This window comes from Notolepis coatsorum, assembly GCF_963971535.1.
Source record: "Notolepis coatsorum genome assembly, chromosome: 20".
Classification (NCBI taxonomy): domain Eukaryota; kingdom Metazoa; phylum Chordata; class Actinopteri; order Aulopiformes; family Paralepididae; genus Notolepis; species Notolepis coatsorum.
Window position 1 is genome coordinate 10,504,263 of NC_140184.1, and position 72,089 is coordinate 10,576,351.

The 72,089-nt window shown below is 44.0% G+C and overlaps 2 protein-coding genes across 3 annotated transcripts; one reads left to right on the plus strand and one right to left on the minus strand.

Annotated features, from left to right (window-relative positions):
- Window positions 1-7,970: 7,970 nt before the first annotated feature.
- On the minus strand, window positions 7,971-32,013 carry psmd13 (proteasome 26S subunit, non-ATPase 13). The gene is made up of 13 exons (XM_084337525.1): window positions 31,832-32,013; window positions 31,241-31,319; window positions 31,065-31,099; window positions 30,898-30,953; window positions 29,560-29,603; window positions 29,050-29,136; window positions 27,650-27,821; window positions 23,458-23,537; window positions 21,294-21,419; window positions 16,477-16,539; window positions 14,211-14,291; window positions 13,147-13,263; window positions 7,971-8,332 (listed from the first exon to the last, which is right to left on the minus strand). Exons 1-13 carry the CDS (start codon window positions 31,930-31,932, stop codon window positions 8,237-8,239), a joined length of 1,137 nt encoding a protein of 378 aa, XP_084193651.1. The 5' UTR covers window positions 31,933-32,013; the 3' UTR covers window positions 7,971-8,236.
- A 3,317-nt stretch (window positions 32,014-35,330) lies between these two features.
- Window positions 35,331-48,501, plus strand: sirt3 (sirtuin 3). 2 transcript variants are annotated; one of them, XM_084337623.1, is made up of 8 exons: window positions 35,331-35,552; window positions 35,955-36,042; window positions 39,605-39,769; window positions 40,696-40,928; window positions 41,615-41,715; window positions 42,971-43,132; window positions 44,927-45,139; window positions 47,687-48,501. In XM_084337623.1, the coding sequence occupies exons 1-8, from the start codon at window positions 35,441-35,443 to the stop codon at window positions 47,708-47,710; spliced, it is 1,098 nt and encodes a 365-aa protein (XP_084193749.1). In that variant the 5' UTR covers window positions 35,331-35,440; the 3' UTR covers window positions 47,711-48,501. The 2 variants fall into 2 exon arrangements, with proteins under 2 accessions (XP_084193749.1, XP_084193750.1); XM_084337624.1 differs by having other exon boundaries at window positions 47,626-47,694.
- Window positions 48,502-72,089: the final 23,588 nt, after the last annotated feature.

Here is a 72,089-nt window from a genome sequence, read left to right on the forward strand (position 1 = left end):
GACCACTACTGTCCCCCTCCGACACTGAAAAGCTGGTTCATGCCCTCATTTTCTCCCATCTAGATTACTGTAAAAGCATTACTCATTGGCTCAACATCTAAATCCCTCCATAAACGTCAACTAATTCAGAACACCTCAGCCCGCATCATCACCCGCTGCCCCAAATTCTCCCACATCACACCTGTCCTCTCCTCACTTCACTGGCTCCCTGTCAAGTATAGGATTGACTTTAAGATCCGTCTCCTCACTTACAAAGCCCTCCACTCCCTAGCACCTGATTACATCTACAACCTTCTTCAACACTACACTCCCTCCCGCTCACTCCGCTCATCCAACTTAGCCCTTCTGAGCACACCACACTACCGCCTTAAATCCACAGAAAACAAATCATTCTCCTCCGCTGCTCCCAGACTCTGGAATCAACTCCCATTACACATCAAAGAAGCCCCATCCGTAGAAACATTTAAGTCCCATCTCAAAACCCACCTCTTCAATCTTGCATACCCTCACTCCTGACCCCCCAACCCCTGCATCACTTACATTTTCACATCTGTACACGCCTATATTTTAGTATTATTATTTATTTAAAAAAGTTCTGTCTTGTAAGTAAGTAAGTAAGTAAGTAAGTAAGTATTTATAAAGCACCTTTCATACATGTCATGTAGCTCAAAGTGCTGTACACAATTATAGGCATATATAACGATAAAAGCAATAAAGTCATAGTGATCAGTTAAGATCAATGTTAGAAAAAAAAAAATAATAATAATAATAATAGTAACGTAAAAATGAAAATAACGTAAAAACAGTCATTTGCTTACCAGTTTGGGAGAACAGGTCCGCACAAACATTTCCGCTCAGTGGCAACCGGAAGTGCACTAAACCAATGCACTTGTATGGTAGGTAGCAATGTTTAGGTCTTATAATGCTAGTGTAGTTACGTTTTTATCAGTGGTCATAGTTGGGTCCATAGTGCTTTACCAAGTCCCACGGATCCATCAGTGGCCGTGTATTGTGTGCGTATGTACCCGTTCGCTCATGTGGTCAGTGGCCAGAGTTGGGTCCACAGGACTTATCCAAGTCCCATGGACCCATCAGTGGCCGCGTCTTGTGGTAGAAAAAAAGAAAAAGAAAAACGTATAAAGAAAACAGTCTAAAGTTTGAAAGTTTGGGAGGTCCGCAAAAACACGCCTTGTCTCTAAGTTGTCTCCCTCTCTCTGTATTGTCCCCACTATGTCGTCATTGTGAAAGTCCATGTACTGTGTTTGTCCCTGTACTGTGTTTGTCTGTATGCTATAATGCCATGTATGTAAAGCGCTTTGAGATTCCTAATGTAAGGCGCTATATAAAATAAATGTATTATTATTATTGAATAATATACACGCTCCGAAAGTCTGTAAACTTGTGCATATATGAAGTTTGTTGTTAGTTGGCATGCTTTGTAGCCTCCCTCTGCACCTGCCTCTGCTTCAAAAGGACACTGTCACACAAAGCGATTTCACTGGATGTCCCGGACACAATGGAAGTATGGATATATTCATAACAAATCATTTAAAAAAGATACAGTCAACTGGAATATGTTAGTTGTTTACACATTATGTTGGATTATGTAATTGGTTTGTCATTACCCATTGTCAAAACAATAATAAATCGCAGGATTTATATGAAGTTTGTTGTTAGATGGCATGCTTTGTAGCCTCCCTCTGCTTCTAGACACGGAGGCAACTTTTCCTTTTTTTTGGACCTACTTTTTCTGTGGATGGTTTTGTGAATAAATCTCCATTATGCTTCAATTACTGTGTTTATTGTATAGCAATAAGGTTGGGTGAATTCGGTCATTGTATAAACGCATTACATCACTTGAAGTCATGTGTTATATGAATTAGATCACGCCTAGGGGGGTCTAACGACCCTCGGCTGCGCCTCGGGCCTAACAACCACCCCTAGGTGTGATCTAATTCGTATAACACACTCCATTGCGTGATGTAATGCCTAATTAACTCCTGGACCCTGAAGATAAAGCACATTATCGAGTACGATGAATGTATCAAGCTAAAGGGAGCCGCAACTCCCCCCGCTCCTGTAACCTCAGCCAAACAAACTTCACGTTTGCCACTAACCCCCACATAATTAACCACATATTCAAAACAGCACACCCCTGTCCTGCTAAGCCAGGCCATCCAATATTTTACGGCATTACAGATTCTCACTTTAAACATTACAGATTCTCACTTTAAACATACTGCCCCCTTCATGCTTGGCGGGTGTATTGCTGAAAACCCAGGGAAGTGCAGTGTCGAATTTGGTGCCATTTGGCCAGACGGTGGCAATATAATGCGTGGCTGTCCTCCGCATATCTCGAGGACCATTTGGCCTCAATTTCGGTGGGTGTATCGTCGGCGATCCATGCGAGTGGAGTTCCGAATTCGGTGACATTTGGCCAGATGGTGGCGCTTTAACAACAAACTTTACCTTTTGGCCTGTGCTTGTCTTGAGAACCATTCATCCGATCGACTTCAGGCTTGGCGGGTGTATAGCCGTGCCATTTAGCCAGATAATGGCTCTATAGTGTGAGGTTTGGTTCGTTCCCCACCACACGCTCTCCTGAGGTACGGTGCTGATTGGTGCATTCCCCGCCACACGCTTTTTGAGCGATTGCCACTTTCATCACGCAGCTGTCATAGTTTGTGATTAGCGCCCCAGAGGGCTTTATATACCTGGACCTTCCTTCTATCGTTGTCGGGTCGTTCTGGAATACAACTGAATTTGCCTGCTTTTTCCCCGTTGCTGTTCCTGGGCTACTTTCTCTCCAGGACCTTTTCTGTGGAGAACCGCTGTTGAGAACCTTGTTCCCCGTTTGGAGCTGCGCCTCGCTTACCCGCTTTACGCGTTGCGCTTGGGTGAGTGGAACCAAACCCCTCTGGATTATTCTGATTGTGTGTTTTAGAAGAGACACTGAAGATTTCGTTTTGTTTGCACTGACTCAGCTAAATTGTGTGTTGTGGGGAACACTGAAGACTGTCACTGTCAATTGGTTCTGGACACAGCTAGGGAGGAGGGAACCACACTGCCTCTGTGTTTCGTTGGACTGTTTCTGATACCTCTCTCTCTCTCCGTTTTCCACCTTGAGTTAAAGCTGGGAGTATCTGCAGAGCCGCTACAACGTCACATGCCAATTCCCCACCGCTATCACCAGGAGGATTCTGCAGAGCCGCAGATGACTCTGCCGAAGGCAGTCTCCCTGTTTGTGTGATAATTGTACTTTACCCTTTTTTGACTCTGTAAATAAATACGCCCTAGTATTTGGCTAACTCTGAACTACCTGTCTGTGCCGTTGCGTTTGGGGTCGGTTACAAACCATAACATATAGTGTGTGTCTGTGTGTGAAGTCGACATACTACACACTGAACCGATGGGCATGCCCCACACCCAACTATGCTGCAAGCTTCAATGCCAGGAGCCAAGCAATTGTCCCATTCCAAACGGGCACGCGCTCCGAACGGCCATGCCCAAAACGGTGACTGCACTAGTACATTATAAATAGGCCTGCCTGAATGAAGTAGATTTGGCTAGCTTGACTTCCTCCAGCAGGGTGCTGCTCCAGTGCATGGCCAGACGGCAAAGGCCCGGTCACCCTTCATCATTAGACTGGACCGTCCTTGGAAAAGCCAAAAGAGCCCTGTGCCTGGGGGCCAGACCCCGTAATCAGGGATATCTTAGAATCAATTCCACAACTAAGGAAAGTATCCTCGCAGATAGAAGTTTTCTTCAAGATACATTTTATAAATGGTTTCAGTGGAATTACATCGCTAGGGTCCAGCTTGGGTCCAATTTTATTTGTCCTGTTGCAATGTTCGCTAACATCAATATCGGACAAAGAAATCAAATGTAGTCCGTTTAGAATTTTGATGTTGTCAAGTTGAAACTGCCTATAAGCGGTCTCTGCATTTCTTTTGGGGGCCACGGTATCTTCCTCTTCATTGACACAGTTGGAAGGCTGAGAAGGAGACAGAGGAGTGTAGCTACTGGTTTTGGGATGTGATCCCAGGTCAATAGGGGTCCCTGTGGCTCCAGAGGAGGGGGTCACAACCACTACACCATCGCCAAGCACAGGCGACAGTGTCTTGTAGTGTATTCTCTCCATGTGTACGATTATAACGCACATTCTCAACTTGATGCCCGATACCAACAAGATGTTCAAGCATGTGAAGTAGAATTTGAAGGTCATATGGATCAACCAAGCACTGAAAGCAGGAAGTAGGACGGATGGGGCTCTGATCTCAGGCTGAAAGGTCAGTAGAAGTCGTTAATTAAAGGTCTTGACTGTCAACAACTGTCTCAGTACTGAGGTATCAAACATGTCAACTATAAGTAAAATAAGACGTATGGGGTTTGTGGAGGGGGGAAAACAACAAACTATCATATCTGCTTTCACATCTAACTGAATTAACATTAGAAGATGATGGTTTTGCTTGTAAAATGGGAATAAAAGAGCTCTCTAGAAAATCTTAACTATCTTCGATCTTAACTAGCTTAGATCTTAGCTATCTCAGATCTTAACTGATTGATTGAAAACTTTAGACTTGCAGAATGGGTACAATACAGTACGGCTCAATACAAACAATTGTTAAAGGGATGCAGACCAGAAAAAGACTTTCGTCTTGTTTACATCAGGGTCCCCCATTTTCAATTCATCAAGACATTTATGACATACATGACATACAGTACTGTTTCATCAAGACATTTGTGACATACAAGACTTCTAAACAATATACAGTACTGTTTAAGAGAAAGAGATCTTCAAAGAAAAATATATACATTCGAAGGGGAAGAAACTGTACATTGGAGGGGGTTACAGGGGGGATTTGGACATTTACCAGGGCCAGTTTCTAATTGCAGCCACCCGCAGGTGCTCTTTGAGAGCGGTTTTAAAGGAGGGTATAGATTCACATTATTTTACGGCTGTGGGTAGGGCGTTCCACATTGTGGCATAATTGTGAAACGTGTTTAATCCCTTGTTTGAGCCGGATCTGGGTTGAACATGATTTGTGGAACTCATTTCAACATGTACATGGGTATCTTTGTGGTGTGTATCTAGTTGTAGACCAGGCCCATTGCAAGTTGCTGTACTCTGTCGTCTACTCTAAGCCATCCTAGGTTGTAAAAGTGGGCAGGGGTGAGGTGGGTTCTAGGAGTAAGGTCAAGCAGTAGTCTGACCAGTTTGTTTTGTGATGTTTGTGGTCTTGTTTTTAGGGCCTTTGAGGTGCTTTGGTACCATGCGGTGCGTGCATAGTTGTAGTAGTACCCTTGAATGAGTGCTCATAGCTTAGATTAATTACATTAGATCTTCTATCCTAGATCTTAGATCATCATCTTAGCAATCAATACTTTAATATTAGTACATAGAATAGATCTTTATTGTCACAACGAAATTTAGCCTACTCAATATATTAGTACATAGTACCATAGGTGGCTTTAAGGTTCAGAGTGCCCTTATCTTATATTAACAATTAACTATTAGAAAAGAAAATACTAACCTTGTACTGTCCTTCACTAGTACTCTCTCCTACTAAGGAATCTACCTTGCTATATTACTACCTTCTATGCTAATATACACTCAAGTCTGTAGCACTCAAGTTCAACACTGTTTGATTAACAATGTCACTTACCCTTAGCTGCCAGAGTTGTACCATTCTCTCAAACACACACACAGGCTAAACCAGTGATTCTCAAACTGTGGGGTGCCGTGCAAGTACACGGGGAAAGCCTGCCAACCCTAAACTCGTAGCATAATGCTACAGTACGTGACATGTCATATGACTCATATTATTATGCCAAATGAAACGGCAAATGCTGAGGTTTCTGAAGATACGATGAATTATATTCTACCTCAGCCGGAATCACAATAGGAAGCCAATGAAAATATGTTTTAGGCAGATTTGCACATAAGGCAGGAAGATACTGTAGCCACTGTGCCAAACAACTCACCACACGTAGCTCAGCTAGACCCCGGGCCCGGAGATTTACATGACTTGGTTTATGTCAGGAGCAAACTTTCTTCTACAAGGAGAAAGACTTTGGCAGTAAACATCTTTGTGTTGGTGATGTGCCTTTTCAAGCATTTTCCACCGTGCATTAGTCATCCACAGTCACAGTGCGCGCATTTGCTTAATTGCTTTATCAATCCAGGGCCCTGCTAGTGAGTGGGGACCATTTCATTTGAAATGGGTGAAACACCACCTATGATTCGTACATAGCCTACTCGATGTTCAATTCTTACTAGTCATTACAAAACATTTAAAAAGCCAATTAAGACACGTTCGCACCGAACATCAAACTACTACTGAATATCTGAACGAGATAATTAAAGAAACCATGTAAAAATATAAAACGAAATTGAACTCAAAAGAAAAAATTATCTATGTAGATCACAAAACTATTTTAAGAATGATAAAAGACTAACTATGATTATGGGTTAGAGAGGACACATTCGGGAAGGATATCTAGGAGCCATCGGTTAGTGAGGACTGGTGCAGATGCCACTGGACAAACATCAACGGAATAGATGGAACAAGACATCAATCTGGAGACAAATAATTTTAATGACTGGGTGGGTTTGTCTGCATCATGGGTAACCCAGAGGAGAGCCTCTATATCTACAATAGAAAGTATGTATATGCCATATATTTCAGTGAGGCTCAACATGTCAAGTTTTGGATAAGGAAGTGACCTGCCATTTTGAGATGATGAGCAGGCATGTTTATAGCCCATTTACGGTTGTCCGCTTAATCGAAAGGGAGCATGTCTATGTTCCCCGCTTTGATTGATTGAAAATTTTAGACCACCAGCCCTGATTCCAAACTCTGTTTGAGAGGGCCTAAGCTTAACCAGTTCGAAACAAGGCAGACATTAATAATTAATAAAATACATTTATAAAATGTTCAATCTATTAATCAATCAAGCGGGGAACATAGGGATGATCCCAATCGAAAGGTTACTGGTTTGATTCCCACTCTTCCCGGCAGCTCGTAGAAGTGTCCTTGAGCAAGACACTTAACGCCCAACTGCTCCTGATGAGCAGGTTGGCGTCTTGCATGGTTGCCTCCACTGTTGGATAAAAGCTGCTATATGAATGCAGTCCAATTTACCATCCAATAGCAGCAAGCTAGGAAAGTTGTTCTTAAATAAAAAACAATTCAAAAAGGGTAGGTCGAGACATTTTGAATCCGGTGACTGTTTGTGTAAAGACAATACCTTCACAATCCATTATTGGGGGGGATACAAAGAAACGCGTTTAATCCCTTGTTTGAGCCGAATCTGGGTTGAACATGATTTGTGGAACTCCCTCTGGTGTTGTGGTCGTGGAATTCACTGAGCTTTGGGAAGTATTTCAACATGTAATAAAGTTATTATTTATTATTATGTACATGGGTATCTTTGTGGTGTGCATCTTGTAGACCAGGGCCATTGCAAGTTGCTGTACTCCGTCGTCTACTCTAAGCCATCCTAGGTTGTCAAAATGGGCAGGGGTAAGGTGTTTTTTAAAGAGTAAGGTCAAGCAGTAGTCTGACCAGTTTGTTTTGTGATGTTTGTAGTCTTGTTTTTAGGGCCTTTGGTACCATGAGGTGCAAGCATAGTTGTAGTACCCTTGAATGAGTGCTCCTAGCTTAGATCTTAATTATATTAGATCTTCTATCCTAGATCTTAACTAACTTAATCTTAGCAATCAATACTTTAATATTAGTACCATAGGTGGCTAAGGTTCAGAGTGCCCTTATCTTATATTAACAATTAACTATTAGAAAAGAAAATACTAACCTTGTAATGTCCTTCACTAGTACGCACTCTCCTACCAAGGAATCTACCTTGCTTATATTACTACCTTCTATGCTAATATACACTCAAGTCTGTAGCACTCAAGTTCAACACTTCCTTCCTCCGACAATACCTTCACAATCCATTATTAGGGGGGATACCGTTTATCAACCAGCGTTTTATTTGCAAAATACAATAATGTAATTCACTACATTATAATGGTTAATGGATACAAATGGTTACAGTAACACATGGAAGAACAAACTGAACGGCATCCAGTGGAAACAAAAAATTATAAAAAGTGAAGCAGCTGGAGACTCTGTCGCTCGCAGCAGGAGAATGAAGTGAGAGTTCCCTCTCCGACTGGAAGGCAGCAGGGAGGGAGGGAGGCAGGCTGCAGGAACAGCCTCCAGGAACTGCCTCCTCATGTGAGGATGTCATGGGCCTGTTGCTCCACCAGCATCGCCATGTTCTTCACGTCTCCACACCAGAAGTCCAGCCTCTCCTTCATGCCCTTGACCTGAAACAGCAGTAATTCAATTAAAAAAAGTGAAAATCATATTATATAGATTCATTACATACAAGAGTGAAATATTTCAAGCCTTTATTTCTTTCAATTTTAATGATTGCTTACAGCTAATGAAAACCCCAAATTCTGTATAATTTGAGACCAATACAAATAAATACCGTATATATATATATTACAGAAATGTCAGCCTACTGAAAAGTATATGCACTCTTGGTCGGGCTCCTTTTGCATGAATCAATGCGGCGTGGCGTGGAGGCAACTAATATATTTCCTCAATATTCTAATTTATTGAGTTTTCTATGAAGTGGGCTAAACATTAAGGTGTTGAGACTTTGAGGCTACTTGCTCTTGACAAGTTTTCTAGTGATGTAGACTGTTCTTTACGGGGACAAAACAGGGTTGTCTTAAATATTCAATAAAACTCTTGAATCTTTGTCCCTAACATTTTTTTAATTGTCCTGAAGTATACAGACTGTCCCAAAATATGAAAATGTATTTTTAGATTATCTAGACTCCTATATAGACATCATCTATGATCATATCCAGATACCCAATAAAGATAAGATTGAAATTAATTTGAAATTTGAGAAAAAGCTGACTTTAAGACCAATGCATTAGTCCATGTTGGTGACAGGTATAGACCACGAGTTGTTATGGTTACGTCATTCACAAAGGGGTCACGTGGTGTCGTAGTAGTAGTAAAAGTCAGCTGTTCACCGGCGAGTTTCAGGTACGGTAATGATGAGGGGGTGAACGGGGAAGTCACACTTTGCTGCCCGCACGCTACACTATGATAAATCAAGCCGTGGTTATTTTTGATACTAGTATATGAACTGTTTTTAACTTCAATAAACTAACCAAACGCAGTATCCTGGAGCAATGATTTTATGACAAGCGGCGCGTCTGGCAGGTATCATTATTTCCCCGATTTAGTCTCTCTGTGACTAGTTTGTTTGGACAGTCGCCATACGGTCCAAATGAAGAAGAAAGGAGAGAGAATTACTGATGCCTTCTGAAATAGCTAAATAGTTAGCTATTTAAACTTGTTAACCAAATTTCCAGTACAGTGTTGGAGGCTGCTATGTTCACTGACGAGACTTGGTTACAAGCTTAATAGCCAATCCAAGTGATCAAACTAGAAAATAATAATGTTGCTTGTGCAAGGCCATCTCCATCACTGGACATGCTCTCTTACATGTCTCTCTCTCTCTCTCTCTCTCTTTCTCTTGCTTTTAGAGCGTAGAGAAATACAGATTGCAGCCCGCACTGATTTACGCTAGAAAATAAACTATAAGGACTTCACGATTAAAAGGTTTACAACAGGGGCGGCCGGGTGGCGCAGCGGTCTAAGCGTCTGCCCAGCACCACAGAGACAGTGGGAACGAATCCAGCTGTGGTGCTTCCGGGTTGGCCGACCGTCCATACTAACACAATTGGCAGTGTTAGAGGGTGGGAAACCCGGCGAGGGTGGGTCCTGGTCGTTGTAAAACAGCGACTCCTACAGATCGGTCGGGGCGCCTGCACAGCGAGGTCGGATCCTGGGGGAGGTAGTGTCCTCCACACGTTACACTCCCCCAGTGAGAGTCCACGCTGCCAGGTGAAAAGAAGTGGGGATTGGCTACACATGTGTCAGAGGAAGCATGTGATAAGTCTCCGCCCTCCCAGACCGACGGTAGGGGGCAGAGCACGCAATGACCAGGTAGGGGATTGGGAATTGGCATAACGACTAACATTGGGATGGGAGAAAAACGTAAAAAGAAATGGGGGAAAAAAGTAAAAAAAAAAAAAAAAAAAAATACAACAGGACTTGGGTTTCAAGTGCGTGAAAGGACAACGTCCGTAAAACCTTATGCTTACCGACTGATTCAGAACCGTGATTCCACCATTATCTCTATAATGTTATCTCTCACACACACACACACACACACAAACGTGTGCAGCAACACTATGTTACTAACATTGTTAGAGTATAAATCATTAACGGTTGTTCCCCGTTGGTAACATTAGTGCCGAGAGACTCATCCTACCAGCTGCCTCAGCTCTGCCAGCAGGTGCAGGTGCCCACAGGTGTGCGGGGCCAGTAACATCCATCTACTGCTGGCAAGCACTGAACTGGCATCATGTATATTAGGGGTGTATAACGGTACACGTACTCGTACCGAACCGCTTCAGTACGGGACCTTCAGTTCAGTACACGCCGTGTACCGAACGAATATGTAACTTTTTTTGGCATGCATAACTTAAAACTCAAAAGCCAATATATTTTCACAATATAATATTCATTTTACAATCTAATGTATGTTTTTATTTTTTTTACAAGTCGATTATTAATTTGAATATAGAATATTCGTTGACAGCCTAACAGTAACTGAACACTACGTCACCCCCGAGTGGAACAACACTACGTCACCCCCGAGTGGAACATGGACACTACGTCACCCCCGAGTGGAACATGGACACTACGTCACCCCCGAGTGGAACAACACTACGTCACCCCCGAGTGGAACAACACTACGTCACCCCCGAGTGGAACATGGCACTACGTCACCCCCGAGTGGAACATGGCACTACGTCACCCCCGAGTGGAACAACACTACGTCACCCCCGAGTGGAACAACACTACGTCACCCCCGAGTGGAACATGGACACTACGTCACCCCCGAGTGGAACAACACTACGTCACCCCCGAGTGGAACATGGCACTACGTCACCCCCGAGTGGAACAACACTACGTCACCCCCGAGTGGAACAACACTACGTCACCCCCGAGTGGAACATGGACACTACGTCACCCCCGAGTGGAACAACACTACGTCACCCCCGAGTGGAACAACACTACGTCCCCCCCGAGTGGAACAACACTACGTCACCCCCGAGTGGAACAACACTACGTCACCCCCGAGTGGAACAACACTACGTCCCCCCCGAGTGGAACAACACTACGTCACCCCCGAGTGGAACAACACTACGTCACCCCCGAGTGGAACAACACTACGTCACCCCCGAGTGGAACAACACTACGTCACCCCCGAGTGGAACAACACTACGTCACCCCCGAGTGGAACATGGAAACACTACGTCACCCCCGAGTGGAACAACACTACGTCACCCCCGAGTGGAACAACACTACGTCACCCCCGAGTGGAACAACACTACGTCCCCCCCGAGTGGAACAACACTACGTCACCCCCGAGTGGAACAACACTACGTCACCCCCGAGTGGAACAACACTACGTCACCCCCGAGTGGAACAACACTACGTCACCCCCGAGTGGAACAACACTACGTCACCCCCGAGTGGAACATGGAAACACTACGTCACCCCCGAGTGGAACAACACTACGTCCCCCCCGAGTGGAACAACACTACGTCACCCCCGAGTGGAACATGGAAACACTACGTCACCCCCGAGTGGAACATGGAAACACTACGTCCCCCCCGAGTGGAACAACACTACGTCCCCCCCGAGTGGAACAACACTACGTCCCCCCCGAGTGGAACAACACTACGTCACCCCCGAGTGGAACAACACTACGTCACCCCCGAGTGGAACAACACTACGTCACCCCCGAGTGGAACAACACTACGTCACCCCCGAGTGGAACAACACTACGTCACCCCCGAGTGGAACAACACTACGTCACCCCCGAGTGGAACAACACTACGTCACCCCCGAGTGGAACAACACTACGTCACCCCCGAGTGGAACAACACTACGTCACCCCCGAGTGGAACAACACTACGTCACCCCCGAGTGGAACAACACTACGTCACCCCCGAGTGGAACAACACTACGTCACCCCCGAGTGGAACATGGAAACACTACGTCACCCCCGAGTGGAACATGGAAACACTACGTCACCCCCGAGTGGAACATGGAAAGCCATCTTCTGCAAACTTTCCCCCACTGTACCGAAATTAACCGTGACTTCAAAACCGAGGTACGTACCGAACCGTGGTTTTTGTGTACCGTTACACCCCATTAATGTATACAGTATATGAGCATCAGTGATGAGGAAAAGTCTGTGAATCGAATATCAGGTTTTTAATGCTGTATGACCAGCTGTAGGTTTGCTGAACAACAGCGGACCACAGGCTCACGGACGATACAAGGCTTTACCTTTTTTTTTTTTTTACCTTTTTTTTTTTAGCGTTTATCGCTTTTCTGGTCAAGCATGACCGACAGAAACAGGTTAAAATGGGATGTAGAGCAGGGGAAGACACTCTGAGAAAATACAGCGGGTCCGGGAATCGAACTCGTGTACCCCAGATCCGTGACGAGCACGGTTTTCCCCGACGCAGAAATAGCGCCGAGATATGCGGTGAGCTACGGGAGCTCCCCGCAAGGCTTTACTTTCATCGTTCCCCGAAGAAGGTGACAAATCTGAGCCTCCATGGTTCTGCTGCTCACTCCATCTCTTAAATCTGAATAATTGCACCGTTGGTTTTCCTTTTTACAAACCAGGTGTTCTTCGCTGCAGAGAACTTGTGAGCGGAGTGGAGGAGGGTGAGGGGGGCGGGAGGGGCACGGAGAGAGCGTGAGAGGGGAGAGATGCAAACACTGGTGCGGGTTTTATGGAAGAAACAGGTTATCTATTTTAACTCGACATCAAACCATATAGATATAAAAACGGCATCATCTCGCACTATATCTCATTTGAAAATATAATGATATACAGCCCAGCCCTATGCTTGTGGTAATAGATATAATAGCAATTATTATCATTATCATACTTTTGAGAGTAATGAGTTCTCGAGGTGACAATTTTGGAAAATTTGAACCATGGGATTTTTTTTTTTTTTACCTGTTTCAGGTCCAGCACCCTGGGCTGCACCCAGGTCATCTGTACCTTCTTGTCCACCTCGTCTATGTTGCCTTTGATCAGGCCCACGGAGAGAGCCTTCATAACCAACAGCTCCACCTGCAGGCCAGAAAGACACATCAAAGCACTCGGTTAAAGGGGAACGCCACCCAAATCAACAATTTGCATTATGTTATTTCCACGGCCCAGGAAAGTTCAATCAATATTTTGGAACTATGAGCTTACCAGAGAAGCCAGAAACCAGAGAAGTGAGACTCAAACCTGTGATGTCATCAGTTTTAAAGTCATGCTGAGGTGAAATGAGTTTCAAAAGATGCCATGATAACCAAGGACCCCCTGGTAGAAACCACTGGAATACGTAGAAGTTCTGCTACAAAATGTTCTTTCTTGACAGAACAGAATTAACCATTCTGTGTTGTCACTAATTTACCAGTGGCTTCAAATATGAAAAGAGAAACAACGATATGTACAGTATGACAGATTAAGATACGGAGGACTCTCCATTCAGACGGATCTGAAGTCTGGTCTTGTTAAGGAAGAAGGAACCATCTGTTCTTAACCTGGTCAGGTCACCACTTCATAAATTATTACGGCTGGGTGGTGCCAGGCTAAGACAAGGGAATGACTAGCTACACTTCTATCCAGGTCTGAGTCAGGTCAGGTCTGGGTTAGGTCAGGGTCAGATCAGGTCTGGGTCAGGGTAGGTTAGGTCAGGGTCAGATCAGGTCTGGGTTAGGGTAGGTTAGGTCAGGGTCAGATCATGTCTGGGTAGGTTAGGTCAGGGTCAGATCAGGTCTGGGTCAGGTTAGGGTAGGGTAGGTCAGGGTCAGATCAGGTCTGGGTCAGGTTAGGGTAGGTTAGGTCAGGGTCAGATCAGGTCTGGGTCAGATCAGGTCAGGGTCAGATCAGGGTCAGGTCAGGTTAGGTCTGTGTCAGATAATTTCTTGTGTCATTTCCATTTCCCCCTTCTCTTAAAAATAGACGGGTCTGTCTCAGGGCTCGTTAAGAATATAATATTGATTGAATGTACTTTGTGTCCCACTGACCTCATTGACAGGAATCTTGGCGCTCTGACCGATCTCGTGGAAGGTCAGCTGGCGGTGGTTGGCAGGGCGCGTGAACGTCATCTGGAGAGGCAGAGGGCAGGAAGACAAACTTTCAGGACACAGAGCAGTACTTTGGTCAGTATAATTCATTATTGCAATTGCCTAGAGTCGGCCTGAACCGGAACTACTTCTGAGGCAATCGCAGTTAATAAAAAATTGAATTCCTAAAAATAAAATAAAAAGGGTGCCCGTGTTCATCGCAACAATGCATTATACAAATTTTTTAAATAAAGTACACCCGAGTTGTTGAGAGTTCTACGACTTCTGAATATAAGCTATAATCTGGTGTTGGTCGATTTTAGAGGAGCATATTGTGACATGTTGTGCTGGTGGGTAGGGGGGGTTGGGGCGGAGTCAGATGGCCCCTGTGCACATGGGCGTGTCCCCAGATGAGTCGGGACGGGGCGCCTGTGCCACTGCAACCAGCGCCCCGACAGAGTGCAACTCATCACTCTCACACCCCTCCCCCGCTACATCAGTGTGTGCGACCTCACCTCGATCATTAAGTGACACCGATTGCCTCGAGGGTTAACTGAAACATTGCAGCCCTGAATAAAAGATGTGTCATGTTCCTTACTAGCTCTCCAAAGTTATAAACCCCTTCTCCTAAGAGTGTGTGCGACCTCACCTCGATCATTAAGTGACACCGATTTCCTAGAGTCTGCCTGGACCGGAACTACTTCTGAGGCAATCGCTGTCACTTAAATGCAAGATACGAGAGACAGTTCTGGTTGGGATCTGATCCCAGGTCAGCAGGTATCCCTGGTATGGTTCACCACTGCACCACCTCTGGGGACAAGGGATGCTATTTTGACGGCGGAGCAATTATTTGACCCATTTCTCTTTCGGTGATCCACCAATCACAACCGTTGCTTCCCTTGGACAAACAAAGTGGATAGGTCAACTCGGATGGTGCGACCATCGAGGGTTGCAACATGGTCAATGGATCGTACTATTGGGATATATTGAGAGCAGCACAAGCGGCTCCGACTGCATCTTTGTGGAGCTGCAATGTTTATACCTAGGACGTTTATTTTTTAGTAATTAAGGTTGCAGAGCACTGGGACTTTGAATGGCTATCAACCTCTCTTCCATTTCGACAAGAAAGATAAGCCGGCCATGTTGGTCATGCAAGGTGTAACATTTATTTACCAAACTGTCACATCGATAGGGAAACAAGGTAGCGCAGAAATCATATTTGCCGCTTATCGACAATGAGCGCCAAAAGTTTAGGAGTGGTAAACCTTTCATGTGCATCAAATTGGTCGACTGCTGTAATATTGGCAGAGTTTCTGCTTCATATATTACATACTTTGTAATTTTATATTTGATGCGTTTTAATTATTTCCCTTACCTCTGTGATGTATGCATCATCTCTTTTCTATTTTATTACATACACATTTTTTGTCCCCTTTCCCCGTTACCCTTTGAGAGGTCCTTTTGTCCTCTCACCAGGTCGTCATTGTAAATAAAGGATTTGTTCTTGACCTGCCTGGTTAAATAAAGGTTAAATGACTGTTGTCCTATGCTGTATATAAAATGAATGGACTTCCGGTAGCGTCTTGCTGGAGTTGCTGCCTGTGCTGAGACACACCACCGCAGAGGTCCATTTTGTTTGACTGGAGCACCTTTCTCAACTGAACAGCTGCAGGTCAAGTTTCAAGTTCTGTTGAGCCTCCTGAGGCTGTGCTTCATACAGTAAAAAATAAAAGAATAAAGAGACAAAACACTACGAAAATATACAATACACAAAAAAATACAAAAACAAAAATTGCTAAAATTAGGTAGTGCTAATCTTTTAGGAATAAATAAATCATAAAATATGGTGTAATGTTTAAAAAGTGTTTAGATAAAACATGGTGTAGTGTAAAAAGTGTAAAGATAAAATATGTGTAATGTTTAAAAATTGTTTTTACATAAAATATGGTGTAATGTTTGGTATGGTTTTATTCTTAATCCCAGAGGGGAAACATGGTTCGCCACCAGAGCGAATACAACTACACAAACAAGAAACAATAACATACAGTACAAGTTACATAACACAGTAAAAAGAAAAGAAGAAGAGAGCCTCTCAACACTTTAAAAAATAAAATATGGTGTTTAAAAATTATTGAGCAGCATGGACACGGTTTAAATTCTAATTATTGACTAAATTGATTGTGGCTGGACCTCGCTCTCCAGTCCACCTTGGTGCTGCAGGACTCACCTCCATCACACAGAGCAGCTGGATCTTCTGCATCAGCGTGGCCTCATGGGCCGCCAGGTCAGGCTGTGGGGACAGAGACACGTTATTATTATCACCACAGCCCAGGTAGCAGCCAGGTCTCCAAATGTACATACAACTCGTTATTCAACAAGAGTAACTTCAACAAATCAACTCAATCTTTTAATACCTCCCTTTTTGAATATGTTATACCATAATGTACTGTATTGGCTCGAATAGAAGATGTTTCGTGCAGAGAATTACACGTGAAAATGGGCAGTCGTCTTATATTCACAGTTTTAGAGATTGTGTCACAGAAGATTAAGTTTAAATATGGAGCGATATTTAGCCCCATTGCCAGTTAAGCTGGTATGATATGTTTGGCATATATGGATTCCTCAATCTCTAGCTTCATAAGATACCAGCTTAGCAGCATAAAAAAAAGAAAAGACTACAGCCTCAGAAAGACGGCATCATTAATGTTGGATGATCATCAGATTTCAGACGGTTAAAAGTAGGCCAAGTTCACCGAGCACTAAGGAGATATATTCATGTATATATAATCAGATAAAAAGGAACACGCCAACATTATAAGAAATGCGCTTATGGTCTTCTCCAGACAAGAAGGTAGATACCAATTTCCTCTCGGTGTTCAACAGAAAGCTATCTGCCTAGCCTAGCACAAATGAATGGAAGTCAATATGGACCAGCTAGCCTAGCTGTTGGCCAACACCACCTTTCCTGGAGTATTAAGCTAGGCTAGTGGTTCGTATCCGCTTACATTCATTTGTGCTAAGCTAGGCTAGCTTGTAGCCGGATAGCTTTCTGCTGAACATAGAGGAAATTGCTATCTATCTTCTTGTCTAACTCTGGAAGAGACAGTAAGCACATTTCCCATAATGTTGGCGTGTTCCTTTAAGATCATGGAGGAGGAGGCATGTGTAATTGAAATCTAACCCAGGCAATTCAGGCTTCTATGGCAAGGGTAAGTCATCGGTGTATGACAAGGTGGCAAAGAGCCCTATGGCACGGCGGCTGCTCTCGCGGTGTGGAGATAGCCTCGACCTTGAGGAGGAGGTGCTAGAGGAGCTGTTCGAGTTCACACGACATGTTATTTATGGCGACAAGAAGAGTAGCACCATGACTGAGGCCCGTGCCACAAAGTGGAAGAGAATGAAGAACAAATCATTCATCCATCTCCCTCCAGATGCAGATAGCCTACGCCAACACTGCCTCCGTGCCAACTACTTGGCATATCTAGTGCACCACCCATCCCTGAAGCGACACCCTTCGCCACTCTGACATGGCTGGGAGCTGGTGGGTGGTCGCTGTCGCCCTGTCCGCCACACACGACCTGCTCTCCCAACACATCTACCTGCACCAGGGCCAGCTGAAGAAAGTGAGGAAGAGGAGAGTGAGGAGGATGATGATAAGGGAGATGACGATGTATGGAGGAGGAGGGGTGATTCATTGGAATGTGATTCAGAATCTAGTGAGGCAGAATGCTCTGATTCGGACTGATCATGACATGTTTAAAGTGGTTTCATTGTTGGGGCGCTCCAGTAGTACACCACATAGCGCGCTGAGTCGCGAAGCGGTCGTCCCGGGTTTCGTTTCCCAGTCCCGGCGACCATTTTCCGCATGTCTTCCCTACCTCTCCTCCCGTTCTCCCTCTTTCCCTATATCGCTCCTGTGTGGCCAGAAAAAGCTGAAGCTGAAAATAAAATAAAATAAAATAAAAAAGAAAGTAAAAAAAGAAAAGTGGTTTCATTGTTAATCTGTTCAAGTTACAGCTATTTAAGAGAGCGTATTTTGAAGTATAATTAGTTATCTTATCATACTGTATATTCATCAATTCTTTTGCTGAGATCCTTATGAAGGTAGTTTGTTTAAAGTACAGCAGTACCATGGTAAAATTGGTTTAAACATTAAAAGTTATATTTTCGCTCTACTAGATGGTGGCCATCTTGGATTTCTGGGTCAAATTGATGTCATAGAGTCAAACTGATGTCACAGAATTGGAATCGTCATGGTTGACTTAGACAAAAAAGTTTATTCATACATGATTCTAGGTGCACTGGATCAAAAGTTAATTTTTCAAGATGGCGTCAGCAGGTATTTTGGATTTGGCCATTTGACAAAATGCCGGGATTTTTGGGAGGGACACAGGGGCTAAATATTTTATAAAAAGGTCCATAGAAGTCAAATCAATCATCAAAACATCTTAGCCAGAGAATGGTCACAGAACGTTGGTTCTATGTGGTTGTAGTTCCCTGTCATAGTCTTGTAGTTCCCTGCAGTTTTCCCTCCCAGGTGTACCCATCTGTAATCAACCCAGGTGTTTCTTGTCTCGTCATTCCCTTGTGTATAACTGTCTGTTCCTTCCTGCATGTGTGGCTGATCCTGTTTGTACCGTTCTGTGTTTTGTTTGTCATTATTTTATGTTACTTCTGATTACAAAACCATGGTAAATATTAATTAAATATCTTTTGTTGGTTACTTTGGCTATTATGTTACATTGACAAGACAACAAGCATTCCTTCAGTCAATGGTAACATAATATGGTTAAATTATTTATTTGGTTAAATTATGTTAGAAATTCCAGTTGGCTTTAATTTGATTAAAAAAATAAAATAAAAAGTGTTAGAATTTATAATCAGTCGTCTTATATTCAGACCAATAATACAGTAATTAACACTTTGAATGCCCAAAACGACATTAACAGGTGTTATCAGCCCGCCCCCTGAATGCCCACCACGACAATTAGCGTGATCTTTTTTTTATTAGCGATCTGAATTCATATTTCATCAACCGAGTCTACCGTTGGGAAACGAGCCCTATCAGGAGCTCAGATGTGAAAAAAGCGCCCCCTATCGTCTCCCAGATGATAATGCACCCTTTTGGAATGGACTCAATGAAAATGGATGAGAAAAGAAAAATCCGGAATCCACATTTTACTTCTCACATGTAACCGGAGATGATCCCAGTGATTGTGGACCATCAGAACAGTGTGTAATATGTGTTTACAGTATGTAGCGTTGGATCAATAAAAGCGATAGATTTTTGGAATGGCGATCAGGAATTGGAATAATCTTTTTGGATAACATCTGATCTCAGGTAAGGAATCTATTTTACCAGTCTTAGGATAATCAGACCTGTTTTCACAGAGATATAAGCTTTTCCCCTATGTGTGATGTGGCTGTTTGGCTGTGCGAGCGATCAGGAAATATATCAGATCAGATCGCCTATATAGCATGCATACGTACACATACTATCGATACTCTAGCATTTATTTGAAAACGATTCATAAATAGGCCGAAAAATGAGCGTTTGTGTATTCTAGAATATTCCGTTTATTATGGAATCTTTTTATTTTCCTTGAAAACGAGGGCTTTTCAAGATGCTATAAAACGGAAATGAACCGATAAAAAAACAATCCGCTACGACAATGTTGACTGGAAAATGAGTCATTGATAAGCGACGGGCAGATTAGACACATAGCCATAATTTAAAACATAGATTAGGCGATATTAACGCTAACATTGAAGTGGATGGTGGGCATTCAAGCACTAAATCGTGTGCCCCCTGGCACTGAGAGTTAATATACTGTATAATTGATTATACAACGGCATGCAAATTTCTCGATTCTGATTGGCTGAAAGTCATTTTACACGTCTTTATTGGCAACAATTCCACGCTGCTGGCCCAGGACCAGCCCACAACCGAACCACATCACATCACTCCGCCGGATCACAAGAAGGTGGACAATAATCTTTACAAATGGATATGTTGATAGCGACTAAACGACTAAATATCAAGCGATTCTGTCACAGCGAATGTCTTAGTCGTTTAAACAATGTTGGATGATGTAATTGATGAGTCTTGAATCATTCTGTAACAAAAGAAAAATCGCGGATTGATTGATTGATTAATTTTCAATTTTTTTTTCAATTTCTTTTTCCTTTCGACTGTCAGCGCTCGCTCTAGTCTCCACCCACCGCCACACCCCCCCCCCCCCCCACACACACACACGCACACACACTCTGCCTGCAACGCGGGGGATAGTCAGAGAGCTGGGTGCTGCGCTGTTCTAAGTGAGCATGGCCTATTGTCTATTGAGTTGATTTGCTAATTTTATTACTGTACGCTTGGTTTCCAACTGGTTAAGTTTAGGCCCTCTACAGTAGGTTTAAAAAAATAAATAAAAGAATAGGGCGAAGAAAACGTTTTTTTCCTATAGGGCAAAGAAAACTTTTTAATTTGTTTTACCTACTTTATATAGAAGCATCTAAGAATGAAGTTCTATGGAAAGTAGGTCTGCATTCCCTTAACAATTGTGTGTATTGAGCCGTACTGTATTGTACCCATTCTGCATCTGGTAATACAATTTTCAATCAATCATTCCAATAATACACAGTTGGATGTGTTAGTTGGTTGGATGCACTTCAAGCTGCTTCCACATGAGGCAACTTCTCTCAATCATTCCAATAATACACAGTTGGATGTGTTAGTTTGGTTGGATGCACTTCAAGCTGCTTCCACATGGAGGCAACTTGTCTTTTTTGTAGTTGTGGGAACTACTTTTTCTGGCGGATGGTTCTCAATAAATCTTCGATTAATGTGTGTTTATTGTATAGAAATAAGGTTGGATGAATCTGGCAGTTGTATAAAAGCTTTACACCACTTGCAGTCGTGATTTGTGAACAATAAACCATGCCTAGGGGGGTCTAACAACCACCCCTAGGCATGGTTTATTGTTCACAAACCACTCCTGCGCGTGATGTAATGCTTAAATAAGGTATGCAACATTCAGCACTGACCTGCTGGCCCCAGGCCGACTTGAAGCTCTGGAACTTCTCCACGTTGCCCTGGTTGAAGGCGTAGAGGGTGTCGATGAGCCACTGCTTGTCCGTGTTCCTCAGCGTCTCCAGCACTGGATGCATCAGCTGCAAAGACGGAGCTTGTGTGTTAACCATTTCACTGCCACACTACATGAGGTTAACCCTTTCACTGCGACAACACACCGTCGGTAGTGTGATAGTAAAGGGTTAACCTTCTGTAGTGTGGCAGTGAAAGGGTTAAGTGCACGTATGCTGAAAGCTTTCAAGGCTGCAAAACAACAATGAATAAAAAAGTGTGCAGCAGAGCCAGACTCTTCCATCACAGATAGAGAAACCAATGACGAAGCAGGGATGTGATACAAAAGTAGGAAATAACAGAAAAAAAGTTTGACCTGGGTAGGGGTGACCCCGATTAGTCGATCGAAAGGAGCCGTAGTAAAAAAAATTATATATTATAATTTTTTTGCTTCATTCTTTCTAAAAGCAAAGAGGCCTAGAAGCGTGGCTAACACTAATGGCGCACATACCAGACTGGCTAACTGCCTAAGAAAATGGGCACAGAGGCACTGAAAGAGGATTTCACCCATCTAATGAACACACTAGACAAATATCAAGATGTATCCATCAGTGGACCAATTGCATGCTTTTGCAGAGGACAAGAAGCCAGACAAATATCAAGATGTATCCATCAGTGGACCAATTGCATGCTTTTGCAGAGGACAAGAAGCCTTCAGTCGACTCCTGAAGACATTAACTGGTTCCCGGCCAACCACGGACATGTCCATGTTTCGGATCCAACAACAGAGGGCCAACCACGGACATGTCCGTGGCAAGGTTGTTTTAGCTTTTATTCCATTTTAATTAGGGATGTCCCAATCACATTTTTTTGCTCCCGATCCGATCCCGAGATTTTGAGTAGCTACCGATACCGATCTTTCCCGATCCGATCAACAACAAAATTAATTAAAAAAAGAAATTAAAAAAATTCAATGTTCTTTTTTTCCTCCCATCTCAATTTCTCACATTACATTCAACCTGAATGTTGACGTTATCCAGGTGAAAAGTTAACTTCATTCAAGCGAGGCATTGCAACCGGAGTAATCTAAAAACTAACGCAGTTATTGGTAATCAATAATCAGAAACGACGTGCCCCGACCCCCCCTTTCATGCATTCATGGTGGACCATGAATACCGACAATATGCATTTTAAGTTTTAGCTCTAGCTTCTGTAGTGCCGAAACGCTGTTCGATTTAATGTTATTAGCTTAGCGCCCTGTATCTCGCCTTCCAGGAAATATACTAGACCGAATCCCATATAACGCTTATATTCAAGACGCTATAAAATGAGAACGTATTGATGAAAAAATTATTTCTTTAAGCCATTTTGAAGGGACGGTTTATAGTCTCAATTGACAATGAGAATGGACAGATAGCAATACTATAAAGTATAGATTTAGCTCTACAAACAGCCTCACGCACAATGCAAGTCTGTTTTGAAATGCTGGCCTTATAGAGTGAGATTAGACGGCCCCCAATGGCCGGGAATGTGTACCGCCACAGCCCAAATGGAATGATAAAAAAAAAAATTATTATTAAAAGAAAATGTACTTTTTTTTTTTTTTTTTATATATATAGTCAACTACCAGTCGACTATCGGCAAGTTTTGGCCAATCAAAGTAGACTATACAAATCCTTAGTCGGGGACAGCCCTAGACCTGGGACATGGAAACTATAAAAGGAGGAAGTGTCATTGGTCACTGTGTAGCACTTGAATGCACATTGGTGGCAAGTGTTAAAAAAAAGAAAAAAGTTGTTGGGAGTTCTATGACTTCTGAATATGAGCTATATCTGGTGTTGGTCGATTTTAGAGGAGCATATTGTGACATGTTGTGCTGGTGGGTAGGGGGGGTTGGGGCGGAGTCAGATGGCCCCTGTGCACATGGGCGTGTCCCCAGATGAGTCGGGACGGGGCGCCTGTGCCACTGCAACCAGCGCCCCGACAGAGTGCAACTCATCACTCTCACACCCCTCCCCCTCTACATCAGTGTGTGCGACCTCACCTCGATCATTAAGTGACACCGATTGCCTCGAGGGTTAACTGAAACATTGCAGCCCTGAATAAAAGATGTGTCATGTTCCTTACCAGCTCTCCAAAGTTATAAACCCCTTCTCCTAAGAGTCCAGCCAGGCCAAGTGTGAACGCCCTCTCCTGCTTCTCTGTCTCTGTAGGGCGGAGAACAATATTATTATATATATTCATTGATTGCTATGATGGATTAATTAAAATAATTGAAATATATTTATCAATGAGATAAATTCACATTGTATATAATCTTCCCGTACACTTTACATGATGTTACTGTACATTCTACTGTATATTTTAGAATGTATATACATATTTAGAATGTATATCTTTAACCGTGTATTCTTATTTTTGACAACCTAAATGTTTATTGTGAGCAATCTGTGGTGCTGAATTTCTTGGGATTAATAAAGTACTTATATTCTATTATATTTAGGGGGGACAGTCCTTTCTCCCTTCCTCTTCACCGTCTGACTCTACACCAATCGGTCAAGAGTCCTGCCACCTTCAGAAGTTTTCTGATGACTCTGCGATAGTGGGATGTATAATGGACGGTGATGAGGAGGAATACCGGGAACTGGTAGCGGACTTCGTCACATGGTGCGAAAAGAACCACCTCCAGCTAAATGTGACGAAGACTAGGGAACTGGCTGTGGATCTGGGGAGGAGGAGTACACCTGTGACCCCCGTTTCCATCAGCGGGGGTCAATGTGGACATGGTTGAGGACTACAAATACCTCAGAGTCCACATAGACAACAAACTGAACGGGTCAAAACATGCAGAGGCACTCTACAAGAAGGGCCAGAGCCGACTCTACTTCTCAGAAGGCTGAGATCCTTCAACATCAGTACAAGGATGTTGAGGATGTTCTACGAGTCGGTGGTGGCGGGCGCCTTCTTGTACGCTGTGACCTGCTGGGGCAGCGGACTGAGAGCGGGGGACGCAAACAGGCTGGATAAGCTGGCCAGTAACGTGGTAGGGGCTGTTGTGGCTGCTGTCGGGAGCTGCTGTTGAGCTCTTGAGACCTCCGCTGGCCACATAACATCACAACTCAGCCTTTAGTTTTACAAACTAGGGTCATTAGCCAAGTAAGTTAAAGGAAAACGCCAACATTTTGGGAAATTAGCTTATTTGCCATCTTCCCTGGAGTTAGACAAGAAGATACATACCCTTTTCTTCTCTTTGCGTGCAGTAGGCTTAGGGAACGCCTGCACCGTTAGCGTAGCTTAGCTTCATCACTGGAAGTGGGGCAGTCCTTTACCCTGCAGTTCCCTACAGTCCCGAAATACATTCCAAAACGTTCCTGTAAACATGTTGTGACCTGTGTATTTACCACGTGGAGAAATAAAAAATAATTGAATTCGACAATTACGTTTTCTAAGCAAATATACTCAGAAATATTTTTTGCCGAACCACTCCTCTCTGGGCTCAGTCAGTGATTTAACGCAACACAGTGATACTTTCTAACATGACGCCGTGTTTGTTTACATTCTCATTTCATTCAAAGGATCCGAACCGATTGAAGTTTATGGATACCATGTCTTCAAATCCTCTTACCTTGATGAGTAAAAGCCTCCACAATTTAGAAAACAGTATTCCCATGGCTGGTGTTGATATGCTGCTAGCTAACGAAAACCAACAACCGGACACTAAAGCAGATAACGAGGCATCATTTTTACTTCCGGTCGGGGGGGGGGGGGGGGGGTTTCAAAATAAAAGAGCGACGTCTAAAGCACCGGAAATATGTTTATTTTGTACATTATCTAACGTTCGTGTTAATGTTAGATAATGTACAAAATAAACGTATTTCCCGTGCTTTAGACGTCGCTTTTATTTTGAAACCCCCCCGACCGGAAGTAAAAATGATGCCTCGTTATCTGCTTTAGTGTCCGGTTGTTGGTTTTCGTTAGCTAGCAGCATATCAACACCAGCCATGGGAATACTGTTTTCTAAATTGTGGAGGCTTTTACTCGTCAAGGTAAGAGGATTTGAAGGCATGGTATCCATAAACTTCAATCGGTTCGGATCCTTTGAATGAAATGAAAATGTAAACAAACACGGCGTCACGTTAGAAAGTATCACTGCGTTGCGTTAAATCACTGACTGAACCGAGAGGAGTGGTTCGGCAAACGTTTTTTCGAGTATATTTGCTTAGAAAACTTAATTGTCCAATTCAATTATTTTTTATTTCTCCACGTGGTAAATACACAGGTCACAACATGTTTACAGGAACGTTTTAGAGTTGTATTTGGAGTGTATTTCGTGACTGTAGGGGACTTCAGGGTAAAGGACTGCCCCACTTCCAGTGATGAAGCTAAGCTACGCTAACGGTGCAGGCGTTCCCTAAGCCTACTGCACGCACAGAGAAGAAAAGGGTATGCATCTTCTTGTCTAACTCCAGGGAAGATGGCAAATAAGCGAATTTCCCAAAATGTTGGTGTTTTCCTTTAACAAGTCACATTTCAACCAAGAGGATCCATGACACGATGCACTACGGTTGGGCGATATGGCCTAAAATTGACATCATGGTATATTTAGACTTTTATTTATTTAGACGGGACAGAGCATATTACTGGACACTACAAATAAATGCAGTGTAAATACACCGGATTTAGCAAGGATGCTAATTTTCATCCGCAGTCCCCACACAAAGCATAAAAACGAAACATGCAGGCAGTGAAGCATAACATGCTATGAGACAAGGCATAAGAACATACATACAGAAAAAATACAATACTATTCGACTATACATGGTCACAGGTTTGGTTGTCGAGTAACCATTTTTTTTTTTTTTTTTAGATTGAATTTAAAAGATTGTTGATTAAACAGCCCTGGACTGTAACTGTACAATCTTCTTTTTTTTTAACAATAATAAAAATAAATACGTTAGGAGCAGTACAAGCTTTAACGTTTCATTCATGATATATATTCAATGTTAAAGATCAAAGTTAAGAGCTCTAGAGTCCAGCCAACACTAAATTGTAGCCCATACCCAGTAGTCGGAACTCCACTGTTGTAACAAGTCAGAGCCGTGCCGTTTGCTTTGGTCAGTATAATTCATTATTGCAATTGCCTAGAGTCTGCCTGAACCGGAACTACTTCTGAGGCAATCGCCGTTAATTAAAAATGTTATTCCCAGAGAGAAGAAATAAATGGTACCCGACTGCCCGTGCATCGCAACAATGAATTATACTGAGAAAAAAAAAGTATGACCGAGTTGTTGGGAGTTCTATGACTTCTGAATATGAGCTATAATCTGGTGTTGGTTGATTTTAGAGGAGCACATATTGTGACATGTTGTGCTGGTGGGTATGGGGGGGATTGGGGCGGAGTCAGATGGCCCCTGTGCACATGGGCGTGTCCCCAGATGAGTCGGGACGGGGCGCCTGTGCCACTGCAACCAGCGCCCCGACAGAGTGCAACTCATCACTCTCACACCCCTCCCCCGCTACAGCAGTGTGTGCGGCCTCACCTCGATCATTAAGTGACACCGATTGCCTCGAGTCTGCCTGGATCGGAACTACTTCTGAGGCAATCGCTGTCACTTAAAAGCAAATACTCTGAACGTGTTCATCGCAACAATGAATTATACTGACAACAGAGTTCTGAATATGAGCTATAATTTGGTTTGGCTGGATAGACTAGTAGAAGAAATGCATTGGTTTTGGCCTTTTCATAGGCTACGTTTGACACATTTATTACACCAGAATATCCTTTAATGTCAAATATGCAACTAAAGATGTGGATTTGCCCCGTTTTTCACAGTAAACTATTCTGTGGCCATTCTGAATGAACAATCTCCATCTGCCAGAGAGCCACAGTAAGTAAGCACAATAGCCTAGTTAGTCTCTTTAAAAAAAAAACAGTCAAAAGTCTTCAATAAGGAAATTGGTTTTTACACTTCTCACAATCTTCCTGGACACTTTAAATGTTTACACTTACCGGTATTACTGTACATTTTACTGTATATTTTTGGCTGGATAGTTGTATATTTAAGATTTTAGAATGTATATACATACCAGAATGTATATCACAGACCGTATTTTATTCTTTATTCTATTCTTATATTTTTTACATTATTATATTCTTATTTTAGTCCTATTGACTAACTAAATGTTTATTGTCGTTCAATGTGAGCGATCTGTAGTGCCGAATTTCCCTCTGGATTTCTATTCAGCACCGATACTCCAACTGGGTTGGTAAATCTCATCAATAAGACTTCCAGCCAGCGATCATCACACGGCATGTTACCTGGCAGGTCTTTGATGTCCACGCAGCCCAAGTAGCGAAGGGCGTCCTTGTAGTAAGACGCGTGGTTCCCGATGATACGGTAGTATTTACTAGAGAGGTCATAAAAGCGCCCGTGAACCGACGTCACGCCGGGCAGGTTATTCAACATCACCTCCACCTCTTCGATAAGTTTCTGCGAGGGGGACAAAGAAAAAAGATCATTTACATTTTGTCATTTAGCTGAACACTTTTTTATCCAAAGAGACTTACTAGTTCTGTACCACAAGTCAGCAGGAAGGGTAGAACTCTTTCAGCTGAGTAACAATGTTGGTCAAACAGTGTTGAAACTTGAGTGCTGCAGCACTTGAGTGCATAGTAATAGACATATTAGTATAGTAGGAAGAGTGCATGATAGTAGAAGACAGTAAGAAGGTTAGTGATTTTCTTTTCTTTTTCATTTCAGATATTGATTGAAGAAGTGTGTCTTTAGTCGACGGCAAAAGATTGGTCTGGTTTCGGCTGTCTTACATTTACATTGTCAAATCCTCTGACGTTAGCAGACGTTCGGGACACACCACACCGCCTCGGAACGACGACACTCGCGGCCCTAACGGACGTTCCAGACGGCTTGGTGTGTGCTTGGCGTGTACCCGCCCCCCTCCTACCCCCAAGTTGTTTTATTTGTCACATATAAGGTACATGCTTGGTTCTGTATGAGCCCCCTGAGATTGTGCTTCATACAGTAAAAAAACAAGACCAAACGGTTTTGGCTTTTGTTACTTTGTTAGCAAGACGGTTAATCTTACTTCATTGGAAATCCTCCATACCCCCTTATCATGCCCTTTGGATTAAACCTATTCTTAATTGTATTAAACTAGAAAAAAATCAGACACACACTCAGAGGGTCTACAGACAGGTTTTTCTCTATGTGGGCTCCCTTCTTTTCCTACATTGAGAGGATCCACTTCCCCATAGTCCCAGACTGATATTTACCCACATAATATCCCTGGTACATTCTTCACCCCTTCCTCCCCTTTAAACCTTCTCCCTTGATGCACCTGCCAATGCAATAGGTTTGGTATGAGCACGACATCTCAAATCAATACCAGAGTTGGTAGACCTATGAATCACTGTACTCACTCTTTTAAATTAATTTCCTTATTTGTATGTCTTTTTTTTATTTTTCATTTATTTATATATAAAAAAAGAACTGTAAACTGTTTGTCTGTCTGTCACTTTGTTTTGATGTCTGTCATCCTTTGTATTCCGTTCTGTGTTCCTAATGGAAAACTTTCAAGCACATATAATTTGTAAATGTTGATTGCACTGAAAATTCAATACAAAATATACAATATACAAAACGTACAAAATGCAACACTGACTTGTAAGGAGAGTGTAAAGAATTGAGAGAAAAGGTATACCTTTGTCGCTGGTAGGTCGCTGATTTCCAATTTAAGACTGCCGATAGATGTCTTGCAGAGAATGACTGCCTCTTCACTACTTTTCACCTGGTAGATTAGATTAGAATAGATTATAATAGATTCAGAGTTATTGTCATTATACAGCAAGTAACAAGTGCAATACAAGGAAAAGACGTTTGGCATCCAACCAGAGTGCAAATGTAACAGTAAAGTACAATAGTAATATACAATGTACAGGTGATTAAAATGGGTACTAAATATAAAAATTGGTACTACTGAGTGTAGTGCTAATCAGATGTACAGAGGTGTAGAATAATATGTACAGTGATACAGGTGTAAAGACAGTATGGTAGTAGTCATACTGTCCAGCAGCATAACTAGTAAAGAGTAGGATATATATAGATATAGTATCTACATATCCTACACTTACTAGTTACGCTGCTGGTATAGATATATACAATGTTAATGAATCGAGTTTGTAAATTGTCATATACAGACAAGACGGCTTACTTTTTCCTTAGTCTTCTCCAGGAATGTAATGGCATCTTTGGGTTCTGTGAACAAGAACGTTTTGCACTGTGGTAAAACACTTTTTTTTTTGCATGTACCGGTAACACACGTACACTCACCTTAACACCCACTTTAGACACTTTATATTTATTAGTAAAGAGATTTGCACGACAATTCATACCTCATTGCACCTTACCCTAAGTTTGTACCTCATCCCATTTCTGCATTGTACCTCACTGTTACTCTTTTTTTGTATTGTATATATGTATATTGACTGAACACTTTACTTTACGTATTTTTGACTTTTTATCTATTTTTATCTAGCACACTCCCAGGAGCTCATAGAGAAAAAAACATTTCATGATAAAGTATTCTGTATTTTACTATGACAATTAATTTGTTTAAAAACTATATAGCTCTATAGAGCACGAGGAGTCAAACCAACCACCAGTACTGTATTGATCACTCTGGGGACCCGTAGATACAACTCACACTGTGTTTCTAATGTATGTAAGACTGGTTAATTGTCATTCAAATATCTTTATCAACTTTTCTTTTGTGGGGAATCCAAGTGTTATAGGATGAAAAATGGATAAGATATGATTAGATATTCCTTTATTGATCCCCTTGGGTAAATGCAGGCATCATAGCTGCATGGGGAAGGGGGGGTACAGGTATGAGCAGGGTAATAGTAGAAGAGATAAATATAGGCATACAATAGTACAGTATAAAAGTTAAAATAGGCAGTGTAAACAATATAATTAACTCTGAATATACACATCTGAGCAAGTAGGCAGTGTGATCAAAGGTTATGTGATATATTCATGTTATCGAATCACATCTTGAGATAAGCATATGATTCCACATCCAGCTAAAACATTAAAATATTCAACCAAAATTAGGGATGTCACGATCAAGTTTCTCTGCCCCCGATCCCGTTCCAAGTCATAATATTGAGTATCTGCTAGATAATACACACACACACTTCCAAGTATATTATTAAAGTTAGTAAAACCATTTCAATGTAGGTAAGATAAGCTTGGTAAATGTATGTTCTGCTTTAAAAATATAGCCTAAATAACAGCTTTCCCTTAATAGTTTCCATTTATTAAAAAGAAATGTAACAAAAAAGGATCTGAAATTTGATTGAGCTTAATATACCAGACCGATCAATTAAAATATAGAGACGGTGATAGGCTCCGATTCCAATCTGTTCCATATGATCGAGACATCTCTAACCAAAATGAAACATCACTTATATTACAGGAAACGAGGGAATGAAACAGTGGCACATGATCCAAAGAAGAACTGCTTCTTACTGAATGAGGTCGTTCTTACCTGTATACCGTCTGGCAACATAGAGTATAATTTCCATCAGGGACAGTGGGTTGATTCTGTTAAAGTTTTAGAAAGAGTAAATTAGCAATGTAGCAACAGACAACTAATGATAATGACCCATGTCAAAGTGTTAATCCTAACATTGGCAGATGGTAACTTCAACACACCTGTGCTCAAAGTCGCAGAGGAAATTTTCATAGAGCTGCAGATGTGAAAAGGGACATGTCAGTTCAGGGTTAGGGTCTACCAGTGTGATCAAACGCCATGACAAATGATCAATATTATCAAGCACAACGTGTGTAAATAATAATTGGAGCTCTTTGTATCAGGATACTGTAGTTACCTGTATGAGGCCATCTCCTGTTTTGAAGCAAGGATCTTTGACGAACTCGGTCACTTTCAAGGTTAACTGATGCCACAATCTATAAACAGAAAGATAATAATAATAATAACTTTATTTGTATAGCATCATACAGGGGATTGCAGTTCAATGTGCTTAAAATATACAGATAAACACAATGCTGTTGACATAATATCACAATCTATAAACAGAAAGAAGTCTATATAAACATAATAGTGTTGACATAATGACAATCTGATGACTATATAGACAGACATGTTGTTGTTAGCTAGGTCCCATATAATGCTAGTTAACATTAAACATTCCAGGTTGTTAAGTTATTTATTGGCTCCACCAGGCCCGGTACTGATGGAATGAAAACTTTGAAATATAGGATATACTGTCTGGTAGATGGACGACATGTCTTCAGCCATAATAACCATTTTGTTAGTATTTTGGTGTTACTTTAATGTCATTCTAACGTTAGCTAACTTAGGGCTAATAGTTCAGAACGGTTAGCTAACAGTTAGCTCCACGCATGACGCAGCGTAAGGCGAGTTAGCTAGTTAGCTGATTATTTCATAGTATATTTACTTTTTATTGTAAAATTCCTCCAGCATGTGCCATTCTGCTGCCATCTCGGGAGTTGGGCTGTTGCTCTGCTGCTGTTTGAGGTACCCGCTGACATCTTTCATGGTCGCAAAAGTGTTTTTACCACCGAATCAGACGAATTGTTGTCCAGTTTTAAGCTAGTGGTGGCGCTGCTTGTGGTTTGTGTCGTTCGGAGCAAAGCAAAGGATGCTGGGAGGTGAAGGGGGCGTCCAATAGAGTCCAGCTGCAGCGCCGGAGAATCCTCTCACTGGGCAAGCCTGTGGCAGCCACGAACCTACTTTCTATAGAAGCAGCTCGGAGGTGCGCTGTTTTAAGTGAGCCGGTGGCTCGAGGCAGAGCGAATAGCATTTATTAGGCACAGAAATACAACATGCTACTGATACATTGCTTGCAGTCGACTGCCTCCTCTGAGATACGCAAATGTTCTAGAACATTGGTCATGATCATGACATCATACGGAGACATCCCCAATGTTCTAGAACGTTTGGCTATGACATCATCACAAATGTTCCAGTATGTTCGGGCGGAACTAATGTTCCTAACAATAGTTCCGTGGGTGAATTATGTACCATTACAATCACTACACAAGCCCCCCCAGAATTCACCCATGGTCACACACTACACACTAATAAGCATTGGAGGCTGTTGACAGAGTCTGGCTATGGGGCGACAATAATGTGGTCAAGAGGCATGGTTTCTACCTTCAGATATTAATCAGCGTGGTTTATTATTTTCATGGTAAAGCAGCAGCACATGAGTTCTCTCCGTGAGAGGCAGGTGGGAAAGAGGTAGAGGGGGAGGAGACATCTCTTTAAATACTCTCCACCTGGTGGTAGCATTAGTGGCGCCGCCTATAGCGCCCTCTAGTGGAAACAGTTATGTACAGTCAGTGGAAACAGTTAAATACAGTTAGACAGTTACTTGCAATCCTACATAGAACCTCTAACTTTAACACTCCCACTTAGGGTTGTATAGCAGCACACTGTATAACTTCTTCAAAAACAATTTACAAAGAAAATAATACAATTCAGAACATCAAAAAGAATATGGCAGTCAATATTTACACACCAAACATGACCTCTGCAAATCTCTTCAATTTCAGTTTGGAAACAGGTTTCCTCATACTGTCTGCTACCATGTCGTCCATTGGACAATAAATCAGTGTCATTCTTTCTTCTCTGATGACAGATCTGATGAAATTATATTTTATATCGACATGTTTACATCTATGTCGGCACACAGGGTTTCTAGCAATCGCAATGGTTCCCTGGTTGTCCTCATAAACAACAGTCTTCATATATATATAGGTGTCCATCATTTCGAGCAGTTGATAGTGCCCCTGTGGGCTGCTTCTTTCTGAAACACAGCTGTTTATCTGCTGTACCTTTGAGATAACGAAAAACATGTTTTGCTGTAATCCAATGCTCCTCTGTGGGGTCAGCTAAATGCTGTGACAATTTACTCACTACAAAACATAGGTCAGGTATTTAAACCTGGATTCTACTCCTTCTGTATTTAAACCTGGAGTATCCTCCTCCTGCATTTAAGCAGTGTAGCCACCCTCCTTCCGTATTTAAACATGGAGTACCCTCCTTCAGCACTTATGCAATTAGCTACGAACCTTACTTTGTACTTGTCGTGGTCTTCAATACCCTCCTTGATTGAATGCACCCATTTCCCTCCCACTGTCTGTCTGCCCTCTGGTAACTTGGTTAGAGTGAAGGTGTGGTTGTCCTCTAGGGACCTCATCTCCTCATCCATTGCTCTCTCCTATTTACTTGATTCAGGGGACACTATGGCCTCTTTAAAGGTCGGAGGTACCCCACTGACTACTCTGTAGCAGTAATCAATGGTGGTAAGTGTACTGTCATCCTCGTCACTTTCTCTCCGGGCATAGTCTGTCAGATACTTTGGGGGTTTGTGTTCCCTTGAGGGATACCCCCCACTGCTTGGGGCACGTGACGTCACCCTCGGGTGCTCCTCGTCATCGCCCTCTGGCGGTTGCTGGCTGTCTGTCTGCACGACCGTGCTAAGTACACTGGGCTGAGGTGTCTCTGTTTCTTCACACCTTACTCTGGAGTCCAGCTCTGGCTCCTCTGTCTGTGTCTCGCTCTCACATGTTGTCTTTGTGACAAACTTGACTAGCCTGTGTTTCTGCACTCTCCCTTTACCGGGATGATAAACTAGGAAAGCGGGGCTCCCTTTGTCGTGCCCTACAAAGAGTCCTTTTTCACATCTGGACTCGAGCTTTCCTCTGTCCTGCAGGTAAGCATGACACACTGATCCAAATTGGTGCATTCTAGCTAGATTACACGACTTTCCTGTTAGTGCTGTATACGGAGTGGTGCCCGTGTGCTTAATAAAGCACCTGTTTCTGGTGTAAGCGGCTTCTTGCACCGCATAATGCCATAGACTCTTAGGTAAGTTACTGTCTACTAGCTTACACCTAGCCATTTCGAAAAGAGTGCGCCATTCCCTTTCTGCCACTCCGTTCTGGTGTGGGGGATATGGACATGATGTCTCGTGTCTTATCTTGTTCCTTCTCAACAGTGATTGGAGGTTCCGGTTCCGGGTCGAGAATGGGGTAGACGTCTCTGAGCCACGCTGCCACTCCCGAACTTTTATTTTACTTTAAAAAGCCTATTTTTTTTAATTTCAAGATAATTGAACCACTAACATACAACATCCATATCTCTGCCTGTATTATTCAACCCAAAAGAAAAAAAGAATAACGAGCATGATGGCTGCGCGAGTCTTGAGAATCGGGGCCGGCCCTGTGGATGGAGCTACCATGGCTGAACTAATGGAGGAACTCAAACAGGCTTTCACCACGGAGTTCAGAACGTTTACTGCCTCGCTCGAGTCTAGACTCGACGGCTTCCAACTGGCGTTCGCAGACCATACCCAACGCCTGGCCTCCGTAGAAGACGGCCTGAATATGTGGTCGGGTAGGATGGTAGAGCTGGAGGCCAGGTGCACAGCTCAGGACAAAGTCATCGACAAGCTAAAAAACAAGCTAATTGATGTCGAATCAATCAATCAATCAATCAATCAATCAATCAATCAATCAATCAATCAATCAATCAATCAATCAATCATTCATTCATTCATTCATTCCAAACAACACACGCTCACTAAAACAGCGCACCTCCGAGCTGCCACAGGCTTGCCCAGTGAGAGGATTCTCCGGCGCCGCAGCTGGACCCTACTCGGGGCGTTACCGTATTACCGTAATGTCGGAAAAGACTATTCGATAAATGTTTATTTTTATTCAATTAGCTACACTATCTCAGCGATACATTAAATTCAAGATATAACGTATTAACATAATAATGAATGGCTTATAACCGAAAATAAAAATCTACAATATAATTAGTTATAATTATGAACTGTTGTATTTATGTCAGACATTATGGTATGTAGTATGGCTAAGGTCAAACTAGTAGGCGAGTCAGTGTGCTGAGGCTGTTTACATTCTGTAAATGTGAACTATTTGTATTTAGACCTCTTCTCCAGTCTCCACCTGTGTGCCAAATGTTGCACTAGAATATTTATTATAATGTAACCGTGTTGTTTCGTATTGCAGCAACTATGAATTCTGTCATGACCTCGTCACCAGTGTTGCCTCTCAGTTGCCGATTGAAGCTTTGTTTATTATATCGTAATCTAAATTCAAGAACATTCAGGCGTATCATTTTAAAAGGTCAGTAACGACTATGGAATTAACTTTTAATATAAGTAAATCGTTAATTTAGCTAACTTGCTTGAGAGAGGCAACTTGCTGCAAGAGGCACCGCTGTTGGGGAAACAAAATTATATTTTGACTATGTGATACTGTGAATAATGTATATTTCAGTTAGTTAGATAGTAAATTATAACACTACCTTATGCATACTGCACCTTATGTGACACTGTGAATACTGTGAATATTTCAGTTAGTTAGATAGTAAATTATATTTACCTATTTGTTTACACTGCTTGTGTTGTTTTTACTACCTGTACCCCCCCCCCCCTTCCCCCATGCTGCTATGATGTCTGCATTTCCCCAAGGGGATCAATAAAGGAATATCTTATCTTATATTATGTCCCCCCTTTCTTTTCCTAGACCAACAGCAAAGATCCGTATGCTATGGTCAGGGGAGACTGTGTCCAGCTCAAGATATAGCAGCTGGGTCCAAACAAGTTCCTTTCAGGTAGTCTACCTGCTGACACTGTCACACCTACACACCCACCCAGTTATCAGACAGGAAGATATTCAGGAACCTTCGTCAACTGTACCTCCTATAATTGTGGTCTGTTTAGGGTTGTCAAATTAAATCATTTAAAAAAAACATGCATTTGTTGAGAATTGGATATAACAAATCTCCTAAAAGTTCTACTGCTTGATCAGGTGGATTGTGTGAGGTGATCAGGCTCGGAACAAAAAACGACCTGTGTCTGTGGGACACTTTCTGGCCATCTTGACAACATAAATAGTCAAGTCAAGTCAAGAGTTTTATTTGTCACTCCATACAAGCACACAGGATGAGAATAAGACATTTGTGCAATAATACAAGTAATAAGAATAAGACATAACATAAAGTTTACAAAAAGCATGGTAAGACATGCTAAGGTCCTGCGATAGTGCAATACACTGTTAGCTATGGATGAGGCTCTGGGTCTTATGTACACTACTATACAATGCTATACTATACAATGTGTCCTTATGCTAGCTTGCTATATCCATCTGTTTACTATACAAGAACCACTCCCGTTCTTGTTTTTAAAGTGACCTTTCATTGTGTAAAGTGACCGTTGAGTGTGAGCGTGTGTGCTGCATGTGTGTGTGTGTGTTCATCATGCTAAAGTGACTGCTAGTGTGTGAGCGTATACGGTGTGTGTGTTGTGTGTGTGCTCATGTGTGCTTGTGTGTGGAGAGTTCAGTGTTCAAGACTATGATGGCCTGGGGGAAGAAGCTGAGCCAAATGTACAGTTGATACTTTCATATCTAAAGACTGCTGTACCATGGTGGTTAGAGACACTGTTTCATGACATGAATGTCACAGGTTTAAACACTGAGCCATTTCCATCCATGTACTGTACCTGGTCAAAGTGTCCTCTGATTCTCCTTGTGAAACACACACATACATGTATATGTCTCAGGATGATCTAAGAAGAAAATAACTATTATTAATTGTACTATGTAATGCTTTTGAATGGGTTCACTTAATTATTATTATTATTTTTTAAACCCAGGCCCTAATTAACTATGTCTGGCATGATGTCTACTAGTCTAGTATAGATTGATTGATTGATTGAACATTTTATTTAACAGATTGCAGAATGGGTACAATACAGTACAGCTCAATACACACAATTGTTAAGGGGATGCAGACCAGAGAAAGACTTTCGTCTTGTTTACATCAGGGTCCCCCATTTTCAATTCATCATAACATATATGACATGACATACAGATAGGTATGTACTAGTCTAATATACAGTAGGTATGTAATAGTCTAGTATAAGTATGTACTAGTCTTGTCTAATATACAGTAGGTATGTACTAGTCTAGTATAGGTATGTACTACTGTACTAGTCTAGTATACAGTAGGTATGTACTAGTCTAGTATAGGCCATAATTACACTGGCCGCTTTATGAATGAATGAATGAATGAATGAATGAATGATCATTGCATTTATATAGCGCTTTTCTAGACACTCAAAGCGCTCCCCACAATGTAGGGTGGAAATTGCCTCCTTCACCACCACTGGTAGCACCCAACCTTGGGCTACGCAGGCTCAATGGCTGCCATACACTGGCACCAGGCACACATCACACTACACAAGGGAGTGAGACAGGGATTGATGTCAGCCAATTAAGGGGGGAGGGATGATTAGGTGGCCTTGATGTCAGAGACCTGATTGGGAATTTGGCCAGGAATGTCGGGGAACCCCTTACTCTTTGCAATAGATGCCCTGGGTTATTTAACAACCAAATTCAGATAGGACCTTGGTTTACCGTGTAATTTTGAATATATTAAATCTGTAAACACAACAGCAACAATCCAATGGGGCAAGTGTTTTAACCTTCAAAAACCATGATGCATGACCAGGTCATGTTCTACTTAGGAAATTATTGCAAACCGTACATCGTATCAAAAGTTATAATGATAATAATAATAATATTGAATAATTTACAATGTATAGCACAAGAACTATGAAACTCATTATAATGTACGGTTTGCACACATGATTATACTGTGAGCTGCCTATTTTGAAAAATGACACGTATCCTGGTTTTTGAACGTTTTAAAGGTCCCCTATTGTAAAAAATGGCATTTTCCAGTGTTTTGCATTGTTTTCAAGCAATGTGGGGTTGTACCAACACTGACAAAATGTGAAATCTGTGCCAAGTCCCGTTTCTGCAGTTCAGCTGAGACAATAACGCCCCCCCCCCACTGAAACAAGCCATTCTGAATTGACTCGCTCTGTGACGTGAATAGGCGCTGATCTGCCACCGCCCGCCCGCCCACAATCAACTGTGATCGGAGGAGTTAGCATAACGTTGAAAGTATGAGCGAAACGGGCAAACAGCGAGTGGAAATAATGCCGAAGCGGTTTTTCGACAGCTGAGTTGCCACCTTCAGCTGTTCCACTGTCAGCATTTCCTCAAAAGTGTTCGACAGTGTTCCTAATCGTTTCCTAATATCGTGCTCCACAAGCAATGAGCCAGGGCAGTGGCCGTTTTTGGGGCTACACGCTGTTGTTCAGGAGACTCAGCCGCGGCTGAGATGAGACTCTTGCTTTACCGGCAGTGCTTCTCTCCTCTCTCTCTCACACAGACACAGACACACACACTCGCCGAACGGCAGCGCTTCTCTCCTCTCTCTCTCTCTCACACACACACACACTCGCCGAACGGCAGCGCTTCTCTCCTCTCTCTCTCTCTCACACACACACACACTCGCCGAACGGCAGCGCTTCTCTCCTCTCGTCTCACCAACACACATACTCGCCCAAACTTACGTCACGTACACGCACGCACACACACCCAGAGACCCAAAGGTTCCTCCATCCTAGCATATGTGCCAGTGCAGGTGGGTGACTGTCAATCAAAGTGAATTGCGAGTATGGGGGCGGAGCCCAGCCAAAAACAGCTTGTACTTTGGAAGGGGAGAAAGTGGTGGTGCACCAAAGTACTTGATAAAAAATACAAAACAATTATTTTTGAATTTTATTGAAAAAAAAATAAAACGTACAGATGTGTTCCATAGACTCACAGGAATTGTGTAAAATTGCCCAAATAGTGAACAAAATTGTGGACCTTTAAATCACTTGCCCCATGGGACTGTATTGGAGCCTTGTGAAGAGGATGCAGCACTGTGTTACGTTTCTACTAAAGCAATCAGTGAAAGTACGGCCTATATTAGTCAACATCATGCCAGACAATGTTAAAGGCCTGGGTTTAAAAAAAACAAAGTGAAGTGAACATTACACCGTATTTTATCTACTAGAACTACCTCTTCTACCTCATTTCGGTTTTGTATATTGTATATTTTGTATAGTGTTTGGTCTTTATTCTTTTACCTTTTTACTATATGAAGCACAATCTCAGGGGACTCATACAGAACCAAGCATTTCACTATAATGTACATGTACCTTATATGTGACAAATAAAACAAAACTTGAAACTTTCAAGTGAACCCGTTCTTCAGGATGGTGTTCTTCTGACTGGTGCTCCAAAATCAATCTGATCTTTGCTTTGTCTCTCTGTAGACCGAGCGCCCCCTGGTGGAATGGGATACGAGGGCTTTTCTCTGCAGGCGCCAAGCAGCAGACCCTGGAGGACATTGCTAAGAACATCAGAGAGAAACACTACAAGAGGGTGGTGGTGATGGCCGGCGCTGGGATCAGCACCCCTAGTGGCATCCCGGACTTCAGGTGAACAGGATTACATACTTTATCGTACTATCGTAGAAGTGTACAGTACATTCGTACCAGGCCTTCCAAGTGTTTATAAAAAAAACAACACATACAGATGTAAAAATGGACACAACCTACCTTAACGGTTCTATAGATAACATTCAGCCACTAGATGTCACACTAGAGCACCAGCATGTCATTCATCCAATCAGGTGCATTCCACTTGGGCATTGGACGTAGGGAGGGGATACATGCCTGCAACATGTAAACAACAACATCCATTTTGGACCCGCAAGATCAATCAATATTTTTTTCTAAAAGCTCTGTGGATGTCTTTTTTTTAGTAAGATTCAAGAGGTTTATTTGTCACATACATACCAGGGCATACAGTGAAATGCGGGTGGCCATGCCCGCTTTGATTGTGCAATAATACAATAGTAAATCAAATAAGTAGAAGATAATAAAATAGACATAAAATAGACATGATAAAATAGACATGTTAAAGTCCTGAGATAAATGCAATACAATGTTAGCTACGAATTAAGGCACTGGGTCCTATGTACACTACTATACAATATACAGTTTTTACTCTATATCCTTATGCTATACTTGCTATTTCTAAACTATACTATACAAGAACCACAACAGTTCTTTCCGTAAGGTGACCTCTTTTTCCTCTTTCCTTTAAAGTGTCCTTTCCATTGTGTTTAAAGTGACCGTTTGTGTGTGAGCGAATGCAGAATGTGTGTTGTGTGTGTGTATGTGTGTGCTCATGTGTACTTGTGTGTGGAGAGATCAGTGTTCAATGTTCTGATGGCCTGGGGGAAGAAGCTGAGCCTTAGTCTCTCTGTTCTTGCTGCGTGTGTGTGTGCATAGGCGCTTGCCTGACCGCAGCAGCTTGAACAGGACACACATGTTATGAACACATCTTCCCTCAACCACAGGTCCCCGGGCAGTGGTCTCTATGACAACCTACAGCAGTATGACCTGCCTTACGCAGAAGCCATATTCGAGATCAACTTTTTCCACCACAACCCTCTGCCCTTCTTCGCCCTGGCCAAAGAGCTCTACCCTGGGAACTACCAGCCAAATTTGACGCACTATTTTGTGCGACTGCTTCACTCCAAGGGGCAACTTCTCAGGATGTACACACAGAATATTGACGGTCTGGAGAGATGTAAGTTGAGTGATGATGATGATGATGCTTGCTTATATGTATACATTTCTTTTAACACGACGATCAAATGAAGACGTTATGACAAGCTTTCTTTATGTGACTCTCAGTGTTGTAGTCGAGCCACTAAATCTCAAGTCTGAGTCGAATCTCGAGTCCCCAGTGTTCGAGTCCAAGTCTGAGTCACCAAAGAAGAGCCTGAGTCGAGTCCGAGTCAAGTCCCCATTACCGGCCTAGTCCGAGTCCGAGTCCCCTTCCTGCTGTCTTGTCGTACAGAACTTGTAAGTCGCTTTGGATAAAAGCGTCAGCTAAATGACTAAATGTAAATGTAAATGTAAAATCATCAAGGTTGAGTCCACTCCACTCTGGCAGTCAAAGAGCTGACGTACAAATAAAAAAAGGTCTACATTAAACATAAATGACACAGCGGTCACCATTTCAAAGGGAGTTTATTTACTTTGTGACACAATAGCCAAACAAATGCACTAGCCATCAATATCTTATGTCAAATGATTAGGGCTTATTAAAAAAAGATCAGAGTCCGAATGCAGTCAATGCTCGAGTCCGAGTCTGAGTCATCAGTGCTCAAGTCCAAGTCGAGTCACGATTCCTGAAAGTCCAGGACTCGGACTTGAGTACTACAACACCAGTGACTCTACTTAAGTGTGTGTGTGTGTGTGTCTCTCAAGTGGCAGGGATTCCTCCCGAGATGTTGGTGGAGGCTCATGGTACATTTGCCACTGCTACCTGCACCGTTTGCCGAAGGGACTATAAGGGAGAGGACCTGCGTGTGAGTTGGTTACACCTTGGGCAAACAACCTTTTTTCTTAGCATTTTGTACATTTCAGTTTTGTATATTTTGTATAGTGTTTGGTCTTTATTATTTAACTTTTTTTTACTGTATGAAGCACAATCTCAGGAGGGTCATACAAAACCAAGCATTTCACTATAATGTACCTTACTGTATATGTGACAAATAAAACAAAAGTTGAACTTGAAATTAAGAAACCCTTAAAGGAACACACCAACCTTTTGGGAAATTTGCTTATTGCCATCTACCCTGGAGTTAGACAACAGTCACGAAATACACTCCAAATACAACTCCAAAACTTCTGACCTGTGTATTTACCACATGGAGAAAATGTTTTATAATAATTAGACATTTTCGTTTTCTAAGCAGATATATACGTGGAACAATTCTTTGCCGAACCACTGCTGCCTGGGCGCAGTGATTTCATCACCTCAAACGTATTTTTATTTTTAATATTTTTCCACTTTTTCTCCCATTTTCTATTTTTCTCCCATCCCAATTTTCGTATCATCCAATTCAACCCTCCCCTGTCTTGAACGCTGTTTCTTGCCTCCCACAAGCCGGCTGCAATGTGGACTAAGTCATACATAGCACGAGTCCCCTCCGATACTCGAGGTAACAGCAGTCGCATCTTTTCACCTGCACAGCGCGATCTTTCAGCGTCAGGGGTCTGCGCTTTGGAGGGGCGCCGCCCCCATCGCTTCCTGATTCTACTGCGCAGGCGCACCAACCGACCTGTAGGAGTCGCTGTCCACAACGTCCGATCCCCACCCACCAGTTTCCCACCCCCTAATACTGCCAATGTGTATTAGTACGGACGACCAGCTAAACTGAAAGCAATGTGGAGCGCTGGGCTCGAACACGCGAACCCAGCGTCTCCAGTATTCGTGGTGAGCGCCTTGCCCACTGCACCACGTAGCCGCTCTTATTATTATTATTTCTTTTAAACACGTGGTAAATACACAGGTGACAGGTCACAACATGTTTACAGGAACGTTTTGGAGTTGTATTTGGAGTGTATTTCGTGACTGTTGGGAACTAGGCTACACTGGCACACCTGCTAACGGTGCGGCTGTTCCCTAAGCCTAATGCACGCGCAGAGAAGAAAAGGGTATGTATCTGCTTGTCTCACTCCAGGGTCGATGGCAAATGCGCTAATTTCCCAAAAAGTTGGCGTGTTCCTTTAAATAATTGTGTAATCGTGGCATTGTTTGTCATCTATCTCTCTTGCTAGCCTGACGTGATGAAGGGGACGGTCCCTAAGTGCTCTACCTGTACAGGCGTAGTGAAACCTGATATTGTCTTCTTCGGAGAGGAGCTGCCTCCGCACTTCTTCAAGTACATCACAGACTTTCCCCTGGCAGACCTTCTGATCATCATGGGAACCTCTCTAGAGGTCAGAGGACCCATCCACTTGGAGAGTCTCCAATTCACCATAGTCACGTGGTGGCCATTTTCCTCTTTATGTCATCAGCTCAGTGACATAAGAGCAAAATGGCTGCCCTGTGAATATAGTCAATAGCTGAGACAACCGGGTCTCTCACTCAATACACTAGGCTTCTCTCTCTGTGGATGTATGTTAAAGGGTCATCAGCGAGGGTTTCACAGAGTACAGTCGATGTGGCCTGGCTCTATCTACAAATACAAAATATCAAATGGTGGTCCGTGGCTTAACCCTTTCACTACCACACTACAGAAGGTTAACCTTTCACTACCACACTACAGGCGGCTGTAGTGTGGTAGTGAAAGGTTAACCTTTGATTGATTGATTGATTGAAAACTTTATTAACAGATTGCAGAATGGGTACAATACAGTACAGCTCAATACACACAATTGTTAAGGGGATGCAGACCAGAGAAAGACTTTCGTCTTGTTTACATCAGGGTCCCCCATTTTCAATTAATCAGGACATATATGACATACACGACATACAGATAGACAGTACTGCTACATCTATACATTTATGACATACCAGATTTGCAAATACAGTACTGTTTGTGATACAAAAAGAGTCCAGAAAAGAGAGTATATCCATTTGACGTAAAAACTGTACATTTGGGTAGGTGGGGTGGGGGGCTGTACATTGGAGGTGGTTGGGTGGGTGGGGTGTGGGGGGGGGGGGATATGAGGGGTGGGTGGGGAGCACTGTACAACTGTACAAGCAAAACTGTACATTGGAATATTGACGAAACCATACTTGGTAATTTACTGTACATTGGAGGGGGTTGGGTTAGGACATTTACAGGGGCCAGTTTCGAATAGCAGTCTCCCGTAGGTGTTCTTTGAGAGTGGTTTTGAAAGTGGGTAGTGCTTCACATTCCTTTACAGCTTTGGGTAGGGCGTTCCACATTGATGTGGCATAATTGCGAAACGTGTTTAGTCCCTTGTTTGAGCCGAATCTGGGTTTAACATGATTTGTGGAGCTCCCTCTGGTGTTGTGATCGTGGTATTCACTGACCTTTGGGAAGTATTTTGACATGTACATGGGTACCTTGGTCGTGTAGTGTATCTTGTAGACCAGGCCCATTGCAAGTTGCTGCACTCTGTCGTCTACTCTAAACCATCCTAGGTTGTCAAAGTGGGCAGGGGTGAGGTGGGTTCTAGGAGTAAGGTCAAGCAGTAGTCTGACAAGTTTGTTTTGAGATGTTTGTAATTTAGTTTTTAGCGCCTTTGAGGTGCTTTGGTACCATGAGGTGCAAGCATAGTCGTAGTACCCTTGAATGAGTGCTCCTGCCAGAGTCTTCAGGGTATTCTTGTTTACCAGAGAGGAGATCCGGTACAAGAATCGAGTTCGTTGGTTGACTTTTTTTTATTACATTGGATGCCATTTTGTCACAGGAAAGATTAGCCTCTAGGATGGAACCCAGGTAGGTAATTTCATCTTTCCTTGTGACAATATTGTCACCCACTGTAACTGAGAAGCCGTCGGTCTTGCTGAGTTTGTTATTTGAACCAAAGAGAACCACACTACCTTCTGTAGTGTGGTTGTGAAAGGGTTAACTCTTTGTTGTGTGGCAGTGAAAGGGGTAACCTTCTGTATTGTCGCAGTGAAAGGGTTAACCCTTTGGTAGTGTGGTAGTGAAAGGGTTAATGTGTGTCTGTCTATATATTTGGGGCCTTGACAAGAAAGTTTTTTTTGTAACACCTGGTCTGACCTTAAATGACTGTGGTTCACCCTTTGTACTGCAGGTGGAGCCCTTTGCCAGTTTAGCAGGAGCTGTGCGCGGATCTGCCCCTCGGCTCCTCATCAACAGGGACTTGGTCGGGCCGTTTGCCTGGGGGGCTCCTAGGCCTAATGACGTGGCACAGCTAGGTGACGTGGTCAGTGGGGTGCGCGCACTGGTTGATGCCCTTGGCTGGACGCAAGAGCTGGAAGCTCTAATGGGTGCCAGTGCTGAAAAGGTATATCACATATTTACGATATGTAAGGTATATCACATATTTAAGGTATGTACGGTAAATCACATATTTAAGGTATGTACGGTATACCACATTTAAGATATGTATGGTATATCACATATTTAAGATATGTAAGGTATATCACATATTTAAAGGGGACATGCATTGCTATTCCTTGCACTATTTGGGCAACTTTACACAATTCCTGTGAGTCTATGGAAGACATCTGTAAGGTTTTTTTTCAAAAGAATTCATTGTTTTATATGTCTAATCAAGTACTCAAAAGCATAATTTTTCAGCCTCAGGATTTTAGGCTGTTATTGGATGGGCTCCGCCCATAAGCGCTTTGAGTGACCGTCACCCACACAGCGTGATACATACGAGAGAGAGCGAGAGAGAGAACGAGCAAGCGAGAGAGAGAGAGAGAGTGAGAGAGAGAGAGGAGAGATGCGTCCCCGACACACGCAGTCAAGTTTGTGTGTAAATGCTCCGATGAGGGAGAGAGAGAGAGAGGAGAGATGCGTCCCAGACACACACGCAGTCAAGTTTGTGTGTAAATGCTCCGACGAGGGAGAGAGATGGCGCACACACATTTTTACACACACTTCTGCACGTGGTCCCTCTCTCTCTCTCTCTCTCTCTCCCTCTCGCTTGCTCGTTCTCTGCCTCTCTGTCAAAACCCGTTTGAGGAAGTGTCGGGTTACACTATGCGCTACAACCATAGAGGGGGCGTTACTGCAAATCAGTACCTTATTCACGTCAGCAATACCGTCAAATCAGAACAGCTTAGTTGAGTGAGGGAAGATCTCGTGAACTTGAGACTAGACTGATAAGTCAATATGATAATTAACGACACAGACCACATTGATATAATCCCCAATTGCTAGGAAACAATGCTAAACACTGGAAAAGGCCATTTATAATGCATGCGACCTTTACGGTATGTATGGTATATCACACATTTAAGATATGTACGGTATATCACATATTTAAGGTACTGTATGTACTGTATATCACATATTTAAGGCATGTACGGTATATCACATTTACGATATGTACGGTATATCACATATTTAAGGCATGTGCGGTATATCACATATTTAAGATATGTACGGTATATCACATTTAAGATATGTATGGTATATCACATTTAAGATATGTACGGTATATCACATATTTAAGGTATGTACGGTATATCACATATTTAAGGTATGTACGGTATATCACATGTTGAAGGTATGTACGGTATATCACATGTTGAAGGTATGTACGGTATATCGCATATTTAAGGTATGTACGGTATATCACATTTAAGATATGTATGGTATATCACATATTTAAGATATGTATGGTATATCACATATTTAAGATATGTAAGGTATATCACATATTTAACACATTCTGCGCCATGCAGTATGCCCATCTTATACCACTCCCTGCCAGTGCTGTAACCCTATGGAGTGGCTCACCTTCTTTGCAGGGCTATAACTTTTTAAATATTATAGCTATATCGACATTACTATGGCCCATTCAACATCGGGTATCTATCGTTCCGGATGTGGGAACGTTATATTGTACATTGTCGTGTTAGTCCTGTCGTGGATATAAGTATGTTTTTGGAGTGTATAGCAGTCATTCCTAGAACGCGCGTTATAGGGCCTGACGCGTATTATACATAATCAATTGGCGTTTCGTTCCTATACACGCTATATTAAAAAATTCAAATTCACATGATCGCTATACATTATGCTCCATCATGCGTGAAGGAAAGGGGGGGGGGGGTCGTTTATGATTCCTTGATTGTCACTAACGGCTTTCTTTAGTATGACACCATACGTTGATCGGATAGATTACAATGAAATAAATGGACAATCGAGCTGGAATTAACGATAGATTCCAATTATTTGTTGTCGATCTGCTAGATCCATTTTCCGTTTGTATGACGCAATAAACGCTGAAAGCATATTGATTCTTGCGTCTCGAAAGCGATCCCATGCACTCGAGGTGTGTATCTTGATCCACGTTACAAGATAGCTCTGCCGGAGCTTTTTCCCCGATGCACAGAGCGCCACATCTGGTTTAGAGTGGAGTGCAACTCGCCTGAAATCCACCAAGCGGCGGTATTGAGGCGTTGCAATATCAGACAGGGTCCAGCTGGCTCCCGGAGCCTTCCTGGATGAATTATGAATGCCAATAGCGAATAAAGGAAATAACGATCATAAAAACGAGTTAACTCGTTGTTGGCGCTCAACGTTTGGCGGGCAATAACGAATAAACTCGTCTTTGGCGCACAATGTGTAAAGGTATGTACGGTATGTCACATATTTAAGGTATGTGCGGTATATCACATATTTAATTTATTATCTTTTATTGTTAATTATCTCTCTATTTTGATGCCATGAAATGTATTTGAATTGTTAGCATCTTAACTACTGTATACTATGTGCCACATGACCTACGTAGTCATGTAGGTCTTGTTTTATCTACAGGCTACTGGGAAGAGAGAAGAGTGAGACCTACTGACTACATCTGGTCTTGTTTTATCTACAGGCTACTGGGAAGAGAGAAGAGTGAGACCTACTGACTACATCTGGCCTGGAGGTGTTTCATGTATTCACTGAATACTGTGCTTAGCAAAGTACTGCAGGACAAAATCCAGTTAAGTTTGTTGCACACACTGTACTCTTAACGATGGTCGCTGGAACTACGTACTAATTGAAGTACTGACGCCATGTGTCACGTTGTCATTGCAAAGTCACAGGCCCTCATTTGTGAAGCCATTGTAAATAAAAGAAAAACTACAAAGAAAAACATTGCAAATTCAACCGTTGAGATGATTGTAAGAAACATGTCGCATTTGATTAATGAACAAAGGTTACAGAGAGCAACAGAACATTCTGGAGAGCAACAAAACATTCTGGAGAGCAACAAACAACAGAACATTCTGGAGAGCAACAAAACATTCTGGAGAGCAACAAAACATTCTGGAGAGCAACAAAACATTCTGGAGAGCAACAGAACATTCTGGAGAGCAACAAAACATCATGGAGAGTAACAGAACATTCTGGAGAGCAACAAAACATTCTGGAGAGCAACAAAACAGACAGTGTCCTCCGATTAAGTAGGGAATAAACTACTATTTTCATATCAGAGGGACACACAGACCAACAGGTAACACTTATAAAGTAAAAATGGTAAAAATTAGGGATGTCCGATATTATCAGCTGATATTGGCATTAAAATGTAATATCGAAAATGATCGGTATCAGTTTAAATTTTTTTTTAATAATATTTATTTATTTTATTTTAATTTTTTTTACATTTATTTAACATTTATTTACCCAGGCAAGCAAGTAAGAACAAATTCTTATTTTATTTATCGTGAAAAGTATGCATAATGTTGTGTTTTTTGGGGGGGGGGGGGGACCCAGCATATATCGATATCGGTATCGGAAATTAAGAGTTGGACAATATCGGTATATCGGTAAAAAAGCCAATATCGAACATCCCTAAAAATGTTACGTTAAGTAATGGAGAATGTATACATAGTAGGCTGCAAGATTAAACATAATTCTATGATGAGCTTTACAAACATTCATCAGAAAAAGGTACAATGGTAGTAATGACCACTTCAATAATAAAGGACTTACGTATTTCTGTAGTATCCATGTATCGTTCATCATTTCATATCTGATTTAGAATCCAAAATCATGAAACCAATAACGGGCTGTTTTTCATTGTTTTTGTTCTGAAGTTAAAAATAAAACATGAGAAAATGGGATATTTTGTTGTCTTCGATTTTGTCATTTAAAGGAACACGCCAACATTTTGGGAAATTAGCTTACCGTCTTCACCAGAGAGAGACAAGAAGATAGATACCAGTTTCCTCAGTTCAGTAGAAAGCTATCTGGCTGCACATTAGCCTAGCTTAGCACAATGAATGGAAGCGGACAGTGCCGGTTAGATAGATAGATAGATAGAAACTTTATTGCCATTTCAACACGGTTGATTGGGATTTGTCTTGGTGCCACATACAGTACAGACAATGTTAAAAACATACAATATAAAAACACAAGAATACAATCCCCACAATAAAAAGTTTTACACAAACAATTAAAAAGAAAAAATGCTACAGTACCTAAAATAAATTGCTCAGTGTTCCAGTTTTAAAGTGCATATTGCCTTAAAGTGCATGTTGGCTGGTGCTAGCCCTTGTTGTGCAAAGTGCCTGTACATTTGTACTTGAGTTCAGGTGACGGACAGCCTCGGGATATGTACTGTTTTTAAAACGGGATGTCCTGCACCTGAGACTTTGGAGTCTTCTGCCAGAGGGAAGGGGGTTAAAGAGGTCGTAAGCAGGGTGAGAAGGGTCCCTGATCACCTTTTCCCCTTTCCGCCGGATTTGTGTGGCATAAATGGAGGCCACAGAGGGGAGCTCACAGCCGATGATTTTTGACGCTGTGCGTACAGTTCGTTCTAAATGTCCCCTATCATGGACGGTGGTGTTTCCGTACCACACAGTCATTGAGAAGGTAAGGACACTCTCCACAGTGGCTCTATAAAAACTGAGCATCGCCTCCCTGGACACACCAAACTTTTTAAGCTGGCGCAGGGAGTGGAGCCTCTGGTGGGCTTTGCTAATTATGAGGCTGGTGTTAACTTCCCATTTTAAATGATCACATATGGTGATGCAGAGGAATTTGAAACTGTCTACCCTCTCCACCTGCTGGCCGTTTATGTACAGAGGAGGGTGGACTGCCTAGGCATTATCCAACTAACACGTCTCCCGAAGGCTAACCGGCATTGTCCGCTTCCATTCATTGTGCTAAGATAGGCTAACATGCAGCCAGATAGCTTTCTACTGAACTGAGGCAAGAGATTCACAGAAACTTAGAAGCCATTTTTCAGACTGACATCCCCTTTAAATTCGACACCTTATACCTAGGAAACATCTCTTTTGAAAAATGGGATTTTAATGATGATGATTATGATACTTCTGATAGCAAGCAAGAAAGCCATCACAAGAAGATGGTTAAAACCAGAGGTACCTACTGTGGATGAATAATTCTAATAATTTTCTATTAGAATTCAACTGGAAAAATTCTATCAGATCTGGACGAAATGGACAGGATATGTTTAACTATACAGTCAGATTTTAGTTGAATTGTTAAAAGAACATTATGTGAACTTTACTTATTGCACAACAACTTAAGAATTATTTTCTAACCTTTGTGATATACATGTGATGAAATCTCCCCAAGTTCACTCGCTAGCTTGTTGACTTTATTTTATTTAATTTATTCTTTAACTTTTATTTTAAATATAATAAAAATACTTTTGTCATAGGAAAGGAATCGATAATTTTTTTTACATTTCACAAACGTGTGGAGTCTAAGAGAAAGATATGAAATGATAAAAGGACATGATTGTTTTCAAGAAGAATTGCTGTATTGTGATTGTAATAATTGTGAATGAAGAATGCAGAAACCAATGACCATCTTGAGAAATAAAAAAAAAATACCAGCCAGAGATTTTTTACCGGCCAAAAATTATAAATATCTTTTTAGTATATTTCCATGAATTATATGTATTGTGTGTTTTCTCCACTCCACACTATGGTAGTGCTTGTGCCAGCACACGAGATATGATTAATTAATTAATATATTTTTTATATAATGGCTATATACATATTTAAATCAATATATTCCTTTTGAATAAAATAGGCTCAGGAATCAGGATTGTTAAAGCTAATTAGCCTAATCCATATCAATAAGAGTAGCCTACTGTATGTATGCACACACACACACGGGAGAATAGCTTATAGTGTGGAAGTCAATAAATGAGACGAGTATCGAGTCTCTGAACTTTACTTCCAAATAAATTCAACAGAAACAAGGTACAGCCACACCCTTAAGTCAACTCCTCCTTACCACCCAATCAGTGTCCATTCTGAGGTGAGACACCTCCATCTAGTGTCCACCACACAGGCCCCCCCCGAACATTCAGAATTGACATTCAGTGCAACACAAAATAAACTGAACTGAACACAATAAACCCGTACCAACCCCCCAAAACAGTGCACCCAGTGTCTTCAGTCTCTTTTAGGAGGTCTGACCACGCGGCCATAACGACTGTATTTAACAGTCACAGGGAACGTGGAAGGGGTAGGGGCAGGGGGACGTCCCCGCTGCCGCAGAGGCTCCATCTGTGGAAAGGTAGGGGTAACAACGGCCGGAGGGCATGGGACAGGGGAAGACTTGGGTGGGTGCCGGGTCTGAGCCAGTTCCACCGGCCCGTTTGGGACCACGTGAGCAGGCTTAAGACGATCGACTGAGATCTGCTCCTTATTCCCCGCCATGTCCACCACAAAGTACTTGGGGCCCGGCTCGAGGACGCGGAAGGGCCCGTCATAGGGAGAATGGTGGGCATCATGACGGATGAACACATACCTGGCAGTCATCAGGTCCTTAGGAATGTAGGACTGGGGAAGGTAGTGATGTGTGGGAACTGGGGCAAACACCCTCGCTGCGTCCTGGAAGGCAGACCGGTGAGCTGTAGTGGACCAAGGGGCAGAGGAACCGGTACCCTCAGCGGTTGACCAAAGACCAATTCGGCTGAAGAGGACTGCAGGTCTTTAGGGGCAGTACGCAGGCCCAACATGACCCACAGAAGACGGTCGACCCAGTTGCTGTCTGTGAGTGTGGCCCGGAGAGCGGCCTTCATGGATCGGTGAAAACGCTCACACATCCCGTTGGCCTTTGGGTTGTATGCCGTGGTACAATGGAGTTTCACCCCAAGTCTCTCAGCCACGGTGCTCCACAGCTCAGAAGTGAACAGGGATGCCCTGTCAGAAGTCAGGTCCAATGGCGTGCAAAACCGAGTGACCCAGCCGGAGATAAACGCCCGAGCCACCTCCGCAGCCGTTGTCGATGACAGGGGAACAACCTCCGGCCACCTGGTGGTCCTGTCCACCATAGTGAGGAGGTGTGTGAAGCCCTGAGATGGGGGAAGTGGGCCCAGCAGGGCCACGTGGACATGGTCAAACCGCCTCTCTGGAATGAGAAACGGCTCCAGGGGGGCCTTAGTGTGACGATGTACCTTGGCACGCTGGCATGCCACACAGGAGGCCGCCCATACTTTGACGTCCTTCCTAAGGCCCGGCCAGACGAACTTGGCCCCTACCAGCTTGACCGACGCCTTTACCCCAGGGTGTGAAAGGGCATGAATGGTGTCAAATACCCGGTGGCACCAGTCATATGTGTAAAGAAACAACATATTCCAGTTAACGGTATATTTTTTTAATGATTCGTTACGGCGTAGTCAATACTTCCATGCGTATAAATTGAGGAAGCGAGAACACACAGGGACCTCTGCCGCTCTGCCGCGCGCTGCAACACACAGAGAAGCTTGGCGCGGCGTAGCGGCAGGCGTGGATAAGGGGGCGTGCTAGCGCGGGGTCACGTGGGCGTCGTGGCCAATCAGAGGAACCCGGAAACCGAACTGCGTTGTATTTGGCATAGACGCGGCCTCAGGGGCTACTGCCCTCAGACCCCCAAGATAATTTTTATATGGGCAGTCTGACTTGGGGTACTGACCATATATTAGTGTTGCAATGCATGATAAATAAACAGTGAAAAAAGCTAAGAAATCGGATGGGGCTGGGACATTTGGGATGAATAAAAATGTAAGATGAAAATCTCCCCAGCCTGTGGGAGGCAGTGGAGGTGTGAAATCTGGCCCGGTCCAGAACAATAGGAGTCACAAAATCAGTTTGGAGTGGAGTAGTGGTAGAGGAGCAGTAGATGCTTGATTTTTCAGGGCTTTATCTGTAACTGCTGTCCATGTAAACACACACTGATGAAGGCCGGATGGCTGAAAACGTTTTGTGTCCTTTGAAAATAAAAAACAACGATATTCAGAGTGCGGTCCCTACCTCCCTTTTTTTGCATAATTAATATTGGACTACGCACCTGTCTGAGCGCAGTGGTTACCCTTTTCTACCATGTAAACACATAGTCACGTACCTGGTACAAAACGTACGGATGATGTTCCATTAGCCACGTCCAGTGGTGGTCCATGTCCGTTTCCCAAGGCATCCGCGGCCGACGCAGGCAGGATGCTCCTCTGGGCGCCCGAATCCACCAACAGACACCTACCAGACAACGTGTCCTCGATAAACAACAGCTTGTTGATATTGACGCCAGCGCTCATAGCCGCTAACGAGCGCCGGTGTTGTGCCGAATTCGGACTCCCTGCCAAAATCGGACCCCCCTCGGGTGAACGCGCATACACTTTATCAGCCTACCCATACGTTCTTTGTTAGAACTCGTTATTATTTTGCGCATAATACGGGAACGTTTTGATTATATTTAAAAGGCTTTGACATTGTAAAACGAAATAAGTGGAATTTCGAAGCTGTAAGCTGAATACAAGTCATATGAACACCCACAATATAGTGTTCTTCCCCCTTCCTACTGTATAAAAAAGAATTAAAAACGCATTGCAACGAGAACAGAGGTTATTTGTTGAGTTTATGTGTATTACAAAACCCTTGCAATAAATGTGTCTTAAATGAATAAAAAGCATACATGCTCTGGATACAGGTAGCATATCGTTGTGAGAACTGGGGTCTGGAGCACAGCCCAATTGCTGAACACACGAGAGGAGATAGGAGCGGTTTCAAGGGTGTTTAATTGTCAAATGAGCAACACAGGAATTGGGGGGAATAGAACGGGGTTATGTTCTGTCTTGTGGCTGCCGTGGCGGCAGCGAGCGAGCAAGCGGTCCTTGTGCTTGTCTTGGAAGCTGCTGGGCTGCAGCGGGAGAACAAGTGTTCCTCTTCGGGGACAGGAGACATCCAGGCAGGGACGGCGGTTCTTTGGGGCACAGGAGAGAACAGGTTAGAGTAGGCAAATACAAGGTTGGAATCCAGCAGAGCTTCAGGCAGAGACGTCGTACCTGGGAAGTGGTAATTAATACCACGACAGCTTCTGGTCAGCGTCGAGGGGTAGAAGTAGTCCCCCCATCAGGGGAGGATTGAGTGCAGCTGTGGAGAGTGAGGTGCCTAACTGCGTGTGAATTAGGGGGATGGAGTGCAGCTGGGCATATGAGGGTAAAGGGAGGGGTGGATGGAGAAGGAGAGGATGAGGAGGAGTGTGTAGTGGATGGAGAGGGGGATGAAGAGGAGCGTGTGGAGGACGTGAGGGGAAAAGGAGGGGGAGTGAAGTATGCCCGTGCTGTGATTATGACAATCGTGTGGGTGATATGACTTGTATTCTGCTTACAACTTCGAAATTCCACTTATTTCGTTTTACAATGTCAAAGCCTTTTAACCCTTGTGTCTGATAAGGACAAGAGTGTCCTTTGAGACTCTTATTTTTTTGATAACTTTGCAGTGGTTATGTTTGTAGCCAATATATGTGGCAAAGGTGTGTATCTTTGAATTATCTTGGCATTTTTGAAAAAAAGAATTTTTGACTACTTTCATTCACCCTGTAGAATTAAAAGTTACACTCTTACCATTAACACATTCCTTGCCAGCCATTGTACCCATCAAAGTACCCTCTCTGCCAGCGCTATAAGTCTATGGAGATGTTTACCTTCTTTGCAGGGCTATAACTTTTTTAATTTTATTGCTATATTGACATTACTATGGCCCATTCAACATCGATTATCTATTGTTCAGGATGTGGGAACATTATATTTTTTCATTCATACATTCATACAAAAATACCTTCTAGAATATAAGTATGTTTTTATCGTTTTCTGCAGTAATTCCTAGAACGTGAGTTATAGGCCTAAACGCATATAGATTACTCACTCTACACACACGATTGTGTGGCCAAGTTCAGCTCCAACTCCATAGTGAAGTTTGCAGAAGACACAGTGGTGGTGGGGCTGATCTTGGACAACGACGAGAAGGCCTACCGGGAGGAGGTTGAGGTACTGGAACGCTGGTGCCAGGACAACAGCCTGCTCCTGAACATTGGTAAAACCAAGGAGCTGATCGTGGATTATAGGAGAGGACAGCAGGAGACACACACACCACTGAGGATAAACGGGGCTACCGTGGACAAGCTTTAAGTACCTGGGGGTCCACATCTCAGAGGATCTGACATGGTCAACACACATAGACACAGTCGTAAAAAAGGCGAAGCAGCGCCTCTACCACCTGAGACAGTTAAGGAAGTTCCAGTCAAGAGAGCATCTTGACTGGAAACATCACTGCCTGGTATGGAAACAGCACGGCACAGGACAAGAAGGCCCTACAGAGAGTGGTGCGCTCAGCCGAGCGTACCACGGTTATTGCACTACCTCCCCTGCAGGTTCTATACAACAAGAGGTGCAAATCCAGAGCCTGCAGAATAATGAAAGACCCTCACCACCCCAACAACAGCCTGTTCCAGCTGCTGAGGTCAGGCAGACGCTTGCGAACACCAGCTACTAGGACAGAGAGGCTTCGGCTTAGCTTCTTCCCCCAGGCCATCAGAGCATTGAACACTGAACACTGAGTGCCACAGAACACTGAACTCTCCACACACAAGCACACATGAGCACACACACGACATGCTCGCACACTAGCAGCCACTTTAACATGAGCAAGCACACACTCATGCTGCACACGCCCACACTTATGGCCACAAAGGAAAGGTCACTTTAAAAATAGTATAGCAACAGTAACAGTGTATTGCACTACCAAAGGACCTAGCATGTCCTCCATGCTCTGTAAATAACTTATGTACAAATACCGAGATGCCCCACTATGTTACCTGTTTATTACACAATGTTGTTTTATTGGATTCTATTATATGTTGTACTACTGCATTGCACATCGTTGCGGGCAAGACCACCCGCATTTCATTGTATACTTGTATGCCGTGACAAATAAAACTCTTGACTTGACTTGACTTGATTGGCGTTTCTTCCCTATACATGCTATATTAAAAAATTCAAATGTATATGATCGGTATACGTTATGCTTCATCATGCGTGAAGGAAAGGGGGGGGGGGGGTCGTTTATAATTCCCCGATCATCAGTAAATGCTTTATGTAGGTTGGGTGATATATTGATCAGATCTGTTTGCTCACAAGGAAACTCACAATCGGGTTGAAAATAACGTTATATTCCTCTTACCGTGGGTTAATGAGACTGGCGGTGAAAGATCCCAAGTACACGACGCCGATCGCCTAGGTCCATTTCCGGTTTGTATGTCGCAATAAACGCCGAAATCATATCGATTATTAAGTTTAGAAAGCGATCCATTATGTACATAATGTCTGTCGGGAGTCCTGCAACGAGATGTGACTGCCACATCCTGTAGGCGAGTGTAACTCGCCCGACCATCCACCAGGCGGCGGGACCTATAGGGTCCAGCTGCAGCGTCGCAGGTGTATATATGAATTATGAATGCCATGGCGAAAAAATTAAATATTGATCTCAATAACGCTGGACAGCGTGGTCTGACGCTCAACGCATGGCGGCCAATAACGCTGGAAAGGGATTTTTGCGCACAATGTGTTAAGGGACAAAATTGTCCTCTTGAAAAACACAATACAAATATTATATTGTGGTGACCTATATTAAGAGACATTCACCAAGGTGGGCTTGTGCCTTTAAGAGTGTGGGTTGTACTGGTTAGGGGAAAGGTTTAATGCCACTTCCGGTTCCGGGTGACGGTTGTTGTTATTGTAAATGCTATGTGCAGGATAAGTAAAGTACTCAACTCGACCTACGTCTCTGGCTTACTACTTTCTTATCGCCACAATATGTTGAAATAATTTCCCACTTTTTTTTCCATACATCTTTAAATATGCACGAATTTGCATATGACGTTTGGTTATAAATACCAACATTGGATGATGCCAGATTTTTTTAAATGGTTTCATTATGTTGACACATAACACAGTGAACTTTTTACAGAAGGGATTGTGGATATGTCTTTTTATCATCCCATGAATCAGGAAATGCTGACTACAGTCATAGTAGTAAAAAAAACTAATTTTTGGTCTAAATGTACTATAAATCAGGCTATGAATGATATATCAACAAACCCCTCTGTAAAAAGATGCAGGGTATATATAGGAAGAAATGTGGAAAGTATGGTGTGTGTATGTGCTATGGAATGGTACATGTCTACCCTTGCGTGTAAGAAAAACGCATAAAAACTCATTTTTGGGAAAACGCCTTCAAAGTTCTGTATTGTAAAATGCCATACATTTTCTTTTGAAACAGCTATTTACAAACACAATACCTAATCAAACCATTAGCAATTGACAACCTAAACACATGCCTGATAACTGAATAATAATAATAATGATGTTATTGAACTGAACAGAACTACACACAGGCTACAAACAGTGTAGTAACAGTGTAGTACCCCCTAATAGGCTAAACATATTTGAATAGATATCACTATGAAACTTTCACAGTTTGTTATGTACATATAAACTAAGAAAAAATATATTGCAAGTTTTCTGAATTGTATGTTTATATATGCAAATGAGGCACTTCCCCATTAAATATGTGCACATTTATGGATGCAATAAGGCAAAATGAAGTAAAATAAACAACTAAATGTGTGTTATTGACGTTTTATTGTCACTAGTTTCATAGAAGACATGTTTAGGAAGCAAAATATAACTATCTCAAAATCAACAAAAAAAAGTATATTTGCCTATTCACCTGGGGTGTCTCCAGTGATGCAGTGGTGGTACCACCTGGTACCACGCCGTCCTAGCAGTTCGCTGAGCAGAAGTGCGTGCAATCGCGCACGGATGTGCACGCGCGCGCACACAAAAATGCGCTCCACTCAGTACTAAGTACCCACTGTCTTATAACAATAGCGGAGGTTGTCTAACATGTTTCCTACTATTTATGCATAATAATAATCTGTTCTGTGCGACCGCGAGGGAACATGTATGCGCATGCGCGCCGCGGGAGCGCGCATGCACGTGGCGTCCAGGCAGTTTGATATTATGACTGCACCACTGGGTGTCTCGCATAAAAATATTATATGTTGAAATAATTTTCCACTTTTTTTGTTCTGCCCCCACGTAAGCCGCGGTAGTGGACAAAGCATGCGCGTACCGGATGGCGTTAACCACAGAAGAGCCAAGACGCATCCCCACCAGATTCACTCTTTCAGCAGCCAAGCCTAGAGGCTGCCCCAGAACAGGAGGCAGAACAGAGTTCTGCGTGCCTGAGAGAGGGCCCGCGGTGACCACGGAACAGGCCACGGCGGGGCCACCAAGAGCTGAATCAGGGCCGGGAACCACACAGCTGAGCCCCGGCCCGGCGCAACCAGGATCAAAGTCCCACGCTCCCGACGTACCCGCCCCAACAGCCGAGCTATCAGGTGTATGGGGGGGAATGTGTACAGAATCCCGGGCGGCCACGGAATCGGTCCCAGACCTGTCTGACTATGTCTGGACGTAGTCCCCACTCGTCAGGGTGAGGGCTGCCCCGCGACATCACATCTGCACCCACATTCTCCCTGCCGGGGATGTGGAGAGCCCTCAGGCTGCGCAGATTGAGAAACGCCCATAGCCAGAGCTCGACCGCCGCCCGGTGCAGACGGGGGGAGCGTACTCCTCCCTGTCTGTCGATATACAACGCTGATGTCTTGTTGTCTGTCCTGATCAAAACATGCTTGCCCAGCACAAGGTGGCCGAGCCGTTTGAGGACCAGAAGGACTGCCTTCAATTCCAACACATTGAATGTAGTGCAGACCGGGCAGCATGGTCTTGCCAGCTGCCCCCTACTGCGTTGGCCCAACACGTCCCCCCCCATCCCGTGAGGGAGGCGTCGGTGAAGACCGTGACGTGTTACAGCCTGCTGCCCATGGGGACCCCGCTGGTGAGGGCCCCAGGCCCTCCCCAGAGGGCGAGGTCCCCCAGTACTGACATCGGAACCTTCAGCCGCTTCCACTTGTCTCTCACCGGGTCTATTTCCATACTGGAAAACCACCTCTGTATCCTCCTCAGGCCAAGAGGGACCACAGAGTGAGCAGATGCCATCATACCGAGCAGGCGCATCACGGACAGCGCCGTAACCGTCCTAGGACGGAACCTCCCAAGCGCGCCGAGAACACCCACTCGCCGCCGCTCTGAGAGGGATGACCATATAGACCTTGAGCTTAGAATAAGCCCAAGTACTCCACCCGTTGACTGGGAAGAGGAGTACTCTACTTCCAGTCTATAGCAAAATCCAGGCTGGTGAGGAATCCCACCACCTGCCTGGTATGAGACCTGGCGATCTTATCTGACCGGCCGAGGACCAGAACGTCGTCCAGGGTAGAATACAATTTGTATCCCCCGACGACGCAGAGACCCCAGCGAGGTCTCCACGCACTTGGTGAAGATGCGAGGAGCCAGAGAGTAGCCGAACGGCAGCCTCTGGTACCCGTACGCTAAGCCCTGCAAAGGAAGCGTAGGTATGTCCTAGGAGGGAAGATCGGGATGCGAATACGCATCCTACAGGTCTATGGAGGTGAACCAGTCCCCCACCTGACAGCGCTTAACAGGTGGGTGACGGTCAACATTCTGAACCTGCCATGGGACAGGTCCAGTGTGGGTCTGACACCCCCCCTCCCCCGATTTCTCGGGCACCAGAGAATATCGGGAGGAAACGCTGCTCATCGCGTCCTCCCATGGGACCACAACGGTGGCCTGCTTCGCCGCCAGAGAACGAATCTCATCGGCCAGGGCTGTCACTGCCGCAGACTCTGATAATAGAGTCTGTACCAAACCCAAAAACAGAGGGCGGGGGTGTGTAAACTGCAACACAAGCGCCGCCCTCGCGTTTTCTCCATCCACACCGACACATGGCTATCACTGCAGCCATACGTGGCAAAATTCCAAAGCGCCGCCGCCAACTGCCGCTGGTCCGCTAGGAATCGTAGATAGGTGGCCCGGTCCCTCCCGCTGTACGTTGTCAACCCTGGTCTCACCAACCGCGCGAGCAGGGTATCTTGTGGAGCTGGAATTTCGCACCCTGACCAACGAGGCAACCGCCCCCAAGGGAGGGACCCCGACAGAAGGGGCGGTCTGATATGGGGGGAGTGGCCATCACCCCTGGTGACATAGGCTCTCCCGCTGAGCATCTTCCCGGCTTAGCTCGCTGAGGACAGCCTGCTCTGCAGCTGGACATGCATGATGTGTGGTCCTCACACTGCCCGATAGGGTGGGTCTCTACACACCGTAGCCCTGTAGTGATATTACTACCACCCAAATTACGTGTGCTTGCTGACCACCGCGGGAGAAGTCCAGACGGGGGAGGCACTAACGTAATACCCGGCCTGGCGAGGGCAGAGCTGGGGGAACCCACGCTGCGACCTCCTGGGCCTAGAGTTACCCCTCTGACAAAGAATTTTAGAAACAGGGGACCCTGCTCCGTCGACAGATACAACACCAGGCTCACCAAACACAGACGCAGAACGTGTGATGTGGGAGCCGCTTGACAGCACAGCATTCTCATAGGCAGACCCAGGCCTAGCTAGCAACTGGGTGTCAGCCCCTGTCCCCATGAGAAGCGAAACGTGGGGCCACTTGTGCTTCACTGGAAGCACGCGGCCCGCAGCCAAAGGGAACAAATCAGAGCCCTGTGTCCCGTAGCATAGCGGGGGGGGAATAACCAGAGCGTGCTAGACACAGCTAGACAGGGACGTTTTTTTAGGGCGTGCTCATCTAATGTAGCCGATCCCTCGGGCCGCCGAGGCTGTCGGCCTTGTGATCACCTGTTTTCTTTGTGTCCAGGGTATCGTCGAAACTGGCTACCACGATAGCTATGAGCTAACTAACGTTACAAGCTCAAACACCTTATAACTACTACTATTGTCGTGTCCATAAGTTCCCTGGCAGAATACTTGTGAGGACAAAGGTATACAAAGAGGAGAGAACCATTTTAAATCGGGCATTCATGCCGGCTAACAAGCTACCCGTCGCGGCATGTTGATAGCACAATAGTAGCCCACTCTGTGCATCACCTGGCTACCACGATAGCTATGAGCTAACTAACGTTACAATGATCAAACACCTTATAACTACTACTATTGTCGTGTCCATAAGTTCCCTTGCAGAATACTTGTGAGGACAAAGGTATACAAAGAGGAGAGAACCATTTGAAATCGGGCATTCATGCCGGCTAACAAGCTACACGTCGCGGCATGTTGATAGCACAATAGTAGCCCACTCGGTGCATCACAGTCAGTGCCGCGACGTGTAGCTTGCATGATGCGTGTGCAGTGCTTTGCCCCACAGGTCTGAGAAGAGGACCTGCACATGATTTTACTCGTTCCCCAAACTCCTCTACATGCCCGATCTAAAATGGTTCACGACAGTAGACATAATGCTAACGTTAGCCAGCGCCATATAGCCAGTAGTACTATGACCAACAGCTGTTCGATTTCAGCGTCCGTCCTCTACGCTCATAGCGAGGGGGGCGTACTAGCGTAGGTCAGCGGCCAATCAGAGAGCAAAACGGGAACCCGGAAACGCGGATGCGTTGTAAAAAGGCTACACGCAACCCGCGTAACATAGAATAACATTAAAATAGACATGCTCCCGCTATTAATAGGGCTGATAAGAAGATGATTAGAAGTAAACACACACACTTAAATATATACTATGTACAAAAAAAACACATATGACCAGTGATGAAGTGGTAAGATAAAACTTTCAGGTCGTTAAATGTGAGAGGAAAACGTGGCACAGCCATGCCAGGATCCTTTTAATGAACTCCCCCATGTGCATCCATGACATGGTGAGAGTGCTTTTAATTTATTTTTTTTCAGATACAGCCTAGCTAGTGACTGCTGTGAATAGAGCAGCTGGCAACTATAGGAAAGACGGCTGACAGGAGGGAATGAACCTCGTTCCCAGTTGTATCTCCTCCGTGAGATAAAGCCTGGTAAAGAACGACTGCCGAAAGTGTGTATAGGGTAGAATTCCCGGTGTATGTACTTCCCCTGGAAGCTGCCTCCGAACGGACCAAACATTTCCCGAATCCTGTCGGCAAACAAGCTAGAATGTCCCAGTCATGTAGTAAATTCTTCAGGCAAAGCCATTGCAGTGGCTTAAACGAGGAAATATTGTGCACTTCACACGTTTCTATAATTGTTTTGTTGAAACCAGAAAGCCTGTAGCCTGTACTTCCTGTATGTCCGTTCACACACTTTAGGAGGCATATCTTTACCAGCCTAGGAGGGAATAGACCCCATTAGGGTCTGGCGTGGGTTAGCACCCCATTACAGCGGTGGTGCAGACTGTAAATAGTTTCACTACTGCACCCAGAAAAAGCTACAACAAATACAGAAAAAATACCCACCCAGATCATCTTCTGCAGGGGCGGAAGATGACTCACAGGCAGATTACACGGTTACAGACCATGGAATGGACAATACTATGAGTTGGATGAGAACTAGAAGATTCAAGATTGAAGAGATTTATTTGTCCCATACATACACAAGACATGTAGTGAAATGAAGGTGGCCATGCCCGCCTTGACTGTGCAAAAAATACAAATAATAATAGAATAAAATAGAATAGATAATAAAATAGACATGATAAAAGGTACTAAGATAAAATACAATACAATGCTAAGCTTACGAATTAAAGGTAATGAGTCCTATATACACTACTATACAATATACAGTTATGCTATATATAACTAGTTACTATACTATACAAAAACATACAGTTGTTTTTTAAAGTGACCTTTTCTTTTGTGTTTAAAGTTACCTGTAGTGTGTTTGTGTGTGAGAGAGTGCAGGATGTGTGTGGTGTGTGTGTGTGTGTGTGTGTGTGTGTGTGTGTGTGTGTGTGTGTGTGTGTGTGTGTGTGTGTGTGTGTGTGTGTGTGTGTGTGTGTGTGTGTGTGTGTGTGTGTGTGTGTGTGTGTGTGCGTGTGTGTTCATGTGTGCTTGTGTGTGGAGAGATCAGTGTTCAGTGTTCTGATGGCCTGGGGGAAGAAGCTGAGCCGGAGTCTCTCTGTTCTTGCTGCGTGTATACGGAGGCGCTTCCTGCGACCACAGCACTTGAACAGGCTATTGTTGGGGTGGTGAGGGTCCTTTATTATTCTGCAGGAACCATAGAGAACAGCACTATGAGTCAGATGAATGCATCAATGAAGCGCAGGTAGAGCAGTAGAGGGAGAGAAGCTCCAGATCTGTCCTTGTGGCAGAAAGTACTGTAACATCAGTAAAAGGCCTCAGATACATCAGGGAAGGAAGAAATGCAGGTTGACCGCATTGATCAGCACTTCTTGAGAAGTCAGTCAAGTCAGTCAGTTGAAGTTCAGCGACAGGTAGAAAACCACAGTTCTCAGCATATCAGCAACCCTATCACTGTGAAGGAGGGGGAACTATGACCTCTGCCAGTGGGTCTTGGACTTCCTGACGGGCAGACCCCAGGTGGTGAGAGCAGGCAACTGCACCTCCTCATCCATCACCCTCAACATAGCGGCCCCCCAGGGCTGTGTTCTGAGTCCCCTCCTCTACTCCCTGTACACACATGACTGTGTGGCTCAGCGGAATAACAACACAATCATTAAATTAGCTGACGACACAGTAGTGGTGGGCCTGATCTCTGCAAACGACGAGAGGGCCTACCTGGAAGAGGTCAAGGTCCTGGCGGGATGGTGCCAGGAGAACAGCCTCTCCCTGAACGTCAGCAAAACAAAGGAGATGATTGTGGACTTTAGGAGGTCGGGGGTCAGGGACTACAGCCCCCTCAGCATCGACGGGGCACCGGTTGAGAGAGTGAACAGTTTTAAGTACCTCGGACAGGTATGCAGTGGTGGGCATACGCGGTCAAACGACGTTTAAGCTACGTCACTGAGGCAGAAGTGCGCGCATCCTATTATTATGCAAAGTCTAGACCGCCCGTCTCGACCGACCGCCCGTCTCGTCCCCAGCTCCGCCTCATGAAAGAGGAGAGAGACATGTATGCGCGTGTCTTGATGTGGATCCCCAAGTACCACCCCTACGTCCCCTTCTTAAGCTCTTGTATATTCTGACAGGATCAAAGGATTTTCTGGAATTTTGGAATAGCAAATGGAGACTGTCTCTTGACAGCTGTCTAATCGTGCCAATTAGAGAGTGGAATTAGAATTCAAATGAGAAACCGGCAAGGTATTTTTTTCAAAGGAGTAGCTCAGAGTCAGCCATTGAATCTGACTTTGTGAGTTTACCCTCTGAGCGTCTTTTATGTTTTAGATGCTAAAAGTTTCGATGCAATAATATCTGCTACGAGAAAATCCCGGGGCAGAAAACAGTTTTTAAAATGGTCATGAATAATGTATATATTTTTTGTAAAGAATTTTCCATCTCACAGTTATTCTTCATTCCACGCTTCTTGTATTTTCCAGTGGCGGAAAGTATTTATACTCTATATTGCACCAAAGTATAATTTTGAGTTATTTGTACTTTACTTGAGTATTTTCATCTCAGGGAACTTACTTTCTCACTACACTATTCCACAGGGCCACTGGCAACCTCTGGGAAAAAAAGTTTAATACAAATACTTCTTATGATATGAGATACAGCAATATCACAGCCGTAGAAGTAGGATGTGGTGAATGATCAGGTCCCAGTGGTTAAAGCGGCATGGTGGTGTAATGATTAACACTGTTGCCTCACAGCAAGAAGGTCCTGGGTTTGATTCCCGCTTGGGGACCAGGTTGTCCGCACTTCTGCTCTTGCCCCATTCATACTATGTACGTCACAAGCTCTTTTCATACTTATATGTGCCCTGATGTGATCCCTGTGCATAAATTGGTGACTGATTTTTGCCACATTATTATCTAAATATGAGTAGCCTGCTCTGTGTACACTGATAGCTATGACTTGTCATACAATACGCTGTTCATTTCAGTAGCCACCTGTACACAAGTTTTTTCGCGGTTGAGGAAATTAAACAATTTTGTAATAAAACACAAGTGGGTGGGGTATCTCCCGGGCCTTTCTGTGTTTGCATGTTCTCCCCGTGCTCCCAAGGGTTTCCTCTCCAGAAAAATAGATAAACCCAATAGAAAAACATGCAGAACAGATAGCTAACCCTGTCAAGCACTGAGCACGCGGACAGGAGCACATCGGGATGGGTCAAGCGCAGAGAGGCATTTCATCGGCAACCCAATGCATGTGTGTGTTCCTGTGTGTCGCCCATCTTACATGTGTGTGTTGCTGCTGGACAACTAAAGACTTCTAAAGAAGTGAGTGATGAGTGCGCATTGTGCACACCACTATTCAAAAGCTGAAGGATGTGCGCAAGGAGGACAGCGGCACTCACAACGCGTGGGTCTAGATCTATCTCTGCTTGCGCGGTTCTAGTTTTATCTCTGCTAGCGCGGGTCTAGTTTTATCTCTGCTATAGCGTGGGTCTAGGTTTATCTCTGCTAGCGCGGGTCTAGGTATATCTCTGCTAGCGCGGATAGGTATATCTCTGCTAGCGCGGATAGGTATATCTCTGCTAGCGCGGATAGGTATATCTCTGCTCGCGTGGTTCTAGGTATATCTCTGATAGCGCGGATAGGTATATCTCTGCTAGCGCGGATAGGTATATCTCTGCTAGCGCGGCTCTAGGTATATCTCTGCTAGTGCGGGTCTAGTTTTATCTCTGCTAGCGCGGGTCTAGTTTTATCTCTGCTAGCGTGGGTCTAGGTATATCTCTGCTAGCGCGGCTCTAGGTATATCTCTGCTAGTGCGGGTCTAGTTTTATCTCTGCTAGCGTGGGTCTAGATTTATCTCTGCTAGCGCGGGTCTAGTTTTATCTCTGCTAGCGCGGGTCTAGTTTTATCTCTGCTAGCGTGGGTCTAGGTATATCTCTGCTAGCGCGGCTCTAGGTATATCTCTGCTAGTGCGGGTCTAGTTTTATTTCTGCCTGCGTGGGTCTAGATTTATCTCTGCTAGCATGGGTCTAGTTTTATCTCTGCTATAGCGTGGGTCTAGTTTTATCTCTGCTAGCGCGGGTCTAGTTTTATCTCTGCTAGCGCGGGTCTAGTTTTATCTCTGCTATAGCGTGGGTCTAGGTTTATCTCTGCTATAGCGTGGGTCTAGGTTTATCTCTGCTATAGCGTGGGTCTAGGTTTATCTCTGCTATAGCGTGGGTCTAGGTTTATCTCTGCTATAGCGTGGGTCTAGGTTTATCTCTGCTATAGCGTGGGTCTAGGTTTATCTCTGCTATAGCGTGGGTCTAGGTTTATCTCTGCTATAGCGTGGGTCTAGGTTTATCTCTGCTATAGCGTGGGTCTAGGTATATCTCTGCTATAGCGTGGGTCTAGGTTTATCTCTGCTATAGCGTGGGTCTAGGTTTATCTCTGCTATAGCGTGGGTCTAGGTTTATCTCTGCTATAGCGTGGGTCTAGGTATATCTCTGCTAGCGCGGGTCTAGGTATATCTCTGCTAGCGTGGGTCTAGTTTTATCTCTGCTAGCGCGGGTCTAGGTATATCTCTGCTAGCGCGGGTCTAGGTATATCTCTGCTAGCGTGGGTCTAGGTATATCTCTGCTAGCGTGGGTCTAGGTATATCTCTGCTAGTGTGGGTCTAGTTTTATCTCTGCTAGTGCGGGTCTAGGTATATCTCTGCTAGCGCGGGTCTAGGTATATCTCTGCTAGCGTGGGTCTAGTTTTATCTCTGCTAGCGCGGGTCTAGGTATATCTCTGCTAGCGCGGGTCTAGGTATATCTCTGCTAGCGTGGGTCTAGTTTTATCTCTGCTAGCGCGGGTCTAGGTTTATCTCTGCTAGCGTGGGTCTAGTTTTATCTCTGCTAGCGCGGGTCTAGGTTTATCTCTGCTAGTGCCAGCACTGTCAGCACTGTCAGCACTGTCACTCACCTATAAGGAAACAACCCCTCAAAACGTATAGAAGGCCTCTCATATCTGTACTCTCTGTCCCTGACATGCTGCATGGTCAGTCTCATCGGGCCAGCAGTGTCACTCACCTACAAGGAGGCAATTCCTCAAAACTGACTGTTCTATTGTATTCACAAAATATGCTTACTTCATATATGCCTACCACATGTATCTATTGCTATGTTCGCCCATCACCATCACAATCACGCGTGCAGTCTAAGGCCTTTCCCGTCTCCCTGTCTCCCTGTGGGTGGCTGTCCTGGAGTGATGACCGGAGTGCTGGACGTCCCGTGACGACACCCACCCAGGATGCGATCCCCCTCTGCGTGCCCCCCTGTCTCCCTATCTCTGGCCGGAGTGATGACTGGAGTGCTGGACGTCCCGTGGATGCGACCCCTGCTGGCCCCTCTGCGTGCCCCCTTGTCTCCCTGTCTCCGGCTGTGGCCGGTGGTGGCCGGTGGTGGCCGGAGTGTTCGGCGTCCCGTGATGGCCGGGGGGGATGCGGCCCTCTCTGCGTCGCCTCCTGTCTCCCTGTTTTCGGCTGTCTCGGAGTGGTGGTCGGAGTGTGGAACGTCCCGGGAGGACGCACCCCTGTGCCTCGGCTGGAGCCGCTATCAGTTCTATCTTTAATCTTATAAAATGTTCAGTTGTTATCACTATCAGCTCTATATTTAATTTTTCAAAATGTTCAGTTGCTATCGCATGCACTCATCTGTGTTTCCCTACACACATGGGTGCATGCTTACCAGCTGTTCGCCTCTTTTTAATGCAACATGCAACACTAATATCACCGACATCTAAGAAGGGAGATCCCCCCTTGAATTGGCCCTTCTAAGGTTTCTCTCCTCCACATTGCCTGTGGTGCATTTTTTCCTATTGTTAGGTTTTAGTGAGTTTTTTCTTACCTTCGCGTGGGGTACGTCTGGGACTGGGAGTGTTGCATGCATGCATGCATTTATTTTGAGCTTATGGACCTTATGGTATTCTTGTTTTTTCTTGACTTACTGTGTTACTGTGTTTTTTTTCTTCTTGACTTGTTTAAAGAAGACGTGTCTCTGTTAACACATTCGGGGCCATTGGGATGCGTCTAATAAATCTCTAGAGGACCGGCAAATGTAAACAGACGTGGGGCTGTTTGTAGAGATAAATCTATACTTTATAGTATTGCTATCTGTCCATTCTCATTGTCAATTGAGTCCATAAACTGTCCCTTCAAAATGGCTTAAAGAAAAAAATTGTCATCAATACGTTCTCATTTTATAGCGCCGTGAATATAAGCGTTATACGGGATTTGGTCTAGTATATTTTCTGGAAGGCTAGATAAAGGGCTAATAGCTGCTAACGTTATATCCAATGGCATTTCCGTTATACAGATGCTACAGTTAAAACTCAAACTGCATATGATCGGCACGATCCTCAAGCATGTATGCATGAAAGGGGGGGGCGGGGGACGTCGTTTCTTATTATTGATTACCAATAACCGTGTTCGTCTAACTAGCCACATAGGCCGATCGTATCGTATCATAACAAGGCTCGATCGGGCTGTAATTTACGTGAAAAAGATCTTACCATGAGCCGGTTGGATCCCCCCGAGCATTTCCCTGTTATCGATCGCCATCTGGTAGATCGATATGTCCATTGGCTGATGATAAATCCCCTTATTGCATAGTGAAATCTGCAATTCAAAACGTATCCCGTGCAACAGACAATAGCTATCGCTTCAGATGAGTAGAAAACTACATTAGAGATCCAAAAAAAAAAGACAACGTCTGCCACAGGGAACACTCTATTATTGCGATAGCGCCCCTAAGAGGATCTGGCCGGTATTGCACGTTGGCGTATTCAAAGAGTAGGGTAAATCTGCAGTGCCGCTCGGCAACCTTGAATAGGTTATTCAAATGGAATAAAAGCCAAAACAACTTGCCACGGATATATCCGTGCTTCTGTCCACAACGGGTGGAATCGAAACACGGAGATCTCCGCGGTTGGGCGCCATTGTGTTAAGCACTTTGAGCTGCACTTCGTGTATGAAAGTTGCTATATAAATGAAGATTATTATTATTATTAGTGCAGCTCTAGGTATATCTCTGTTTGTGTCCTTCTGCTTTTGTATTTTGTACTCAAAATTAGCAACCCGTCCCTCCTTCTTCAAGCCGCATCTCAACACCTTTTTCCAATTTTCACCTCTCCTCTGAGTCGTGCGGCTGACGTGGGTTTGTGTGAGGGGGAGAAGAAGCACGTCGTGCCAGCAGGCTATTATAAGGACATCATGCACATTCAACTAGTACCAATCTAAAACAACCGCTTCTTTTTCATTCTCGGCAGACATAATATACATCAAATGACACGGTGTCACTCTGTGTCTTTGGCACCGAAAGGTCCAAAGTAAAGTAAACTCTATGCTACATTACCACCATTGTATGCTATCAACCCTCAGCATCGACAAACCTGGACCAACACATGGCTGATTAGGAGAAAAAAGATTAGGCTACTATATCAGCCCTGGGGTGGTCAACACACAGCTGCCTTGATTCTATTAGCTACAGGGAACACTATCTCTCTCTCTCTCGCTCGCTCGCACGCACGCACGCACGCACGCACGCACGCACGCACGCACGCACGCACGCACACACACACACACACACACACACACACACACACACACACACACACACACACACACACACACACACACACACACACACACACACACACACACACACACACACACACACACACACACACACACACACACACGCACGCCAAATAGCTTTTAAACCACCTAACATGGTCCTGGTGTTTCAGAAGTGTGTCAGCAGCGTATCTCTGATGACGTCAGGGACATGACCCCATGTGTTCTTCTGTGTACATTACATTAGGTCCTGAAATAATGTCAGATCGTTATTATCTATGTTGAATCTTGGATCACCATATAAACATATTGTGGAGAAAAGCAAAAGGTTTCCAAAATGTCCACACACCACAACATGTCCAACACAACATGTCAACACACCACAACATGTCAACACACCACAACATGTCAACACACCACAACATGTCCAACACAACATGTCAACACACCACAACATGTCAACACACCACAACATGTCCAACACAACATGTCAACACACCACATGTCAACACACCATGTCAACACAACACAACATGTCAACACACCACAACATGTCCAACACAACATGTCAACACAACACAACATGTCAACACACCATGTCAACACACCACAACATGTCAACACAACATGTCCACACAACACAACATGTCAACAAACCATGTCAACACACCACACCATGGGCCCCGTTCCCCATACTTCACGACGAGGTAAACAAACTCCAGGCAGCTAATGTTGACGCCGCCATTTTGGTTCTGGGTGATTTTAACAGCGCGCGTCTTAAAAAGGTGCTGCCGAATTTCTATCAGCATGTGACCTGTCCCACCAGAACATATTAGACCATGTATACTCGCAATTTAAGAATGGGTACAAGTCACAGGCTCTTAGTCCATTCGGTAAAAGCGATCACGCTGCAATATTTCTTTTGCCAAAGTACAAACAAAGTCTCAAGCGAACGCCGGTGGTCTCGCGAGAGGTTAAGCGTTGGGCCGTGACGTCAGAGGAGTCACTCCAAGCTGTACTGGGAAGTACAGACTGGAGTGTATTCCGTGATAACACAGCCAATATTAACGAATACACCGAAACGGTGATTGACTATGTCTGTACTCAGGTAGAAGAAACAATCCCCTCCACCAAAATTAAAATCTACCCAAATCAAAAGCCCTGGGTAGACAAATCCGTCCGTGAGGCTCTGAAAGTGCGCACATCAGCATACAACACCGGGCTGGTGACAGGCAACATGGAAGAACACAAGATGGCAAGATACAACGTCAGGAGAGCAGTAATAGAGGCAAAACGGCGTTACAGGGATAAAGTTGAACTTCAGTTTGAACAGGCTGACTCTAGAGGCATGTGGCAGGGCCTCAGAACAATGACAGACTACAAAGGAACCCCCCTCAAACTGAACAGTGACATCTCCTTAGCAAATGATCTCAATTCCTTCTATGCGAGGTTTGAGGCTGTGAATAACAACACCAGCCTACAAACCACGGCAATGGGGGGGGGGGGTCTGCTGATGGAGACTCAGTGTTCAGGGTAACAGAGCATGAGGTGAGACGGATCTTTAAAAAAGTGAATATCAGGAAGGCAGCAGGACCGGACAGCATCCCCGGCCGCGTCCTAAAAGTCTGTGCCGACCAACTGGCCCCGGTATTCACTGACATCTTCAACCTGTCCTTGGAACAGGCTGTCATCCCCACCTGTCTGAAGAAGTCCACCATCATCCCTGTACCCAAAAAATCTACGCCCGCTTGCCTCAACGACTACCGCCCTGTAGCCCTCACCTCCATAGCCATGAAGTGCTTTGAGAAGCTAGTGAAGGGCTACATCTGTTCCTCCCTCCCCATCAACCTGGACCCTCTGCAATTTGCATATCGCCCCAACAGGTCCACGGAGGACGCCATAGCCCATGTGCTGCACACAGCAGCATCACATCTGGACAAGAGGCAGGGGAACTATGTGAGAATGCTGTTCATCGACTACAGCTCAGCATTCAATACCATAGTCCCCTCCAAACTCATAGCCAAGCTCAGGGACCTGGGCTTGAACTATGACCTGTGCCAGTGGGTCTTGGACTTCCTGACGGGCAGACCCCAGGTGGTAAGAGCCGGCAACTGCACCTCCTCATCCATCACGCTCAACATAGGGGCCCCCCAGGGCTGTGTTCTGAGCCCCCTCCTCTACTCCCTGTACACACATGACTGCGTAGCACAGCGGAACAACAACACCATCATCAAATTTGCTGATGACACAGTAGTGGTGGGCCTGATCTCTGCCAACGACGAAAGGGCCTACCTGGAAGAGGTAGAGAACCTGTCACAGTGGTGTCAGGAGAACTGCCTCTCCCTGAACGTCAGCAAAACAAAAGAGATGATTGTGGACTTCAGGAGGTCGGGGGTCAAGGACTACAGCCCCCTCAGCATCGACGGGGCACCGGTTGAGAGAGTGAACAGTTTCAAGTACCTCGGAGCCCACATATCC

Bases quoted from the DNA above. Each gene is read 5' to 3' on its own strand.
- psmd13 (XM_084337525.1), bottom strand. From the start codon at position 31,932: ATGAAAGATGTCAGCGGGTACCTCAAACAGCAGCAGAGCAACAGCCCA. The intron at 31,100-31,240 runs GTAACTACAGTA...TCACATCTGCAG, and splicing joins CAGGAGATGGCCTCATACAG to CTCTATGAAAATTTCCTCTG. The intron at 13,264-14,210 runs GTCAGTGGGACA...TCTGGCCTGCAG, and splicing joins CCAAGATTCCTGTCAATGAG to GTGGAGCTGTTGGTTATGAA.
- sirt3 (XM_084337623.1), top strand. From the start codon at position 35,441: ATGAATTCTGTCATGACCTCGTCACCAGTGTTGCCTCTCAGTTGCCGA. The intron at 36,043-39,604 runs GTAGTCTACCTG...GTCTCTCTGTAG, and splicing joins TCCAAACAAGTTCCTTTCAG to ACCGAGCGCCCCCTGGTGGA. The intron at 41,716-42,970 runs GTGAGTTGGTTA...CTCTCTTGCTAG, and splicing joins ATAAGGGAGAGGACCTGCGT to CCTGACGTGATGAAGGGGAC.